General features: G+C 48.0%; 2 protein-coding genes, 2 long non-coding RNA genes and 1 other non-coding gene across 11 annotated transcripts; 2 read left to right on the forward strand and 3 right to left on the reverse strand.

The window, feature by feature from the left end:
- Positions 1-5,688: 5,688 nt before the first annotated feature.
- ZNF688 (zinc finger protein 688) lies at positions 5,689-8,549 on the reverse strand. Of its 2 annotated transcripts, XM_027051548.2 has the most exons (3): positions 8,024-8,544; positions 7,600-7,713; positions 5,689-6,831 (listed from the first exon to the last, which is right to left on the reverse strand). In XM_027051548.2, the coding sequence occupies exons 1-3, from the start codon at positions 8,217-8,219 to the stop codon at positions 6,311-6,313; spliced, it is 831 nt and encodes a 276-aa protein (XP_026907349.1). In that variant the 5' UTR covers positions 8,220-8,544; the 3' UTR covers positions 5,689-6,310. The 2 variants fall into 2 exon arrangements, with proteins under 2 accessions (XP_026907349.1, XP_026907350.1); XM_027051549.2 differs by lacking the exon at positions 7,600-7,713 and having other exon boundaries at positions 8,024-8,549.
- Positions 8,550-12,670: 4,121 nt separating this feature from the next.
- LOC113596821 (uncharacterized) lies at positions 12,671-18,658 on the reverse strand. Its single transcript, XR_008294544.1, has 5 exons — positions 18,236-18,658; positions 17,979-18,085; positions 16,601-16,947; positions 15,611-15,783; positions 12,671-15,377 (listed from the first exon to the last, which is right to left on the reverse strand). It is a non-coding gene; the product is annotated as an uncharacterized LOC113596821 (long non-coding RNA).
- LOC128313609 (uncharacterized) lies at positions 18,497-22,841 on the forward strand. The gene is made up of 2 exons (XR_008294545.1): positions 18,497-18,918; positions 22,340-22,841. It is a non-coding gene; the product is annotated as an uncharacterized LOC128313609 (long non-coding RNA).
- Positions 22,842-27,186: 4,345 nt separating this feature from the next.
- Positions 27,187-27,293, forward strand: LOC113596825 (U6 spliceosomal RNA). The gene has a single exon (XR_003417658.1). It is a non-coding gene; the product is annotated as a U6 spliceosomal RNA (small nuclear RNA).
- A 6,459-nt stretch (positions 27,294-33,752) lies between these two features.
- ZNF689 (zinc finger protein 689) lies at positions 33,753-49,725 on the reverse strand. Of its 6 annotated transcripts, XR_008294542.1 has the most exons (5): positions 49,253-49,725; positions 48,953-49,066; positions 45,010-48,025; positions 43,453-43,783; positions 40,666-42,999 (listed from the first exon to the last, which is right to left on the reverse strand). XR_008294542.1 is itself a non-coding variant. In XM_027051524.2 (3 exons), the coding sequence occupies exons 1-3, from the start codon at positions 49,446-49,448 to the stop codon at positions 35,851-35,853; spliced, it is 1,494 nt and encodes a 497-aa protein (XP_026907325.1). In that variant the 5' UTR covers positions 49,449-49,720; the 3' UTR covers positions 33,753-35,850. The 6 variants fall into 6 exon arrangements, 3 of the variants coding, with proteins under 3 accessions (XP_026907325.1, XP_026907324.1, XP_026907323.1); XR_008294541.1 differs by having other exon boundaries at positions 40,666-43,783; XM_027051524.2 differs by lacking the exons at positions 40,666-42,999; positions 43,453-43,783; positions 45,010-48,025; positions 48,953-49,066 and adding exons at positions 33,753-37,034; positions 38,613-38,726 and having other exon boundaries at positions 49,253-49,720.
- Positions 49,726-64,024: the final 14,299 nt, after the last annotated feature.

The following is a 64,024-nucleotide window of genomic DNA, read 5'->3' on the forward strand; positions in this document are numbered from 1 at the left end:
TTTTATTAAAAAAATTTTTTTAATGTTTTAATTTATTTTTGAGAGAGAGCGCGAGCAAGCAGGGGAGGGGCAGAGAGAGAGGGAGACACAGAATCCGAAGCGGGCTCCAGGCTCCGAGCTGTCAGCACAGAGCCCGACACGGGACTGGAGCCCATGAAACGTGGGATCATTACCTGAGCCGAAGTCGGTCGCTTAACCGGCTGAACCACCCAGGCGCCCCATTTGCTGTGTCTTTAACGGAGGACACTGGGCCAGATGCCTCTGGATGCCTTAGAATTCAGCTATTTGACTGAAGAGGAAACAAACCTAGTTGTTCCCAAGGTCAGGCAACCCGTTAGTGACTCCAGGTCTTGAGACTCCTACTAAATTCGAGCCTCTTCCACCATCTCGCCCTGCTTCCTCCAGGCCTGTTCCAGAAAAGCAGCTGAAGACTTTGAATGTACTGACCCCTGCTGACCTACTGAAAATGAACAGCATTCTCCATTTAAGTGATGACTGTATAAAAAGTAGATGAGTTACTGAAAGACATGGCTCAACTGTTGTTTTTTAAATTTTTAAATATTTTTATTTATTTTTGAGACAGAGCATGAGCAGGGGAGGGGCAAAGAGAGAGAGACACAGAATCTGAAGCAGGATCCAGGCTCTAGGTTCTGGGCTGTCAGCACAGAGCCTGATGTGGGGCTCGAACTCGCGGACTGTGAGATCATGACCTGAGCTGAAGTCGGCCCCCCAGGCGCCCCTCAACTGTTTTGATACTCCAGTTGAAGATGCTCCCGGATTTCCCAAGCCCAGGCTCCTCTAAGAGAACAATGGCAGCCTGTACAGGGGCTGTAGTGGGTTCTGTGATAAAGACTAAGACATCAATAATGTTACTTTGGTCACTTACTGTATGCCAGACTGTTCTAAGTGCTTCCTCCGGTTAACTCATTTAACCCTTACAATCCCTCAAAGATAAGTGCCCTTCTGGATCAGGAAGCTGAGGCCCAAGGGGTGACCTTGCCCCAGGCCACACAGCTAGTAAGTGGTGAAGCCGGGATTCAAACCCAGGCAGCCTAACTCCAGAACTCATGTCGTAATGCCTCAAACAATTGAACGTACAACTTCAGCAACCAGAGAGAGGTAGGGTTTCAAGCCAGGTGACCAAGATGCAGTTGTAATGGGAGGTGGTTAGGAGGGCAGAAGGGCTGTTTCTGGTCGCATGTACAATTCCATACTGTCATATAAATGTAAAGAGGAAAAGAATGACAGGTTCTGGTAAGTATTGAAAGTAAGTAAAAGGGTTGCATTTAAGGGTCATGTCAGGGCAAAAAATATATATGTGTGTCATTCAGGTGTTTAGGAGGTATGTGAAATTGCTCTGGAGGAAGGGTGACAGGCTTCCCAAAAGGCACTCTGTTGCAGCTGTCACCAGTGGGCTCCTCTTGCTTAGGCCCTTGATGGTTTGGGCCTGGGTCACCTGGCTGGTATCTGGGCTTCCAGCTTTTGCCTGTCCCATCCATCCGACACTGCAGCCTGGTGTAGTGAAAAGAGCAGGCTCACCCACTGAGAAATCGAGAGGTTTGGGTTCCAAGCCTACCTCTGCCCCTAATTCAACTGTGTGATCTTAAATAAGGTCTTTAAGACCGGGCCTCAGCCTTTCTCAGAGCGTATTCTGTGGAACAGTATTTACAGGAGAGCTTCTGGAAAGAACAAGCATTCTTCCCCACACACCTCCTCAGCAAAGAAACCTGTTCCACCCACAGCTTCCTAAACTTTGGAACCAGCTCCCAAGCGCTCCCTTCCAGCTCTAAAATGCTGCAGTCCACCCTGTGGTCGCCCCCACCCCCCACCCCAGGGCCCCCCCAGGAACTGGCTCCTCCATCCACCTCCTCACTCAGCCAAAACCTTATCATCATTCCAGGCTCCTCTGATGCCTCAGCCCCCACATCCAGCCCACAGACAGGTCCTGTCCTTTTAACTCTCAGTGGTTACCTCTGGTCCTTCTGCTACTCTCCATTTCCACTCTGCTTGTCCCACTGCAGCCCATTCTTAGGGGAGAGAATGGCTTTGCAAATCACCTCACCTTGACACTCTACTTAAAACCTCCCAGTGGTGGGGCGCCTGGGCGGCTCAGTCGGTTAAGTGTCTGACTTCAGCTCAGGCCATGATCTACGGCTCGTGGGTTCCAGCCCCACGTAGGGCTCTGGGCTGACAGCTCAGAGCCTGGAGCTTCCTTCGGATTCTGTGTCTCCCTTTCTCTCTGCCCCTTCCCCCCATCCTTCAAAAATAAACATTAAAAACAAAACAAAACAAAAAAACCTCCCAGTGGTTTCTATGAGGTCCCTAGAGCAGTCAAATTCATCGAGCAGGTGGAATGGTGGTTGCAGGAGCCTGGGGAAAGGAGTCGGGAGTCAGTGTTTAATGGGTACCGAGTTTCAGCTGGGGAAGATGGAAAAGTTCTAGAGAGGGATGGGATGGTGGTGATGGATGCACACAATGTGAATGTACTTAATGCCACTAAACTGTACACTTAAAAATGTTTAAAATGGTAAAATGTGTTGTGTATATTTTATCACAAGGCAAAAAAAAAAAAGAAAGAAAGAAAGAAAGAAAAAGAAAAATCATAACCCAGTGGCTTCCCAATATATTTAGAATCAATCCAGACTTGGCACTGTGGCCAGCCAGAGTCCTGTGACCCACTCCCTTCCCCCTCCTCCAAGCTCACCTGTAATTTTTCTCCACTCAGTTCCTCTATCCAGCCACCAGTGTCCTTTCTGCACCTCACCCAAACTCATCCCTACCTCAGAGCATGGCGTCTACTATTCCGTCTGTCTGGGAACCCCTGCCTGCCCCCGACTCCCAGCCTCTGAAACCCTGCGCTCCCCCACTCCCACATCCTGCCACTTGACCCCTTTCCCCTTGGTTCTTTCTCATCGTTTGGAACTCCGTTCAGAGGTCTCCTCTGTACCAAGACCTGGCCTAAGTACCCATCTGCAACAGGCACTTTGAGCACATCTCTCTTAGTACCTTTGTAGTACTTATTATTTAGTTACAATACCTTGTCTTACTTAGGTACTGGCTTATCACTTGTCTCTCCCCAAGCTTCTCAAAAGTAAGTTCCAAAATGGTTCCTACGTCTGTTTTCCCTGCTGTATCTGCACACAGAATAGTGCCTAGTTCATGGCAAATGCTTACTATTTGTTACTTGTTAAATGGATACATGAGAAAGAAAGCAGACAGCACTCCCTCTGTGCCTTATGCTGGCCTGGGCAACTCTGTGTTTGATACGCTGTGCCTGGTTCTGCTCCTCCCTCCCTGGTGGGGCTTCTTCTCTCCAGCTTCCCTTTCTCTTTGACTCATCCCTCTCTAGGACTGGTCATCCCTTGGCCTCGACGCCCTCCCACTTGCTGGCTCCCTTGCTCCATGTCTCCATGCTTGAACCCTCTGGGGCTTACTTGTTCATAGCTCATATTGTCAGTCACCGAGCCATGCAGATTCTATGGCAGAAGCCTCTCCTGAGTATCCTTCTCTCCAATTCAAAAGTCAGCAAACCAGAGCAGCTGCAAGAAAAAGTCTTGCTGGGGGCACCTGGGTGGCTCAGTCGGTTAAGCTTCTGACTCTGGGTTTCTACTCCAGTCAAGACCTCACAGTTCGTGGGATTGAGCACTGTGTCAGGCTCTGTGCTATATGGAGCCTGCTTGGGATTCTCTCTCACCCTCTCTGCCTCTCCCCTACTTGAAGTCTCTCTCTCTCAAAAATAAACCAACCTAAAAAAAAAAAAAAAAAAAGGAGAAGAAAAAGTCTTTAGCCTGATCACAGCTCTCGCTCACCTTTACCTGGGAGCAAATGCCGAACAGATTCCTAGTCCCGTCTCCTTACTCACACTCCACACTGTTTTACAAAGACATCTTCAGACAGCACTAGTCAAATAGCCCTGCTCCTATTCAAGACCTTTCTATGGCTCCTGAGTGCCTACAGGGTAAACCCCAAGCCCTCCTGCTGGGATCTGTGACCTTCCCAGGTTACTGCAGGTGTCTTCTATGACTCTGTACCTGGTTCTTTACCTTCCACTCAGGTGGAGCCCCTGACCACTCCCTATACATGCCTCATCTGGTTGATATCTTTCCCTTCCTTCAAGGCCAGTTTGAACCACCTCCTCCAGGAAATCTTCCTTGAATCAGAAGACCTGCCCAGGTCTCCTCCTTGCCCTCTTCACATACTATTTTGTATTGTTTTGGAATAACAATAACCACTGTTTATTAAACTCTAACGTGCCAGGTTCTCTTCTGTGTTATCTCATTTAAGAATTTCTTTTCTTAATGTTTATTTTTGAGGGAGAGAGAGAGCGTGAGCAGGGGAGGGGCAGAGAGAGGGGGAGACGCAGAATCCGAAGCAGGCTCCAGGCTCCAAGCTGTCAGCACAGAGCCTGAAGCAGGGCCCTTACTCACATGCTGTGAGATCATGACCTGAGCCAAAGTCAGAAGCTTAACCGACTGAGCCACCCAGGGGCCCCTGTACCCTCTCATTTAATCCTTACACCACTCTTATGAGGTAGGTGCTTTTATTATCCAGGTTTCATGGATGAAGAGACTAAGGCACAGGAGAGGCGGGGCAAGAAGTGACTTGCTAGAGACTGCACCGCTATAAAGCAAGTGAGTCAGGGTCCGAACCCAGACAGTCTGACTCCAGAGACCATGCTCTTAACCTCTACTCCACGCCGTGCTGATTTTTATCCTTTCTATGAAACAAGGCTCCCTTTGCCTGAAAATCTCCCTCCCACACACACCAATTCCTACTCTGCTCTATTTCTACTCCAATTCCTACTCATGTCATGGGAAGCACAACCATCTCCTCCAAGCTGCATTTCCTGGTGTATCACCAGCCAGGATGGGTTAGGTGGTGCCTCTGGGCTTCCTCCATCATAGCCCCAATCACTATCTTCCCACATGGAACTTGGGACCTGAGTCTGAGTGAGTCTGAGTGTCCCTGGAGCCCAGCACAAAAACCCACAGAGGCCTCATAGGGTGTTTGCTGAATGAATGAATGGGATCAGACTAATTTATCCCAGAATTCCCTTACCACCTAGCAGTCTCCCACAGAAGCCACTCAACATATGGCCACTGAATGTTGATGGCACTTTCTAAGTGCAAGGTCACCGGCCTTGATGGGACTCTGTTTCCTGCTGAGACTCCCCCAGGAAGGCAGGGCTAGGCCTCCGCCCAGGCCTCCTTTCTCACCTCAGCCACACCTGAGCCCCTGATCTGTTTTCTGTCCAGATAGGACTGCCCATTGAAAGTGGTAGATAGGAGCGCCTGAGTGGCTCAGTTGGTAAAGCGTCCGACTCTTGATTTTAGTTCAGGTCATGATCTCACGGTTTGTGGGATCGAGCCCGGTGTCAGGCTCTGTGCTGACAGCATAGAGCCTGCTTGGGATTCTCTCTCTCTCTCCCTTTCTCTCTCTCTGCCCCTTTCCCGCTCGCTCTCTCTCAAAATAAATAAGTTTTAAAAAGAAAAATAAAGTGGCAGATTTCTAGGCACTGTGTCAGTTTCCAGCTTTGCTGCCTTATAGCAGTGATGCTTTGAGAAAATCACTTTTTCTCTCAGAGCCTCAGTTTACTCATCTGCAAAATGTGGCTGCTGATATCCATGCCCTGCCTCTTTAGCAGGCTTCTTTACATTTTCTTTAAAAGGCATAAAATATCAACAATAATTTGTTCTTCCCACAAATGTTTATTGCACAATTACTATGTTGTACATACTACCTTGTTAAAATTTCAGCCTTCACAGTAACCCTCTGAGGTAGATATTATGAATCTCTATTTTACTGGTGAGGGAGCTGAGGCTCAGGGATGGCATGTGACTTACCAGCTGTGCCTGGGGACAAGTTGCAGAGACTAGATCGGTGCATCTGTGTTCTTTCCACCCACTTCACTTCCCAGACTCCCTGCTGCTGTCAATTAGCCAGGGCTTCACCACCCCCTGGGGCCTCCCCAGGCCTTAGTCCCCTCAGCATTTGCTTCCTCTGTAGAGAAGCAGCAAGGGCTGGTTTCTGAGACCCCAGAAAGATCTCGGTGGCATGTGCTGCTGAGATGAACACTTTGAGAAAAGTCTACCCTCTTCAGTTTTTTGGAAAGCCTGAGAGGGGAGTAGCGTCAAGTTTAATCTATTTGAATCTTTACAGGCACTTTTCTTTTTACAAGTTTGAAAACTTGAGGGATCCTCGAGGGAAGCCCAAGGGATGAATTTCTGGTTCCCAAATCCCTGACTCAGGAGCCTCCCTGGGGGGCCCAGGCAGTCCAAGGTCAGGCTCCACCCCAGCCTGCTAGAGCAGCTCACCCGCACTCCTCAAAGATGTCCGGGTAGTGTCGGAACAGCACCGGCGGGTCCCGGTCCCCCCGCACCGGAGCCCGAGGCACAGCCCGAATCCCAGGCCTCCGACCCCGCCGCCCCCCAGAGCAGGAGCGATGGATCCACTGGTGGGCTTCCACAGCGAACTTCCTCTTGAAGCGCATGCCACACTCGGGGCAGGGGAAGGGCCGCTCCCCTGAGTGCATGCGCCGGTGGCTGACCAGCAGCGAGGGGTAGGTGAAGCGGCGGCCACAGTCCGCACACACGTGACGCCGCTGGCTGTCCTGAGTGTCCACGCCCGGCACCGGGACCGAGGGCTGCACACCTGTGCTCTGGTTCCAGGCAGCGTGGGTGGGTTGCTGTGCTCTTGCCGAAACCTTTCTTACGGTCCAGTCAGGGTTGTGTTTAACCAGCTCTTTAGAAGGCTCCTTCCCAGGAGTCTTCCTGGGTCCCTTGGCTCCTGGCCCTTCCTCTGGTGCCTCTTCCTTCTTGTTTGGGGTGCCTCCTGGGAAACAGGAATTAAGATACGTTTTAAAACACATTGCTTCCACCGTCTCAGGTTACAGGATTCTTTTACTTAGGAAGTGTCAGAAAAGTACTGTCCAGCGATTAAAACACAGGCTTTGAAGAGTGACTTATCTGGGCCTTGGTGTCTCAATGTAGCAAATGGGATTCAAAGGTTTCTTTACTTCACAGGGTCGCCGGGAGGATTAAATCAGTAGAAGCATGTTAGGCATTTAGTAAATGCTCAAGAAAACAGTAGCTATTACTGTTGTGTTTTCTCAACTTCTTTTTGTAGGGTAAGACTTTTACAGACGAGGAAACATTTGCACAAGAGCATTCGGCTAGGGGATGGTGATGGGGGGGGGGGACCAAGTTGTTGATTACTGGGCATTTTCTCTTGTACCACTTTGCCTTGCGTGAGGAATGTGAAAGGCAGACCTGAAGCCGCTTCCATTCCTAGGGGTTTTTAATTGTTCTTGAAAAGGGAGGAATGGCTGGTGTTTTCTCCAAGTGGGACCTAGAAACCAGAGTCTTGGACTTGGGCTCCTACTTCTCCTACTCTGGTCCTAACGTGACTACTGTCCCAAGTTCTGAAAATTTTGTACCAGGTCTGTCTTCTTTCCTCTTTAATATCCAACACTGGCAGTCTCTTTAATTCCTTTAGGGACGCTGGCAGTGGGGATTCAAAAGAAAATTCTGTGAAACAGGAAGCCCTGGAGCGCCAAGTGGGGGGGGGGGGGGGGCGGGGGGACTTGGGACAATCCCTCACCTCTCAGAGCTCCTCCCAGGCTTTCCCCCTCCTCAGGATCCTGGGCGGCGGGACTCCAAGCCTCACTCTCCTGTTCCATCCAAGAGATGAGGGCTGGTTTGGGGCCTGGGAATCCTGGGAGAGAACAGGGATCACAGTGCTGGCCTGAGAGGCTGTCCTGGGAAGATGGCATCCCCCTGCCAGGGTAAGGGCACCTCCTCAGAACTTATGCTCAAGCTGGACAAGTTCTGCAACGCTCCTGCTTGAAGGAAGCGGATGCCGGATGGAAGCACTCCCTAACCTGAAGCCCTGGGAATGGAGGTGGCTGTGGTGCTGTTGGTGGAATAGTGCGGGATTAGAGCTCACAATCCTCTCGGTCCTCACGTCATCTCCCCTGTGAACCCCAGTGAAGGAGGAGGGGGGGGATTCTGACCCGGGGCCTCACCGAGCGCGCCCAGGTGGCCGTAGGTCTCCCGCATCACGTCCCGGTACAGGGCCCGCTGCGCGGGCCGCAGACACCCCCACTCCTCCGGGGAGAAGTACACGGCCACGTCCGCGAAGCTCACGGCCCCAGGCTTCTTACAACCAACCCCGGTCTCCCCCGGTCTCAGCGCCAGGAGCGGGGCTGGGGGGGGCGCCATGGGGCCTCCCGGCCCCGAGCAGCGGCCGCCCTGTCCCCCAGGCCACTGCCTCCCCGCGCGCGGCCTCAGCTTTCGTCGTCCACAGGAAGGGCTCCGGAGGCCGGGGCCCCGCCCAGCCTTAGCGTCCGGACGCAGTCGAGGGCACCGAGGTAGCAGGGACTGGCTGCTAGGGATTCGGAGGGGTGTGATGGGGACAAACAAAACCCCTCGGTGTTTATTCACTTCATGGCAGCTTGGATTTAGACAGCCGGGTTAAGAGACCCGGAAGGTGTCTTCAGAAAATATGGCGACATCCTGGCTCCAGTTGTCTCTGGATTCTTTAAGGGCGCCATTCTTTGATCATATCAAACATGGCGCCTATCTGGCTTCTCTGGCCTCAGCGGCCACTTGCCCTCAACCACAATGGCCGCTGCAGGTGGGGTGGGAGAGGAGATAGGCGGGGCGGGGCGGAATGGGAACTGGGTAGAGGTGGGTTGAGGGGCGGAGCCTTCCTGCCTTCAAGAAAGATGGACGGACGGTGGCTTCCAGCACCGCTCTTTGCCTGCACTGCCAGGCGGCCGGTGATTGGTTCCAAGAGCAGGAAGAGGCCGCACCGCCCGGCCGGCCGGGCGAGTGGAGCGTTGGAAGGCGCCCCTGGATCGGCTGGTTGTGGAACCTCTGGCGGCCCTCGGCAGGTGTGGAGCTGTGCATTGTGTCCTCGACGTTGTCCCTCCTGGCCTTCCCGCGGCAGGATCTGGAATCCGGTCCCCAGCCCCAGAGACGCAAATGCTCTGGCCAAGCCCTGGGGTACAGCCGAGGTAGAAACCAGGTACACGTTTACCGTTGGGACCACGGCTGTGGATCGCGCCCGACTCCTTGCATCGCGGGACGGCTGTCAGTCTCTGGACTGGAGCTTAGGGGGAGAACTTGGTTGGTGAGGTTGGAATCGGAACGGGGACATTTTTAATTACATTTTAATTTTTTCCAAATTAACTAATAGTCATGGTTTTTAAAAAGTAATGCAAAGGTTTTTAATGAAAAAGGCAGCTCCCCGTACCCTTTTCACTTTGTTCCCTAAAGACCACTTTGAACTCTTTTGTTAATTTGAATTATATTGTACATAAAGTAAAACGCACAGCTCTTCAATGTAAAATTCGCTGAGTCTTGACAAATGCATACAACCGTGTTAACCATCACTCAAAACAAAATATACATCTTAGATGTCACCCCTGAATGTCTCCTTGTACACATTTTCCAGTCATTACACAATTTTTGATTGTGGTAAAATACACATAACAAAAACTAATTTTATACCTTAAAATTTAATAGCATTTAGTACATTAATAATATGCAAACATTAGCACTACTTTCATCACCCTTAAAGGAAACCCCCAACCCTTTGAGCAGCCACTCCTCATTCTCCCCTTCCTCCATCCCATGGTAATCACGAATCTTTCTGTCTCTATGCATTTACTTTTTCTGGATATTTCACAGAAATGGAATCCTGCAATCTGTGGCCTTTACGTGTCTGATTTCTGAAATTAGCAAAAAGTTTTCAAGATTCATCGATGTAGCATTTATCAGTGCTTCATCCCTTTTATGGTTGAATAATACTCTACTGTATGGATATAGGTTTTCCCTGCTATCCGATAGTAGAATGTTTCTATGAAACCTTTCTTTAAAAAAAAAAAAAGGGTTTTTTTTACATTTATTTTTGAGAGACAGAGTGAGACAGAACACAAGCAGGGGAGGGGCAGAGAGAGAAGGAGACACAGAATCTGAAGCAGGCTCCAGGCTCCAAGCAAGTGCTCAGCACAGAGCCCAGTGTGGGGCTCGAACCCACCAACCATGAGATCTTGACCTGAGCTGAAGTTGGTCACTTAACCAACTGAGCCATCCAGAAATGGTGTAAAGCCAAGAAACAATTACCATTAACTTATATGGAAAACTTTTTTTTAACATTTCCAGACCCCAAAAATAACCTCTCTTAGGCTTTACTTATACCGTAGGACGCACAAAATAAATCTAGATCAAGAACAGATACTCACACAGTTCAAAGCTATAGTAGCTTGATGCCAAGGGGCTGAGTGTAGTTCCCTGGGAAGGAGCTTGGTGGGGCCACTCTCGCTGCTTGGGGTGCAAGCTGCCTCTGTAAAAGCAAAAATTCTTTTTGGCTTTCAGTTAGTGAAAACGGGTTCTAATGTAGGTTTTTTTGTGTTTTTTTAAACAAATATTTCAAATGGTTGTTTATTTTTGAGAGAGAGACAGAGCACGAGCAGGGGAGGGGCAGAGAGAGAGAGAGGGAGACACAGAATGTCAAGCAGGCTCCAGGCTCTGAGCTGTCAGCACAGAGCCCAATGCAGGACTTGAACTCATGAACCGAAAGACCTGACCTGAAGTCGGATGCTTAACCAACTGAGCCACCTAGGCACCCCTTAACGTAGGTTTTTCTTAAAGTGAAGTGGCCTAATGGGAGCTTTTGAAAAGTGAGGAGACACATGTATACCACATTTTGTTTACCCATTCATCAGCTGATGGAAATTTGAGTTGTTTCCACCTTTTGTGTTGCTGTGAACGTTTGTATAAGGCATTTTGTTTAACAGCTTTGAGATTAAATTAGCTCAATAGATACCTCTTGAATTTAAATTGTACAGTTTAATGCGTTTTGGTATGTTACATTATTTTTTTATTTTTTTTTTTTAATTTTTTTTCAACGTTTTTTATTTATTTTTGGGACAGAGAGAGACAGAGCATGAACGGGGGAGGGGCAGAGAGAGAGGGAGACACAGAATTGGAAACAGGCTCCAGGCTCCGAGCCATCAGCCCAGAGCCTGACGCGGGGCTCGAACTCATGGACCGCGAGATCGTGACCTGGCTGAAGTCGGACGCTTAACCGACTGCGCCACCCAGGCGCCCCCATTATTTTTTAATTGTAAAATACTCAAGATGTAAAGTTTGCCATTTGAACCGTTTTTAATTTTACAGTTCAGTGGTGTTAATTACATTCACAATGCTGTGCAACCATCACCACTATCTACTCCCAAAACATTTCCATCACTGCAAAAGGAAACCAGAAACCCACTAGGTGGTCATTCCCCGTTCTCTACCCTGGCTCCTAGTTAAGTTTTAATCTGCCTTATGTGTCTATGCATTTGCCTATTCTAGGTACATCCTGTAAGTGGAACCATATAGCATGTGTCCTTTTGTGTCTGACTTATTTCACTGCCATCTTAACCATCCCCACCATCCTCTCTAGAACTTTCTCATCTTCCCAAACTGGATCGATACACCTTTTTTTTTTTTAAGTTTATTTATTTATTTTGAGAGAGAGCGAGAGTGGGATCAGGGGAGGAGCAGAAAGGAGGGGAGAGAGAGAGAGAATCCCAAGCAGGTTCCACACCATCAGCGCAGAGCCCAACTCAGGGCTTGAACCCATGAACCACGGAGATCATGACCTGAGCCAGACACTCAACCGACTGAGCCACCAAGGTGCCCCTGGATCAATATACTTTTAACTCTTAGCCACTTCTTCTGGAGCTTTCATTTTTAAAAATATGCTTTTCTTATTGTTCTTGATAGACTCATTTTAGAAATTCTTTGTGAGCATCCTGCAATGATACTTGCTTGGTTTCTAGCCCCATTTTGCTCACCTTTTTTCCAGACATGAGGTAATAAATTTGTGAAATTTCCTATACATGCTGTGATTATGTTTCTTTTCTGGTCAGTGTTTGCTTTTTTTTTAATTAAAATGTATTTGACATATAGCACTGTGTAAATGTAAGGTGTATAACATGTTGATTTGGTACATTTATATATTGTAATATTGCCATTGTCATTGTTTGCTTTTAAAACCTTTTTTTTTTTTTTCAGTTTTTTTAATGTTTATTTATTTTTGAGAGAGACGGAGAATAGCGGGGCAGGGGCAGAGAGAGGGAGACACAGAATCCAAAACAGGCTCCAGCTCCGAGCTATCAGTGCAGGGCCCAATGCAGGGCTGAAGCCCGGGAGCTGTGAGATCATGACCTGAGCCGAAGTCAGGCACTTAAACCGACTGAGCCACCCAGGCACCCGCTTTTAAAAACTTTCTAATTATTGGGGCGCCTGGGTGGCGCAGTCGGTTGGGCGTCCGACTTCAGCTCAGGTCACGATCTCGCGGTCTGTGAGTTCGAGCCCCGCGTCGGGCTCTGGGCTGATGGCTCGGAGCCTGGAGCCTGCTTCAGATTCTGTGTCTCCTTCTCTCTCTGCCCCTCCCCCCTTCATGCTCTGTCTCAAAAATAAATAAACGTTAAAAAAAAAAAGTAAAAAAAAAAGCAAAAAACTTTCTAATTATATTTCCTTTCTCCTTGCATCATCTGCCCTTTCTGCTTCTTTAAGTTGTTCTGAACTACCACGGATAGCAACAAACCTCAAATTCCCATCCCCCCCCCCCCCCCCCCCCCCGGAAACCTCCCTCCTCCCTCCTTGAGCCCTCAAACTGGACTGGGCCTTAGCTGTCGTCCAGGATCTTACTTCCCCACTGTCCTGGATCGTATCCTCTGCCTCCTAGATTCAAAATCCTCCTAGTTTTTCAGCCAAGATGGATCAGCTTAATGGTTTGTGGCATTGGACTACAGATACTAAATAGCTTTATCCCATTGGGAATATTCCTGCAATCAGGCAGGTGCCATTTGGTCCTTGGATTAACAAAACCCTCCTCTCTGTTGACGGCAGTCCACTGTCTGGTCTTGGAACCACTCCTTGCTTGGCTGTCCTGCCTGCGCTAGCACCTGCTGTCCCCGCCCCCCGCCCTTGTGTTCACAAATTATTCATTGCTGTCCAAGCTAGTGCCTTTTTCCGTGTTTGTATTTTCTTGCCCTACCTTTGCTGGTTTTCACTGGAATACTTGTGGCTTATGGTGTGCCTTCCACTGATATCACCTCAACAGTTACTTGCTTATTTTATAATTTTTTTAAACTTGAGTCCCGGGGGAGCGCCTAGGTGGCTCAGTCATTTAAGTGTCCAACGTTGGCTCAGGTCACAATCTCACAGTTCACGAGTTTGAGCCCCATGTCCGGCTCTGTGCGACAGCTCAGAGCCTGGAGCCTGCTTCAGATTCTAGGTCTTCCTCTCGCTCTCTGCCCCTCCCCCACTCTGTTTCTCTCTCTTAAAAATAAACATTAAAAAGAATTTTTTTAATTTTTTTTTTAATCTTTATTTATTTTTTTGGCACAGACAGCGGACGGGAGAGGGTCAGAGAGAGCTGCAGGCACAGAATCCGAAACAGGTTCCGAGCAATGGGCACGGAGCCCGACGTGGGGCTCAAACTCACGGACCGGGAGATCTCGACCTGAGCCGGAGTCAGACGCGTAACCGACTGAGCCACCCAGGCGCCCCAAGAATTTTTTTTTTAATTTAAAAAATAAACTTTAGGGGCACCTGGATGGCTCAGTCGGTTAAGCGTCGACTTCGGCTCAGGTCGTGATCTCATGGCTCGTGAGTTCCAGCCCCGTATCAGGCTCTGTGCTGGATCCTGCTTCGGATTCTGTGTCTCCCTCTCTCTCTGCCCCTCCCCTGCTCACTCTGTCTCTCTCTCTCTTCCTCAAAAATAAACATTAAAACAAAACAAAACAAAAAAAACAAACCTTGAGTCCTGGAGGGGCCTCACTGCACTCAGTGATGAATAGTGTAGAAATAGAGTAAGGAAAAATGTGCCTCCAGATAGGAGTCTCCTTCCAAGCAGAGAATCAACTTTACCTAAAGAGAAACTACAAAGGATTTCACCTGGACCAAAAAATACTTTTGTGTACTCATGTACAATGTTATAAACCACTTCTTTTTGCACGAGGGATAGAGAAAACTTAAGAAGGAGATAGAGCTAAACAATAAACTCGGGTGTTAACTAATCGGATTGAAACACACCTTCAAGACTAAAACTGTGCTCCATCATAAGTGGCTGAGGTCATGTTGTTTTTCCTGCCACACATAAAAATACAAAGATGCTCTCGCTTTCAAAATGTTTTGATTACCCACTAACATGTTGTTCCAGAATCTCGATCACATAGGACTATGAGAATTCATAAAACATGCAGGAGATAGCTTTAGTTAGAACGCCGAAGTTTCTTGAGTACAGCTCAGCCTTATGTTGAAGAGCTGAGGAATGATGGGTAATGAGGTCTGCAACTTACTGTGACATAAAATACGACGCATAAATGAACGGACAGGGGCTAGAGAGATGGATCGACATGTGATAAAGCGTAATTGTAGAATCTGGATTAATTGTGGAATCTAAACGATGGGCATGAGTGTTTACCATAAAATTCTTACAACTCTTTTGAATGTTTGAAAAAATGTCATACAATGACACGAGGGCACTCAGTCACTTCAGACTATGAAGACATGCTAGGTGCTTTCACGTTTTATCTCCAACAACCCTGTGAGGTTGACAAGTGAGACAACTGAGGCTTAGAAAGGTTGAATGACATGCTTAAGGCCCCATAGCTAGTTGGGACTGAGCCCAACCTGGAATCCAGGTCTACCAATTCAGGAGAGGCTATATGGTGAGGTAAAATAACACCCAGTTATAATCATTTGGGGGTCGGGGGGGGGTGCTCCTGGGTGGTTAAGCGTCAGTTAAGCATCCAACTCTTGATGTCGGCTCAGGTTGTGATATTGTTAGTCATGGGTCGAGCCCGTGTCAGGCTCCCTGCTGAGCGTGGAGCCTGCTTTGTATTCTCTCCCCGCCCCCCCCCGCCCCTCCCCTGCACATGCTTTCTCTCTCTCTCTCTCTCTCTCTCTCTCTCTCTCAAAATACATAAACATTTTAGAAAATAATCATTTTTGGAACCCAGGGGTTTTGAGAGCAGTCTTTTGTTCAAAGAGCTATTTGAATCCCCTGGCACCATGCCTGGCATGCAGACATGCTTAGTCCCATCCACTTCCTTGCTTATTCCTTCAAGAGTTTCCTAATTGAAAATAGGGCTAGCAGATCTAAGTGGGTCACAAAGACACCTTTTAACTGTTGACACATACAAACGTTACAGTAAAAATTAGACTGGAGATACTAGGCGTTGATTTCAACCCTTATCACCGGTAATTTACTCTTTCTTTTAAACAAAAGTCCCAGCATTTTGTTTCCGCCTGCTGTGGTCCAAAAACACATCTTTATTCAGAAGGTATAAAGTCCAGAGAACATACGAATATCTGAAGGAAAAAAAAACCACAACATCGTAATCACTAATTCATAAAAGAAGGAAAAAAAAACCTTTCAGCTAAGCGTGATACTTTTGTGCGCTATGTTCAGAGTGAGCACAGGACAGGGCAGTTTCCCAGCTGAAGCCACTGTTCTCCTCCCTGTCGTCACCTTTAGGCCCTTATGACCAAAGAGTGCCAACAGTGGCTTGACACTGCATGTGTCTCCTTGCCAAGTGTCTCACCTGCACTGGCTAAAAGAATCCTTGGATGAGCTTCCCCCACTGGGGATGGGCCCAAGTTGTGCCCTCTATTTCAGAGGGTCCTCGGAGAGGGTGCAGGCACCTTCCATAGGCTCTTGCGTCCAGGGGACCTCATCTCTGAGGAACAGGAGAGCTACAGTCCAGAAAGCAGAATGCTGTAAGGGAGAGAACAACCCAGGGGGAAAAGCTAGTTAGGGAAATGATTGGCAGTGAAGAAACTCCACGTGGGACTTGGGAGCAGAAGCCTCAGAAAATGGGTTCAGCCCTCAAGTGGCTTTTGATTCCTGCCTCCTTCCAAGGTATCAGCTTGCCCTCTGAACTCAGAGCTTTGTTTTCCTCAAATGCCTCCTTTCTTTCCACTCCTTATCCCCCAAATGCATAAACTTGGCCTTTTCCCTTCCAAAGAAAACTCTAATCATCTCTTGTGAGCTCCATCACCCACTTTCTTGAAATATACCTGAAAAGTACCGGAAATGAACTGGAGGCCTCCCAAAACAGGGATCGGCTCTGAAAGCCCTAACACAGGCCGCTGCTCCCTCAGGCTCTCGCCGGAGCGATGGATCCACTGATGGGCTTCCAAGACATACCTGCGCTTAAAGCCTTTCCCACATTGTGGGCAGGAGAAGGGCGGGCTATCAGAGTGAATGTGCCGGTGACTGAGAAGGAGAAAGATATAGGTAAAGCAGAGGCCACAGTCCACACAGTGTGTGCGCCTGTATGTGTGCACCTGAGGATGGCCAGCCAGCAGGGAGGTGTAGGCAAAACAGAGGCTGCAGCTGGGACAGCTGTCAGGGCTTCTCCCCACTGTGCTTGCGCTGGTGGATGGCTAACAGGTAGGGGTAAGTGAAGTGACTTTTGCAGTCTTGGCGGGGGGGGGGCTTCTCCCAGGTGTGAGAGCCCGCCTGTGGATGGCCAGGGAACCCCTCTGGTGGAAACGTTGCCCACAGTCAGGGCAAGAGTGGGGCTTTTCACCTGTGTGGAAGAGCTGATGCTGGAGCAGATGCTTGCACTGGGAGAGACGAGCCTGGCATTGGTCACACCGGAAGGGCCGCTCCCCAGGTTGGCCAGGAGGGAGGGGTAGCTGAAGTTGTGGCCACAGTTTGGGCAAGCGTAGGCTGATTTGTGGGTTGTACTGTCCTTGAACCAAGGCTAGATTGGGCTCTGCCCAGAGTCCAGTAGAGCTCTGGGCAGGTGGCTTTGTGACTGGGGCCAGGTGGCCTGCTGGATGGTAACCACTCCTCGAGAGACACTTCCTCAAGCGCCGTCTCTCTGTTTTGGACTCTTGTTCAGTTCTTTTTCCTCACTGTCATCCCCGGATCCTGAGACAGGATAAAAGATAAAACTTCAAACTTAGCATATTCCATATGGTGGCCTGACCTGGGAAGCAGCATGAATGTCTGAATATACGGCAGTCTGCTGGATTGGGGCTCTTTGAGACGGGGGCCTCATCAAACCCAGAAAGCTAGCCTGGAGTAAAAGCAAATTTCATCATCTGGACGGTGTTAACACATGAAAGCTCTGAAAACTGGAGATAAACAGAGGTGAACCCCTACTCTGTCAGGCATTGAGGGTGGTGATGGTCTCAGCCTTTGTGGAGCTTACAACCCTGAACCTATTTATGACCCCTTTGCAAAACAGCCACTAAATGACCTCCCTTGGGCCATCCCCAGTAAGGGGATGTCATCAAAAAGTCTACACTTGGACTGTACTCCAGGTTCCACAGGAAGACCTGGGAACGAGCATTTATTATGACGTGACGGCAGAGAAAACATGTTTGTTTGTTTAATGTTTATTTTTGAGAGAGACAGAACATGAGTGAGAGAGGGGCAGAGAGAGAGGGAGATGCAGAATCTGAAGCAGACTTCAGGCTCTGAGCTCTCAGCACACAGCTGAACTCGAGGCTGGAACTCTGAACCAGGAGATCATGACCTAAGCCAAAGTCCCACACTTAACCGACTGAGCCACCCAAGCACCCCAACATGTTTTATTTTAGAATCTCTGATGAATGACATTATCCTTGCATTGTGGTCCACATATTAATACCTAAAAGGAACATTTATCTTCATTTTATTACACAAGAAAAATCTAATTAGGTATGTGTTTCTCCTTTCCTTTCGCTGCCCTGACAACTCAAGCACTATTCTGTACTAAACTGGGGTTTTCCAGTATGATTAAGTAGTGCTATTTAGCTGTTCTATGAGCCATTTTGCAGTGAGATTGGGACCTTCGGGAGAGGAGGTTTAGGGATACGCGATGGGGCTTTGGAGGAGGCAGTGTGTGCTATGGATTCGAGTTAGGGGACGAGCGTCTAAGAGGTGCCAATACTGGGTTTGAGTGAAGTACCCATTACCTTTCCCCCGTCTCTGATGACAGCTGCTGGGGTCTCACCCTCTGGATCCTAGGCCTCCACCTCTCCTTCCACCCAAGAAATAAAAGCGGATTTGGGGCCTAAAAATCCTGAGGAGGGGAAACATTGGGTTCGGCTGAGAACCCGAGAGGGAAGGATGAGGCTGCTTCCTTAGTGCCCCACACTTCCATCCCACTCGAGCCTGGGGACATCAGTCCCCCCTTCCCGTCATTCCCCCTAGCTGGACCGCCGGGCCTCACCGAGAGCGCCCAGGCGGCCGTACGTCTCCCACATCACGTCCCGGTACAGGGCGCTCTGCGCTGGCCGCCGACACCCCCAGCCCCCCAGAAGAAGTACACGGCCACGTCCGCGAAGTTTACGACCCCAGGGCTGCTTTCTCACGCCCGGCCTCTCCGGGAAGCGTCATGGAAAAACCCTTCAGTGCTACGCCAAGAGAGGCTTCTGGAACATGTGAAAACGCTCGAGGTTTGCTAGCTTTCTTCTGAAAAAGTCCTGAACGGCCACGGCCGTGCCCTTAACCAACATGGCGCCTCTTCGGCCTCAACCTCCCTTGCTTTTCCGGTCTGCCCTTCCTCACCAAGGGGAAAACCAGGAGGGAGGTTGGACCTGCAGGGCAGCAAATCGTAGATGACGTACGTTGATTGGACGGCGCTGGCGATTAGGGGAAGAAGGAAGGCTGTGATTGGTCTCTCCAGAGCGGCCTATTTGAAAGGCTGAGGAGAAGGAGCGACCTGTCTGGAAGGTGGCGCGCGGTGAGAGGCAGTAGGTTCTTTCTCTTTCTTTCTCTCTTCTTAAGTAGGCTTTCTTTTGACCTGGCTTTTCCGGGACAGGACCTAAAAGAGTGTTTTTGACGGTTTGAGGCTACTGCCTTCTACTTACATGAGACCTGTTACGAGCAGGTGCAGATGTCCCGGGCTTGAAGGTGAGTAAAAGCCAAAGGCTGAAAACGAGATGATGGAAGTGAGGGCTGGCCTGCCCCAACCTGCTCTGGGTACCCTGGGCAGGGCTAGCCCGGGCGAGCTGCGGAAACGATTCCTACCAGGTATTTGATTTGGCCCATGCCCCGAGGTCACAGATGTCTTGCCTTTCACAGACGCAGCAGCTGAGGGACAGAAAGCAGGTTCAAAATCATCTGGCTCCCAGGTTCAGCCAAGTGCTTAGCTAAGCACTTACTGTACCCTGTCTCGATCAGAAATTTTGTGTTCGAATTACAGCTCATAAATGAGTAATCAAACTGGGAAATGAATCAAATCACCTCTTAATCTGTTTTTCAAACTTTTCCAACCAAGTAGTATTCATGGGAGCAGAGAAGGAAAGTTCTACGGATATAACAAAAAGCTGTCCATCCGTACAGTGAAACCACTTTGAAGACATAATCTAGCTATACAATTCATGTGGATATGCATTCTATTTCATAATATAGTCAAATTCAATAGAGTGCATAGTCAAAAGTAAGTTTTGAACATGTTGAACGTTCTTATACTACAGGTGGAGTGTAAATTGGTACAACTTTGGAAAACTGTCCGTATCTACCAAAGCTAAATATTTGCATGCCTATCTACGACCCAGCAATTCCACTCCTACTCACATAATCAGAAGTGCATACATAGGTTTACTGAACGACACGTACTCAAATGTTCACAGCAACATTAGTTGCAGTAGCCAACAACCGGAAACTATTCACAACAGTAGAAGAATGAATAAATAAATCATTGGAATACTATTCATGGAATATTATTTAGAAATGAGAATGAATAATCTAGAACTACATGCATGATATGGATGAATCTTACAGACATACTGTTGAGCAAAAGAAGCCAGACACAAAATAATATGTAATATGTGATTCAATTTACATAAAGTATAAAAACAGGCAAAACTAATCCAAGCTTTTTGTTTGTAAAGTGCTGATAATGGGGTGGCTGACTGGCTCAGTCAGTAGAGCCTTGCTCTCAGGGTCATAAATTTGAGCCCCACGTTGGGTGTAGAGATTACTTTAAAATAAATAAATAAGGGTGCCTGGGTGGCTCAGTCAGTTGTGTCCATTCTTGATTTTGGCTCAGGTCATGATCTCATGGTTCATGAGTTCAAGCCCCATGTCCAGCTCTGTGCTGACAGTGTAGAGCCTGCGTGGGATCTTCTGTCTCCCTCTCTCTCTGCCCCTCCCCTGCTCGTGTGCCTTCTCTCTCACTCTCAAAAATAAATAAACATTAAAGTAAATAAATAAAGCAGGGCACCTGGGTGGCTCAGTTGGTTAAATATCCAACTACAGCTCAGGTCATGATCTCACAGCTTGTGAGTTGGCACCCCTCGTCCGCCTCTGTGCTGACAGTGTGGAGCCTGGAGCCTGCTTCAGTTTCTGTGTCTCCCTCTTCCTCTGGCCCTCCCCCACTCGTGCTCTGTCTCTCAAAAGTTAATAAACATTTAAAAATAAATAAAGTGCTGGTAATATTCTGTTTTTAATTTTTTTTAATGTTTTTATTATTTATTTTTGAGAGAGTGAGACAGAACACGAACAGGGGAGGGGCAGAGAGAGAGGGCGACACAGAATCTGAGGGCAGCTCCAGCCTCTGAGCTGTCAGTACAGAGCCTGATTCGGGGCTCGAACTCAGGAACCGCGAGATCGTGACCTGAGCCGAAGCCAGATGCTTAACCAACTGAGCCACCCAGGTGCCCCAGTGCTGGTAATATTCTGTTTCTTTCTTTCCTTTCTTTTTCTTTTTTTTTTTTTTTTAAGAGAATGTCTATGGGGGGGGAGGGGCAGAGGGAGTGAGAGAGAATCCCAAGCCGGCTCCATGCCCAGCACAGAGCCTGACATGGGGCTCAATCCCACAACCCTGGGATCATGACCTGAGTCACAATCAAGAGTTGGACATTCAACCCACTGAGCCACCCAGGCACCCCAATATTCTGTTTCTTGATCTAGGCACTGGTTACACAGATGTGTTCAGACTGTGAAAATTGACCTGTACGTACACTTACATATGTGTGTTATGCTTCAATTAAAAAAAAAAAAAGTCTCCTTCCTCTACTCCCCTCCCCTTCTCCTTCCCCTTCCTAGAGACAACCTCTATTGCCAGTTTCTTGTGTCCTTCCTGAGATAATTTAGGTACATGAAAGGATACATTTTCTTCCTTTCATAAGTAGTATAATAAACACACTGTTCACTTTGCTTTCTTTTCTCACTTGATACATCTTGCAGATTGTTCAATTTCAGTACATATAGATCTGCTTTTTTTAATGGCTGCGTACATAGTGTTCCACTATGGATGGAACAGTTTGTCTAGTTCATTTTCTTTTTTGTAATTAAAAAAAATTATTAAAAATTTATTACAAATTTTTTTTAACATTTATTTATTTTTGAGTGACAGAGACAGAGCGTGAGCGGGGGAGGGGCAGAGAGAGGAGACACAGAATCCCCTGCAGGCTCCAGGGTTCTGAGCAAGCTATCAGCACAGCTGACCATGAGGTCATGACCTGAGCTGAAGTCAGATGCTCAACCGACTGAGCCCCCCAGGCGCTCCTATCTAGTTCATTTTCTGTTAATGGTCAGTTTTTTTCCAGTCTTACTGCCATAAAATAATGTAATCACATCCTTAGATATGATTATTTTTTAAGTTTACTTATTTATTTTGAGAGACAGGGGGGTTGGGGTTGGGATGCGGGCAGAGAGAGAGAATCCCATGCAGGCTCTGCAGACTCTGTCAGTGCAGAGTCTGACTCAGAGTTAGAACTCAGGAACCCTGACATCATGACCTGAGCTGAAATTAAGAGTCAGATGCTCAACCAACTGAGCCACACATGCACTGCCCCCCGCCTTAGATATACTTCTTTAGGCACATATATGAGCGTGTCTGTAGAATAAATCATAGAAGCAGAATTTCTGACTCAGAGGGGAAGTCTAGTGTTTTAAGCCATTTATTAATTTAACTTAGTAAAATTGTCTCCCAAATCCATAAGCAGCATATCCAGAATATGTACCATATTTCTTTTCTATCTTCAGGCTACCCGGTTTGAGAAGCATGGTTTTAAGATCTTTTATTTATTCAGGTGACATGGCAGACAGAATAGTGGGCCCCAGAATGTCCATGTTCTAACCCCTGAAACCTGTGAATATGTTACATTGGCAAACAGAACTTTGCAGGTGTGATTAAACCAAGGATTTTGAGATGGGAAGACTATCATGGATTATCCCAGGGGGTCTAATGTAATCGCAACGATCCTTATAAAAGGGAGGCAAGAGGGTCCTCTCTGGGCTCAGACCTAGTTTGCAGTGACATGGCTAAAATGCCCCAAGAAGGTCAGAATTGTCAGTAAATACAGGAGCCATTTGCCTCCCTCAGGAAAATGGTGAAGAAAATTGAAATAAGCCAGCACTCCAAGTACGTTTGCTCCTTCTGTGGCAAAACAAGGATGAAGACGTGAACTGTGGGGATCTGGCATCATAGTGCCTGCATGAAAAGAGTAGCCGGTGGCGTCTGGACCTACAAGACCACTTCTGTCGTCACAGTGAATTCTGAGGACTGGAGGAGTCTTTCTTCATTTGAAACATTGCTAGCCTATAATAAATGAGTTATGTAAACAAAAAGGGAGGGAGGCGGCAGGAATCAGTGTCAAAGAAGATGTGTCAACAAAAACAGAGGCGGGAGTGACGCATTGCTGGAAAGGGAACACAAATCGAGGACTCGGGGCAGCCTCGAGAGGCTGGAAAGGGCAAGGAATGGATTCTCTAGAGTTTGGAGAATGCGACCTTGCTGACACCTTGACTTTAGTCCTGGAAGACCTATTTTCAGACTTCTGGCCTGCAGAATTGTGAGATAATAAATTTGTGTTATTTTAAACCTCTTAGTTTGGTAATTTACAGTAGCAGTGGGGAACTAATACAGGTAACACTACTGAATAGCAATTTCTGAACTTTGTCAAGTACTGTGTTGGGGATGTGAGCACTCTCCTAGCTCTGAATTCAAGAATTGAAGATCTAAAAGAGAAGCAATAAAGACGTTTTGCTGCATGAAAGAAGCCTTAGACAAAAGAACACACACTGTAGGATTCCATTTATGTGATGTTTTATGACAGCGTAATTGAATCTGTAGTGGCGACATAATTAGAGCAGTAGTCTCTGGCGGGAGGGGGATGGGTTTAACTAGGAAAGGCCATGAGGGAACTTTGTAGGGTGATAGTGATGTTCTATCTCTTGATGGAGGTTTGGGTGTATGCTTAGCAAATACTTAAAATTTATTTTCATTTTATTCTATGTAAGTTTAACTCAAAAACTATGTAAAGCAAATATTATTGTGCTCTAGCTAATAGTGTGCATGCTGAAATGTTCAGGGGTCATGTGTACTGATGTTGACAATTTCTTTGAAATGCATCAAAAAAGAAAATGGACTGGTAGAGAGATGGATAGTTACCTGATAAGGCAAGTACAAGTACGGTAAAATGTTAATGCTAGAATGAGGTGAGGTGGTAAATATATGGGTGGTCACTGTAAAATTCCTTCAACTTTACTGTGTGTTTGAAAACTTTCAAAATAAAATGTTGGGAGAAAAAGAAAAGAGAAGCAAACTGCATATTGCCTAGACAAAGCATGATTAGCCATTAAAAAAATTTTTTTTAATGCTTTTTTTTTTTTTTTTTGGCAGGGGGAGGGGCGGGGTGGAGCAGAGAGAGAGGGAGACACAGAATCCGAAGCAGGCTCCAGGCTCTGAGCTGTCAGCACAGAGCTCGTCGCAGGGCTTGAACCTACGAGCCGTGAGATCGTGATCTGAACCAGAGGCAGGCACCTGTGATTAACCATTTTTAAAGTACAATCAAGTGGCATTTAGAGCATTCACAATGTTTTGCAACCACCACCTCTCTCAAAACGTCATCACCTTTGGGATTTTGATTTGATTACACTGAATCTGTAGATTTCCTTGGGTATTGCTGGCATCTTAACAATATTAGGTCTTCCAATCCATGAGCACAGATATCTTTCTATTTATTTAGGTCTTTAATTTCTTTCAGCAGTATTTCGTAGTTTTCAATGTACAAGTCTTTTGCCTCCTTACTTGAATTTACTCCTAAGTATTTTATTCTTCTTCATGCTATTATAAATGGAATTGTTTTCCTAATTACCTTTCTGGATTGTTCATTGCTAATGAGCCCAGCATGAGACTGGAACTCACGAACTGTGAGACCATGACCTGAGCAGAAGTCGGATGTGCAACCGACTGAGCCACCCGGGCGCCCCATAGAATTTTCTTTTTTTATAATGTCTTTGTCTAGCGTCAGTGTAAGTTTATGGATTCAAATCCCTTTCATTTGGGAATATTTTCTCCCATTCAGCAGATTGTCTTTTAATTCTCTCCAAGGTATCTTTTGAAACACAAGTTTTAATCTTGATTTAATTAGTGCATATCTTTTGTCATTTGTCCTTTTTGTGTCATATCTAAAACCATTGCCAGACCAGAGGCACCTGGGTGGCTCAGTCAGTTAAGCATCCAACTCTTGGTTTCAGCTCCGGTCATGATCTCGCAGTTTGTGAGTTCAAGCCCCGCATCAGGCTCTGTGCTGACAGTACAGAGCTTACTTAGGATTCTCTCTCTCCCTCTCCCTCTGTCCCTACCCCTCTCATGCTCCCTCTCTCTCTAAATAAATAAATAAACTTGAAAAGGGCCCGAGATCCAGATTAACACCAAACCACCTGGCCCAAGATTGCAGACTGACACCAATGTTTTTTTTCTAAGAGTGTTTATTTCCTTATTCATTCATTCATTCATTCATTCATTCATTCATTCACTTATAGGGAGAGAAGCCTAAGCAGGCACCTTGCTGTCAACACAGAGCCTGATACGGGGCTCCATTCCATGGTCCATGACCTAAGCCAAAACCAAGAATCAGACACTCAACTGACTGAGCCACCCAGGCACCGCCTTCTAAGAGTTTCAGTTTTTACAGTTAGGTCTATGGTCCATATTGAGTTAATTTTTTTTCGCTTTTTTTTTTCTTTAAAGTAATCTCGGGGCACCTGAGTGGCTCAGTCGGTTAAGCGTCAGACTTCAGCTCAGGTGATGATCTTGCGGTTTGTGAGTTCGAGCCCCACATCAGGCTCTGTGCTGGCAGCTCGGAGCCTGGAGCCTGCTTTGGATTCTGTGTCTCCTTCTCTCTCTGCCCTTCCCTCACTTGTGCTCTGTCTCTCTCTATCAAAAATAAATAAGTAAGTAAGTAATCTCTATCCCCAGTGTGGGGCTTGAACCCATGACCATGAGATTCAATAGCCACATGCTGTACCAGCTGAGACAGCCAGGTGCTCCTTAGAGTTAAGTTTTGTTTGTGGTTGAAGATAGGGATCCAGCTTCATTCTTTTGTATGTGGATATCCAGTTGTTTCACCACCCTTTGTTGAAAAGACTGTTTCAGGGGCGCCTGGGTGGCTCAGTCAGTTAAGCGGCCGACTTCGGCTCAGGTCATGATCTCGCAGTCCGTGAGTTCGAGCCCCATGTCAGGCTCTGTGCTGACGGCTCAGAGCCTGGAGCCTGTTTTGGATTCTGTGGCTCCCTCTCTCTGACCCTCCCCTGTTCATGCTCTGTCTCTCCCTGTCTCAAAAATAAATTAAAAAAAAAAAAAGTTAAAAAAAAAAAAGTTAAAAAAAAAAAGACTTTCACTTTTTGGATTGTCTTGGCATTTCTGTTGAATATGAGTTGCTTATGGGGCACCTGGCTGACACAGTCAGTAGAACATGCAACTCTTGATCTCCGGGTCATGAATTCAAGCCCCGTGTTGGGTGTGGAGCCGACTTCAAAAAGAAAGAAAGAAAATCAATTGATCATAAATGTAAAGGTTTCTAGAAGGAAATTTTATTTTCTCTTATTTAATAAATTTCTCCCATTTAATCAATTCCTCCCTCAGTGGCTGGGGAGTGTGGCCTGTGCTGTGACCTAAATGGGAGCATAAGGACTTAACGTGAAAATGTTGTAAGGTCCTTCAATTGTGCCTATAGTATGGAGATTTGGGTTATTTTTTTTCCTCCAAAAGATAAAAACCTTTTAAATGTGTTAGCAAGTTCCTGTGAAAATACTGTGTACAATAAAAGTGAAAGGTGAGTACCTATATCAACCCCAAGAGGTTTGCTATTATTTTGTTTAGCATTATTCCTGTCTCCTGTTTGCCACCAAATGACAAAGTGTCCAGTTTCTGATAGATCAGTGATTCCTTTGCCCCACTGGTGCCAACTGAAGTCATCATTGCTCCCAAAGGCCAAGAAAACTATAGTTCCAAAGATGACTGTGTTTCCTGCAAGAAAAAGTACAAAAGCTCTCCACCGAGTCAAGTGTGCTTTGGCAAATAGTCCAACAATGTCTGTTGTAAGAAATATGGCAAGTTCCTTCCTTACAAGCACTGTATCACTATCACCCATTAATCTTTTGCTATGCAGTGTGGAATAAGTGAAAGGAGGTGGAGGAAGAAAAAGCAACAGAACAGAGGGGCCCAGTATTGGCTAGAAAAGAAAAAAGAAAAATGGGGGCACCTGGGTGGCTCGGTCGGTTAAGCAGCTGACTGGCTCAGGTTATGATCTCATGGTTCATGGGTTCAAGCCCCATGTCAGGCTCTGTGCTGACGGCTCAGAGCCTGGAGCCCGCTTTGGATTCTGTGTCTCCCTCTCTGCCCCTCCCCTGCTCACTCACTCACGCGCTCTGTCTCCTTCTCTCTCTGCGCCCCCCTTGCTCATGCTTTGTCTCTCTCTCAAAAATAAATAAACATTTTAAAAAATAAAAATATAAATTTTGCTACTCACATCATTTTTCTTTTTTTCCACATCGTTTTCCTACATGGCTTTTTTTTTTTTTTCTTTTAAGGACCAAAAGAATATTGTGAAGTGTAAAACATGATAGAGTAAGCAAGGTACAACCTGGACACTGAGGTGGGAAATTATATGTTGAGTTACAGTACCCCCAAATCAACTACAGCACAACTAACAAATGTTTTGTTTATAATATTAAAATCCAGGAAATTATAACAGTTGGAATCAAGGGCTAAAATTCAAAGTATTTTTCATTTTTTTAAGTTTTATTTATTTATTTTTAGTAGTCTCTACACCCAGCATGAGGCTCGAACTCATGACCCAGAGATCAAGAGTCGCATGCTCTTCCAACTGAGCCAGCCAGGCACCCCAAAGGTATTTTTCATTTTAGATTAAAAATAGGCATACAGGGCTCACTTCAGCAGTACACATACTACAATTGGAATGATACAGAGAAGATTAGCGTGACCCCTGCTCAAGGATGACAAGCAAATTTGTGAAGTATTCCATGTTTTGTGCGGTTCCCCAGCAAACTGCCACCCTTCCCAGATGAACTTGGAGGAAACAATATGAGTCAAAGCACAACGTGTGGCACTGAATAATGAAAACTAACATTTCACTAGAAAAATAATTTACAATAGGGGCACCTGGGCGGCTCAGGCAGTTAAGCATCCAACTCTTGATCTCAGCTCAGGTCATGATCTCATGGTTCGTGCGGTTGAGCCCCAAGTGGGGCTGAGGGCTTGGAGTCTGCATGGGACTCTCTCTCTCTCTCTCTCTCTGCCCCTCCTCCTCCCCCCCACTCTTAAAATAAATAACCTTTTTTTTCAATTTTTAAATAATTTTAAAAAGGGGCACCTGGGTGGCTCAGTCAGTTAAACATCTGACTCTTGATTTTTATTCAGGTTGTGATCTCATGGTTTCTTGAGTTCAAGCCCCACATCCAGCTCTGCGCACTGACCACGCAGAGCCTGCTTGGGATTCTCTGTGTCTTTGCTCCTCCCCCACTCGCTCTTTCTCCCTGTCTTTCAAAATAAACATTTTTAAAAATTTTTTTTAACATTTATTTATTTGTGAGACAGAGAGCATGAACAGGGGAGGGTCAGAGAAAGGGAGACACAGAATCTGAAACGGGCTCCAGGCTCCAAGCTGTCAGCACAGAGCCTGATGCGGGGCTCGAACCCACAGACCGCGAGCGAGATCATGACCCGAGCCGAAGTCCGACGCTCAACTGACTGAGCCACCCAGGCGCCCCTAAATAAACATTTAAAAATAAAATAATTTTAAAAAGAAGTCAATATACAATGACAAATTAAGAAAAATATTCATAAATTATATCCCAAAGGACTAATTTCCTTATTTAAGAACTACAAATGCATTAACAACTCAGGCAACGACAGATGTTGGCAAGGATGCGGAGAAAGGCTCTCTTTTGCAATGCTGGTGGGAATGCAAACTGGTGCAGCCACTCTGGAAAACAGTGTGGAGGTTCCTCAGAAAAATTAAAAGAACTACCCTATGACCCAGCCATTGCACTACTAGGTATTTATCCAAGGGATACAGGTAGGCTGTTTTGAAGGGACACATACACCCAATGTTTATAGCAGCACTATCAACAATAGCCAAAGTATGGAAAGAGCCCAAATGTCCATCGATGGATGAATGGATAAAGAAGATGTGGCATATATGTACAATGGAGTATTATTACTCGGCAATCAAAAAGAATGAAATCTTGCCATTTGCAACTAAGTGGATGCAACTGGAGAGTATTATGCTAAGCGAAATTAGTCAGAAAAAGACAAATATCATATGACTTCACTCATATGAGGACTTTAAGATACAAAACAAATGAACATAAGGGAAGGGAAGCAAAAATAACATAAAAACAGGGAGGAGGACAAAACAAAAGAGACTCTTAAATATGGAGAACAAACAGGGTTACTGGAGGGGTTGTGGAGGGGGGATGGGCTAAATGGGTAAGGGGCATTAAGGAATCTACTCCTGAAATCATTGTTACACTATATGATAACTAACTTGACTGTAAATTTTAAAAAATTTTTTAAAAACTACAAATGCAGAAGACAAAGACTAGCAACAAAAAAATAATATAAATGACAATTCATGTAAAAGAAAATACAGGGATCTCTTAAAGCATTTGAAAAATTAATCAGAGGCACCTGGGTGGCTAAGTTGGTTAAGTGTCTGACTCTTGATCTTGGCTCAGGTCATGATCTGAGGGTCTTGAGTTCAAGCCCTGCCTTGGGCTCCACGCTGGGTGTGGAGCCTACTTTTTAAAAGTCACTCCTAATAGAGGAATGCAAACTAAAATTGAATGATAGTATTTTTCACCTATCAGATGAGTAAGGATCAAAAAGTTTGCTGGGGGGCGCCTGAGTGGCTCAGTCAGTTAAGTGTCTGACTCTTTTTTATATTAAAAAAAAAACTTAAAAAAAATTTGTTTAATGTTTTTATGTATTTTTGAGACAGAGAGAGACAGAACATGAGCAGGAGAGGGGCAGAGAGAGAGGGAGACACAGAATCCGAAGCAGGCTCCAGGCGCTGACCTGTCAGCACAGAGCCCGACACGGGGCTCAAACTCATGGACTGTGAGATCATGACCTGAGCTGAAGTCGGACGATTAACCAACTGAGCCACCCAGGCGCCCCTTAAAAAACTTTTTTTAACGTCTATTTATTTTTGAGAGAGACAGTTCGAGCCGGAGAGGAGCAGAGAGAGAGAGAGAGACATGGCCTCTCCAATGTGACCACAGCTACAGGTAACAGAATGCAAAGCAGGCTCCAGGCTCCCAGCTGTCAGCACAGAGCTGGATTTGGGGCTTGAACTCACGAACCAGACCATGACCTGAGCTCAAGTCGGATGCTTCACCAACTGAGCCACCCAGGTGCTCCAGGTATCTGATTCTTGATCTTGGCTCAGGTCATGATCTCACAGTTTTTTTGAGTTCGAGCCCCGAATCAGGCTCCGCACTGATGGGGCGGACTGCTTGGGATTCTCTCTCTCCCTCTCTCTCTGCCCCTACCCCACTCATTCTCTCTTCTCTCTCTCCCCCACCCCTCTCTCAAAATTAATTAATTAATTTAAAAAATAAGTTTGCTGGGGCAGCTGGCTGGCTCAGTCAGTGGAGTGTGCGACTCTTGACCTCCAGGTTGTGGGTTTGAGCCCCATGTCGGGTGTAGCAATAACTTTAAAAAATATAAAATCTTAAAAAAAAAGTTTGCTGACACTCCTGTCCCAAAATAATCCCCCTCATCACTTTCATCCCCTCATCCTGCACTGATTGCTTCTGACATTATTTATTTTTTTCTTTAGCCTCGAATCTCCATGAGGGCAAAGACATTACATGGCCTGTGACAGTTGCCCAAAATATCTGTTGAATGAAGCAATGAATGACGCACTGTGTTTTCACAGGTGGTAGAGACACTCCCACATATTGCTGATGGGAGTGTAAATTCATACAACCTCCTTGGAAAGCAATTTGGTAATAACTATCAAAATTGCAAATGCAACATTCATGTATTTGTTTATTACTTCATGGGTACATAGTGTCTGTTTGGGATGATGAAGAAGTTCTGGAAATCGTGGCAGGTTATAAAACATTGTGAATGTACTTAATGCCACTGAATTGTATACTTAAAAATGGTTAAGGTGGTAAATTTTATGTATATTTTACCACAACAGTCCACAGTTTTGTAGCTCTCACAGTACTTTAAGAGTATTTTGGGTGCCTGGGTGGCTCAGTTGGTTGAGTGTCTGACTTCCACTCAGGTCACAGTTCATGAGTTCGAGCCCCGCGTCGGGCTGTGCTGACAGCTCAGAGCCTGGAGCCTGCTTCGGATTCTGTGTCTCCCTCTCTGTCTGCTTCTCCCCTGCTTGCACTTTGTATCTGTCTCTCTCTGTCTCTCTCTCAAAAATAAAGATTAAAAAAAAATTTTTTTTAAAGAGACCAACTTATTTTGCTTCCAAAACTTATTTCTCTAACACCATTTATAGATTTGTGCAAAGTATCCTGTGAATATAACACTTTATTTGCAAGAATGACTCTTGATTAGCAGCAGAAAGGACCAGGAACACAGGCTTCCAACGTGGCCACAGCTACAGGTAACATTACCCGATCCTGTTGTGATAGCTTTTTTTTTATTTATTTATTTTGAGAACGAGCGAGCATGAGTGGGAGAGGGGCAGAGAGAGAGAAAGAATCCCAAGCAGGGTCTACTCTGTCAGCGCCTGACGCGGGGACTCGGGGCTCAAACTCAAGAAACCGTGAGACCATGACCTGAGCCAAAATCAAGAGTCAGATGCTTAACTGACTGAGCCATCCAGGCGCCCCTGTTGTGATATCTTTTATTCTAGTTGCTCCTGCCCCTTTCACAGGTGTGTTGACATTCACTTTCAACTCTGCACAGTCAGCATTTCCTGCTCTTGCTTTTAATGACCTCTTCCAAACCAGCACCTTCTCTATACTTATTGTTAAGCTTTAGCTCACAGGAGAATTATACATTTTTTGCACTTTCCCAGTTTCTTGACGGATTGTTCTTGGAATTTGGGAAAACGTGTACATTTCACAAGAAACACTGAGAAGGAATTCCTACGTGTACACACTGGAAGGAACCACAAGAAATACCAGGAACACTAGAAGAATATGAGGCATGAAAGCGAAGTTACAAGAGACCTCTGGTAGGAAAACTAAAGTAAAAAAGATAAAAACTAAATCATTGATTCGCTGAGTCATCAAGGCATCTTAAAGGACAGTTTCTGTGTTGTAATACCTTGTCTAGCAGCTAGGTTTGGAGTCAGACCTGGCTTGGAAATCACGGCCCTTACATGTACCAGATATGTGATCCTGGACCGGTTACTTAATATATCACTGAGCCTCCTCTATTAAAGGGAAATAATACCTATTGTCAAGTGTGCAAGTGAAGGTTACCCTACTTACAAAGTAAAAAAATTAGTCTGTTATTGTTTCATGGATGCTGGCAGAGGACAAGAGACTCCAATGTCAGAGACAAAAGACCTTATTCATGGCACACGTCACCTGAGCATCACGTATGCATTGGTTCTTTTGCCTCCTAAGCTCCACAGAGACAACACGGAGGGGCCCAGTGGATGCTAGACACACAGAGTTGCACTGTGGGGGAGGAACAATGAGCTGGGGGAACCTGGCGTTTCATGGCAAGTAGGAAGAAGCTGCTCTTTGTCCCATGTAGAGACACTATTTCTCCCTGATAGTTGCTTCATGCAAACACATCCCTAAGAAATGGCTGGGGAGAGTGAAAGAGTAGTCAGGGCCTTGCATTTTCCCCCCTTTCTTTTTATCCTCCAGTTCGTAGCTAATTAAAGCAAAAAGATACAGATAAAAAATCAGCAAAGGCAAAGGGTGCATGGGGCAAAGCCCAGGAGAAACCAGGCACAAACTTGGAAATTTCCAGGTGTCGTTGTCCAGTAGAGTTGCAGAGATGCACTTTATTCCCCCAACAAGGATTTGTGACAATACATGTGAATCGTTGCCAACTAGAGAAACTCAGCCCTGGTGTCTAGGGTTTTTATTCGGGGGGGGGGGGGGGGGTCAGTCATACAGACATGGAGTATCCACATGACTGACCTCAGCTACTCAGACTCAGCCCCCCAGAGCAAAAACAGGCATTCATCATAAACCACGTTATTAGGATGAACTCATCTGGTCAGACTGGTAGAGTGCGACTCGAGGCCTCCAGCATACAAAACACCCTAATCAGGCCAAATCTTACAAGGGCTGAGAATTTATCTCGCAGGAGTGAGCCAAGTGCCAGTCTTGAAGGTGAACTTTCTTTGAAATGTGCAGGGTTGAAGCAACATAGGCCTGCTGAGTCAACGCTTTTCTACACACGCCTGATCTCCATGAGTCCACTGTGCCTGGTGAACTAACAGTCATGTTTTGGATCTCCGAGAATTAGAAAATGTCTAGACCCAGTGTCCAGTAATCGCTGAACACTTTTGTGACTTCCCCTTTTCCTGTGCCCTGCCACTCTGGGAAATGGCTGCAGGTCCATTTGGAAAAGGCTAGAAGATACACAGCATGTTTTTGCCAGTGTAACATAGTCCTTCACCAAGGGACCCAACCCCTCCTCATTCAGGAGGCTCTAGGTCTGAATCGGCTTGTCGGAGAACTTGCTGAAGGCGGGGCCTTGCATTTTTGGCATACTCAGCAGAATGCGGGGCAATGTTGGAGACACATTGTGGAGCGTCTCCTAACATTTACTTGAAGGGGTTTTCCTACAAATTAGATTGGAGTGTACAAGGTACTTAACACAGTACATGGCGCATCATTAAATGCTCAACAAAGTAGCTATAATACTGTTGCAGTAGGCCAAAGAATAGAGTGAACATAGGCTACTCCTTCAAGAAATTTAGCTGAGGGGCGCCTGCCTGGCTCAGTTGGTAGAGTGTGTGACGCTTGATCTTGGGGTTATGAGTTATTACTTAAAAATAAAATCTTAAAAAATATTTATCATGTTTAAAGACTGGCATGTGTGTGTTCCAGCAAAGAGAGGGACTCTGAAACCATAAAATTAAGGGGAGAGATGAACAATAGCAAAATCCCTGAGAGGACAGATGAAATCCAAGGACAGCTTTGTTGGCGAGCATGGTGCATAAGGGAGTCCCCTGAGGTGGTTCCTGGAAGCAGGTAAATACTTGCGGTCACACTGGTAAATGTGGGGGCAGTGGGGAGTGGAATGTTAAGAGTTCCCATGTGAAACCTTGTGTTTCACTGGTGAAGGACAGAGGGAAGACTTAAGTAATAAGGAAGGCTCAATTGAGGTTGGAGGCGTCAGGAAAGGCGTCATGCTGGCTTTCAGCAACCCTGCAATTTTTTCTTCTTCACAGCTCGTACATAGACATGAAGGCAGATGGGAGGTAAATCCATACTGGGACTGTGAATCCGTTCGCTCTTTGGTTGCAAGTAACAGAAACTCTACCTAAAACAGAAGGGGGAGTTTATTGGAAGGATACTGGGATCTCCCACTGAAAACAGGGCCAGGATCACAGCTGGTCAATGGAACGGACCCTGGGACTGAAGTGCTTTAGGGAACCTAGTAAGTTGTCACTCGTCTCAACCCTCCACAGACCACACACTGGAACTTGGCCACCAGTGGCTCCCAAGTCTTGGAGTTACAATCCAGGCCAAAGAAAGTTACAAAATTCCTAGGTAAAGAAAGAGTTGGGTGAGCCTGGAGTCTCCTCTCTCTGCCCCTTTCCTGCTCTCTCTCAGAAATAGACATTAAAGAACAACAACAAAAAAAAAACTGTAAAAATTTCTAGTCAGTCAAGGACCTACACTTACATTTTATAAATAGTAATTCCACAAGGAACATAATTCATTTATCAGACATTTTAATGAGACCCAATCTGGTACGACCCCTGTCTTGGGGTAGCTCATCCATTCATCCAAGGAGAAACAGTTACAATGCAACTTGCTAAACACCAGAACAGAGGTAATTACAAACACTGTTCCCCAACTGCTCCCCGACTTTGGGGCTGAGATGAGGAGAGCCGAAGGAACAAGCAATAGGAGTAGGAACATGACCCACTCCAGCCATTGGAATAGGAGAGAAGTCATGTTTGGAAATTCCAATTTGGTGCAGCTACCCAAGGCAAAGTGGTAGGCCTTGTTCATTTAATGCGGTAAAGCTTTACTGAGCATCTACTCAGGGGTAGGTACCAGGGAGGCATATCAAAGATTAAGACACATTGCTGCTGCTGCTTTGGAGAGCTTATGTGAGGAAGGCAGGCATGAGCACAACTTGATGACTGTTGACTCTACCCTCCTTGAATGGCCTCACTCCATTTTATGAAAAATGTTGGCTGAGGACTCCTGGAAGGTCTGTGCTGATGTCTCCTTATTCTGATGAGAAATCAGGGAAGGGTGAGACCCAGTTCTCAAGGGTTTTCCAGCCACTGGCTGCCTGGAACGAATCCAAATCCACTGGATGAAGTACAAGCTGGTCCCAGTTTTGCCTCTTGCTGCTAGACCATAGCTCCCCTGCTTTGCCTTAAAATCAGTCTTCTCCCAGAGCTCACTTTGCCTATGGCCCAGACCCACTGGAACCAATTTTTCAAACATAGGGTGCAGAAGACTTAGCTTCACAGTATGTGGTTTAAAAACAAACAAACAAACAAACAAAAACCTTAGGTATTTAGGTGCCTGCCACCCCATGAAGCCCCCATGCAGTGCCACCATCCCCAAAGTCAGTGCAATCTAGAGCCACCGAGACAAGTACAGACCAAGGAGGTGTACTGTGCACACTGTGGTGCCGGCTTTAAAAGGAACATTGAAAACCCAGCACCTGTCTGGAGAGCGAGCATGTGTGTGGGAACTGAAACCCTGTCTTTAAGGAATGATGGACCAAACGATGCTATTTAACCTGAAAACGTGGGGCAAAAGCAGTCGTGATAGAGTTCTCTGAAATGCTGTCACGCACATGAAGTATGACATATTCTGGGCAAGGCTTATAGGGAAGGAGAATGTGGTCCTGAACAGCCTTCTAAAGATCGGAGCTATCCCACAACGAAATGACCTGCCTTGTGAGGTAGTAAGCTCCCCGTCAAGGGAGGTTTTAAAGCAAGGGTAAAAAAAAAAAAAAAAAAAAAAAAACCACTTGGCAGGAGTGTGTAAAAAGAGGGCTAGATCAGGTTGGTTTTAACCACGTATGGAGGAAGGGGCAGAGTATGGGATTCTCCTGACTGTGCAAGAGGACAGGTAACCCCTGTGACAAAGCAAAAGCCAACAGCCTCTAAAGCAGACGGGAGAACTCTCAGTCCTGATATCCACACACAGAAATTCTTTCAGGACAGGGTAGCCGGGAAACAACCAAATGATGTCACCTCTCCTAACGGGACCGTCCGTTCTCGACACATCCAGTAAGGCAGCCAGTGTGGTGGAATACACTGAAGTTCAGGTCTCTGCGGCAGGGAACCTGGGTTTTTGCTCTGACTCTGCCCTGTATGACCTGGGGCTCTCCTTCCCTTCTCCGGGCCCCTCCATGCACTGAAATGAACTGCCACTGTCCTTCCCACACTAAAGGGCATCGCCCTTCTGGCTGGCCCCCCCTAGAGCAGATCTCGCGCTACAGTTTTGGGCCCTGGGGCTACACTTGTGGACGGCCAGAGACCACCTCTGGCGGAAGCAACGGCCACACTCCAGGCAGGGGAAGGGCTTCTCCCCGGTGTGCAGGAGCTGGTGCTGGGCCAGGTGGCTCCACTGGGCAAAGCGCTTGGAGCACAGGTCGCAGGCGTAGGGCCGCTCGCCCGAGTGGACGCGCCGGTGACTGGCCAGGAGCGAGGGGTAGGCGAAGCGGCGGCCACAGTCTTCGCAAGCGTGCAGCTTCTCCTCGGTGTGCGTGCTGCGGTGAATGGCGAGGGAGCCGCTCCGCCGGAAGGCACGTCCGCAGTCTGGGCAGGGGTACGGCTTCTCCCCCGTGTGCAAGAGCTGGTGCTGGAGCAGGGTGCTGCGCTGGGAGAAGCGGGCCTCACAGTGCTCGCAGGCGTAGGGGCGCTCCCCGGAGTGTACCCGCCGGTGGCTGACCAGGCGGGAGGAGGAGGAGAAGCGCCGCTCACAGTCCGGACACGGGTAGGGCTTCTCGCCGGTGTGGATGCGCTGGTGGATGACGAGGGCGGTGCGCTGACGGAAGCGGCGGTTGCACTCCAGGCAGGTGTAGGGCTTCTCCCCCGTGTGTGTGCGCTGGTGGATGGCCAGCAGCGAGGGATAGGCAAAGCGACGCCCGCAGCTAGGGCACTGGTGGGGCTTTTCACCCGTATGCGTGGTCCGGTGATTGGCCAGGGACCGGCTCCTGCGGAAGCAGCGGCCACAGTCAGGGCAGTGGTAGGGCTTCTCGCCTGTGTGGATAACCTGGTGCTGCGAGAGGTTCTTGCGCTGGGAGAAACGTTTGCCACACTGGTCGCAAACATAGGGACACTCACCAGAGTGTGCCCGCCGGTGACTGACCAGCAGGGAGGGGTAGGAAAACCGGCGCCCGCAGTCTGGGCAAGGGTAAGGCTTCTTCAGATTCTGGGCACACTTGTGGCTCTCCAGGGCCAGATGATCAGGGAAGGTGCAACCACAGTCAGGGCAGATGGGGCCCCCCGACGTCTGCCTGGGGATCAGTCGGGGTTTGCTGGGCCGCCGCCCTCGCTTCCCCTTTCGGGGTGCCTCCTTAGGTGGGAATACTTCCTTGTCTCCATTCTTCTTTCTGGTTCTGGTTTCTACAGGAACACAGGGAGAAATTAATTTAACAAATACTGGGCCCCCACCCTTGCCTAAGACAGTGTTACAGGTTGGAACACAAACAGACTCAGCCCCTCTTCAAGGAGTGTCAGTGCCACAGACAATCTGTGTCAGTGCCACGGTGACGTACTACTATAGGAATAGAGGAGATTCCAGGAGTCCCTAACTCAATTTGGAGAAGTCAGAAAAGGTTTCTTGGAGGTTATGCAGATTTTACAAATTAAAAGTTTTTTAACAGGTTAAGTGTAAGGCAAGGAAGCAGAAACAAATGAGCTATGAGCTGGCTATAGGCTATGAGCTATAATGGCTATGAGCTGACTAGGTTCTAAGGCCGTCTAAGCCAATGGGTCTCAAATTTTATTGTGATCAGAAGCATTTGGATAACTTACTGAGACAATTTTGGATTCAGCAGGTCTGGGATGGGGCCCAAGAATCTGTATTTCTAATTCTTTCCTGACTGATGCTGCTGCTGGTCTGAGGACCATACTCCGAGAACCACTGCTGTATAGGGCCTTGAACTATATTTTATCCAGTGGTTCCCAAATCTAAACGTACATGCCAACTGACTGGGGCCGTTACAAACGGCCTAGACATCCATAAGAGTAAGTCAGTAGTTCTGGGTCCAGGAAATCTGTGTATTTTTTTTTTACCAAGTTCCCCAAATGACTTGATATAACTGACAGCCATTTGCCAACCTGTCGTGGCAAAAACGGACACGTTTTTTTTAAATTAAAAAAAAAATTAATGTTTATTTTTAAGGGGGGGCACGCAGGTAGGGACAGAGAAGAGAGGGAGACACAGAATCGGAAGCAGGCTCCAGGCTCTGAGCTGTCAGCACAGAGCCCGATGCAGGGCCTGAACTCACGGACCTCAAGATCATGACCTGAGCCGAAGTCAGAAGCTCAACCGACTCAGCCACCCAGATGCCCCGCAAACTAACAGGTTTTAAGTAAGGAAGTATCATGGTCAGATCTGAATCTTGGAAAGATAGCACTGGTCTCAGAGAATCTGGCACCAAAACTCCAGCTCCGACAGTTACATCCGTCCCTGTGGGTGGATCTGGGGTCCTTCTACCTGAATGGCATCAATCAGAGCCTTGCTTGATCCTGAGAAGAGTACAGATTCCTGCACTGATTAGCAGTCACCCCGCCAAAAGGGCAGAAAGAGGGCCCTACATCCCAGGCAGCTGTTCCCTATGAGATCCGTTCAACCAAAGTCCGGAAAACTCAGAAAGGTACCAGGTGCCTCAGGGCCCAATTCAAAGCTAGCTGAGGACAGGGATCCTGGGAAGGACACCGGAGTGTAACTCCTTTGAAAAGCTCACTGGTTCATTCACACAATAGAGAACCGCAGACCGTTAGTTTGCAAACTGATGGGTAAACCACTGTATGGTGGACCCACCCAACACCATCAGAGAGACAAGACCCTGAAGTTATGAAAACCAACACAGTAAGTAAGTAAAGCATTACAGGACGGGCCAGAGGAACCCCTAGCTACCAAAACTTGAAACTGAGTCATTAGAGGCCGCAGGCCCTCCACAGGCATTTTTCACTCACTTCTTTGGACTGCTACCCCCCGTGGGCACTCCTGCGGATCCAGAGCAGCCGGTTCCCAATCATCGGTATTTCGTTCCAACCAGGAGATGAGGGCTGGTTTGGGACCTGCGCACCCTGGGGAAGGAGAACCAGTCAGACGCCCAGCTCCTAGATAACGCTGGGTGAATACCTACCCGGTGTCATCTCCTGCCAAGACCCTGTCCTCCTCCCCTGACACAACCTGGTCGCAGGCCAGGTCCCTGGACACTCTGCCGTCCCCCCAACCCCCGCCCCTAAGCTCCTCCATCCCTTCGGGCCCCGCGGAAGCGAATTGGGCCGGGCCTCACCGAGCGCGCCCAGATGGCCGTAGGTCTCCTGCATCACGTCCCGGTACAGGGCCCTCTGCGCGGGGCGCAGACACCCCCACTCCTCCGTGGAGAAGTACACGGCCACGTCTGCGAACTTCACCGCCCTCGGCCTCCTTCCCCTTCTCCGGCCGGGTCTGGCCTCTCCTGGTCCCCGCGCAGAGAGCGGAGCCGAAGGTCGCGCCATTGGACCCCAGAAGCCGGCGCCACGGCCTTCCCCGTCTCGGTCTGGACCCCTGGCGGACCCGGAGATTTGGGAGCCCCCGCCGGACCGGGGCTGAGTGTGCCTGGGGAGGCCCGGAGGGAATCGGAATTGGCCGCCTTGCAGGGCTAACGGAAACCTTTCGCTGTTATTCAGGAAACTCCTGCCCGAACTTGGGTGAAAGGCACCGGAAGATGCCTTCGGGGAAGATGGCGGCGCTGCTCCCGCACCGCCTTAGCCTGGAACACAGGCAGCTTCCAGCTATCGATTTTATTGACCGGAGCGCCATGCCGGCTTCCTAACCTCTTTGCCCTCAAGTGTGATGGCGCTGCGATTGGGCTTCACGCCCTTTTTCCCCCCATTACACGCGCTCATTGGGCGGCGGCCGAAGATCGAGCTTCCTGATTGGGTGCTGTCGAAAGCGGCCTGTTTAAACGAAGCCAACGGAAGCGTAAGGGCAGGAAGCCGACCCTTCAAGCCGGGTGCCTCTGGCCGGTTCTGAGTCCGGCAGCTGTGAGCTAGCCTGGCGTCGCTGACGGGCCTCTATTCTCTGGCACGCGCTGCCTCGCGGAGGGAGGGAAGGATTTGAGTGACGGAGCCACTCCGGCCAGCCCGGGGCTGAGATTACCCCGGGTGACCTTCTCAGAGAATTGGATAACTTCCTTGTTGCCTTTGGGGAGGGAAATTAACGTTGGCGTTTCCTGCGCGCAGGCACCATTCCCCTCTAATAAGAGGGGATCTTATTTATTCTTTGTTACTATTGTGTGAAGTCGTTGGTGGTCACCATCCAGTTCTACCGATGAGGAAAATCTCAGAGGGATACTGCTAGTAAGGAGAACCAACAGGTTTAAACCCAGGGCCGACCCGGTCTTCATTCATACCGCAGAACACGACCCCCTGCCCCGCACTATGCGAATTCGCTGGTCAACTCAACAATCAGAGCTCCTGGCCTGTTTCCAGGTTCAGTCTTCTGCACATCTCCGTTCCTTATTTTTACATGACATTTGTTCAGTGTACAAAGCGTAGTGCTAGGCAGTTTGGAAATAAGTCATGAACCATGCTCTGAATGAAGATTGTAGTTGAGTGAGGCATATAAATTTACAAATGAACAGAGTGCAGCAAGCATGTATGTGAAAGGCATAGGAAAATTGCTGATGTAACCAGTCGGCTCCCACTCCATCAGTCCCGACTTCTGTCTAAGTGTTGTTGTTCAGGGTTTCACCAGCTCAGGGTCATCTCCCAGGCGATCTAGGGGGCAGAGAATATGCCATTTGCTACATACCTCAACTGGTGACATCTCTCTCTCCAACCCATTGATCAATTTGTTAAAGCACCTTTTATGGATAAAACGCTATCCCAGAGCTGACCAGGAGTGAAGACAACATTTCAGGAATTCACAAGATAACCTTGTGAGGTAGTAAAGCTTTCTGAGGAAGACGACTTTTGAACAGGAGGTAGGTAGGGAAAAACAAAACACACCAACAACAAAATGACAGTAAACACTGAGTTCTACTCTGTCCCAAGCATAGTGACTGTCTATTGAACAAACTACTGGGGGAGCAAGTGGAATGTCAAGATTGCCAAAATGAATAAGACAGAATCCCTGCTTTGAATGACTTTCCAGACTGATGCATCAAGTGGGAAATGAGTTTGGTCTATGAATGGGTGGAATTCAGAGAGGGCAGCAGTGCTCAATGTATATTTGTTGAGTAAACAGCTGAATTCCATGACCATAAACATCTCTGATACAAAGCCAGGAATTCAGGAAAGTTCTGAGTGTGAAGGGAATGAGGACATTTTCTGATGCAGTGCCAGATACTGTTAGGGTGAAACAAGGATTGAGGGGCCCCTGGGTGGCTCAGTCTGGTAAGTGTCCAACTTTTGGTTTCAACTCAGGTCGTGATCTTAGGGTTTGTGAGTTCAAGCCCCCCATCAGGCTCTGTGCTGACAGCGCGAAGCCTGCTTAAGATCCTCTCTCTCTCTCTCTCTCTCTCTCCTTCTCTCTCTTCCCCTCCCCTGCTTGCACTCTCTCCCTCTCTCTCAAAAATAAACAAACATAAATAAAATAAAAACCCTGAAGGATTGAAAGGATAGGTTGACACCAGATATTGGATGGTTTCATCCTGCACATCGGGGAGCTCTACACCGGTCTAAAGAAGTGAATTACCTTCTGTTAATATTTTAAGAGAATTACTCTGATAGTGTGCAGGGCAAACTGATAGCTTTGTGCCACACATAGTTCAGTTTGGAGAAATCAGAAGGTAAACGTAGGCTGCTGAGGGAATAAAAGGGCAAACAGACAGCAAACTATTTCATTGGGAAGACAATGAGTAAACAGAGAAGGTTGGGAAGGAATCAGACTTCCTCTGTGGATATTTTGCCTAAATGGTAATGATGCACTGTCAACGATGCTGACATTGATTAGGAAAGAAGATGGTTAAATACTGAGGAGAAAGAGTGTTAAGCCCTCTTCCCACATACAGGAGATGGCAAGACAGGCTCAGCCTCGCCCTTTTGGCCCTGGGCTGGAAAGGCCCCATTTGGCCTGGCTTGCCAAAGATGATCTTGGCCAAGGTGATCTTGGTGGGAGCCACTAAGGCAGAGCCTAGGAATCAGGCAGAGTCAGGTGCTCTTACCTATAGGGAAACATTTCGGAGAGAGATGCACCCAGGACTTCATGTGAAAGCAGAGGCCCTTGCTCCCTTCTGTATAAATTCCTGGATTCACACTGGGCACAGGGACACGCGGGGCTCCTCCTGCAGAATGTCCACTGTAGAGAAGGATGGAGAAGATCCAGAGAGTCTACACACCAAGAGGCCACCAAAGGCCCCCTGTTTGGGGTAAAGGGAAATGGTGTTGAAAGCCAGCTAGGTCCCAGGTGCCACCTCGTAGGCACATCGAGATAGATAACCACGGTGGAAATTCACCTTCCAGAGTCCTTTATGAGGATGGTTAGCAGACAGTTGAGCAGACTGCCTGTTAGTAAAGGTGGGGATGAGATTTGAAGCTGGAGAATGTCCTCTGCCTTGCACTGGCAGCTCTAAACTGGGTGAAAGGCTCTGAGCGTCATTTCTCCTTGTTTCATGCTCAGTGAGAGGAAAGCATCAGGCATTGCAACCTTCGATTTGCCTAAAATGCCATTGCGCCATAAACCCAGACTCCAGCAAGCAGTGTTAGTCCTGGGACAAAGTCATGGGTAATGATGGAATCTTCCCGTTCCTTAACAGATTCTTGCAGTCCAGTTCCAACCTGTCCATTTCTGGGTGACATAACTCGCTGGTACATTTCCGATTACCTCTATATCCTGCTCTCTGAAGGAGGACTCCAAGGCACCTATGGACTTTGTCACTTTGTACACCTCCCCCTTTTTTCCTTTCTCTCTTGCCTCCACCCGCTCTGAGTGGTGAACGCTTGACAGGAAACAATGTCTTCCATCATAAACCCCTTCTTAGCACTTGACCCCAGTCACCCACACTCCTGGAATGTATCCAATAGTGGACATGAACTGAGGGTCTTGATCCCCAAGGGAGGAGGCTGGCTCAGGGCTCCCACACCTTGGCCCTTCCGTGTATCCCTGATGGATTCCATGGTGGGGTTTCTGGGCGTGCTTCCTCTTGGAGCTTTTCCCACATTCAGTGCAGGGAAAGGGCCTCTCATGAGAGTGGATGTGCCTGTGGCTGAGCAGGGAGGAGTGCAGGAAGCAGATGCCACATTCTGGGCAGGGGGAAGGTTTCCCCGGGTGTGCGTGGGCATCTGTGAATGGTCAAAGGAGCCTGTGGCAGAAACACCGCCTTACAGCCACAGCACCAGAGGGCTTCTTTCCCGTGTGGATAAGCTGGTGCTGGAGCAAATTTTTTTGGTGAGCAAAAGTGAGTACCACACTATAGACCATGGTATAGCAGTGTTTACTCAAGTGCATAAGCAGGTGGTTGGCCGGGAGGCGGGTATGCAAAGTCGCACCCCCAGTCTGCCCACATGTCTGCACTTATGGGCACCCAGGGCGCTTCCCCGGGTGGAGGCAGCGGGTGCAGTCAGGACACGGGTGTGCCCTATGTGGAGCAGCTGGTGCTAGATCAGGTGAGCCCTCCGGGAAACGGGGACACCACAGGAGCCACTCACACGGGGACAGTCACTGGAGTGGTCTGTCCGTGTCTAACAGTGAGGGGGTGGCAAAGAGCTGCCCACAGTCCAGACTTGCATAAAGCTTCTTCCTTCTGTAGGTGGCCAGGGCCCTACTTTTTCAAAGGCAGCAGCCACACGGCAGGGGGGGTGGGGGGGGAGACGACTGTCTCACCTGTGGACGGGCAGATGGTGGGGCAGGTTCTTGCACTGAGAGAGCAGCATCCACATTGTCACAGGGAAGGCTGCCAGCACAGTAGGCCTGCTGGTGTCTGGCCAGGAGGAAAAGGACAGCCAAGACTCGGGTAGGGTTTCTTCGGAGCCAAACAGCACTGTTGTCCCATAGTTCAGGAGCCCTGAGGTGATATCTGGCCATACCCCCTGGTTCAGGGCCCCTGGTTCTTCAAAGGACTCCTGCTATGCTGCCTAATCAGGCAGCCTCTCTCACACAGGCTCCTTAAGCTTCTTCACCTCCATTTCCTCCTTCTTTTCTTTACTCTTGCTCTCTGCAGAGACAAGAGAATCGGAACTAAAGATTGTGGGGTGCTCTGAATCGCCACTGGTGGGGCAGCACTGGAGACTGAGTGCCTGTTCGTTCAGGGCAGGAGGATCTAAGTGTGAATCCCCGCCCCACCCCCCACCCCTCCACAGCGATCCCCCACCTGCCTCAGGCAGAAGTTTCTAGTTTTCAGAAAAAATACCATGCCTTCTCACTCCAGGCTTTCAGAACCATAGAGGGTTCCCATAAGGAAGGGCTGAATTCTTTTCAGAGGTAAGCCGGCACCTCTCCCTAGTGAAAGACCTTAAATACAGACATGTCAGTGGAAACGTTCCTCAAAAACAGACCTCAGTGCCGTCTGAGCACACAAAAACACCTGTTTGCATCCTCAATGAAAGGTGGCAAGGCTTTAAATTCTATAGAGGGCTCTAGGCAGCTTCAAAAGGCAGGATATGCCCTGAGAAACAAGGCCAGGCCAAGAAACCGAAGTGAATGTCTGGTCTCTTTCCAAGGCCAGTCAGAAATACATCATGCATATTCTCTAGGCTTAAGTTAATTAAAATGAAAATTTCACTTCCTCAGGTACACTAGCCACATTTCAAGTGCTAAATAGACACATGTGGCCGGTGGCTTTTGTGTTGGTCACCACAGATACATTCCCATGACTGAAGAAAGCTCTGTTGGAAGCAATACTCTTAAACACTCAGCAGAAAGAAGGCGAAAGAACCTAAATCCCCAACTGTTGTCTCGCCCCAACCCCCAACTGGAACCAACGGGACTGGCTACCCTTGAACACAAGGAAGCCTCCCGGTCTGGGAAAGAGAACTTTAGAAGAGAAAGTCCATCGGATTCTTATGAATTGGGGTATTTAAAGAGAAGGGTGCGGTGTAGCTGTGGCTGCCGAAAGAAAGGGCCTACCCTGGCTCCCTCCCAAGAGAGGTTGACTTCCAGCTCAGCCCCCACTTTCCTCGCCTATCCCAGATCCTGAGTGCCTTGCCCCTCCTTCTTGGACTCCGCGCTCCACGCCTCCTACTTTCATCTCCAGGAAATGAGGGCGGGTTTGGGGCCTGCGAATCCCAGGGGAGAAGAGGCTGACAGAGGACTGGGTGAGAGGATGAAGCCTAAAGAGTGGGCTTCCTCTGCAGGGGCAGTTACAGCCTCCTGAATCCTACCGGAGAAGACCCTCCCCAACAACAGACACTCAGACGCGTCCGGACCGAAGCCTACTAGTACCTCTTTTCGCTAAAAGAGGGACAAGGGGAGGGCTGGGACTTTCCGATCGCGCCCAGGTAGGCAGTCCTGGGTCAGCCGCATCACTTCCCTGAAGACAGCCCAGTGCGCCGCACCAGAGCCTTGAAGCCTTCGCCCTCAACGATAATGGCGCCGCTGGACTTCACGCCCTTCTCTCTCCCGTGCACAGTCATTGGGTGGCGCGGGGCCAGAAGCAACGAGCCGGCGTTCTGATTGGGTCTCAGAGAATCACTCCGTTGGAGGGAAGCCGGCTGCAGCGTGCGAGCCGGCCTTCTCCCTGGAGCCACAACGACTCCGGGGATCGCGCTGGTTGAGCACCTGCCCGGCGCCGTCCTAGGCCGCGCGTGCGAAGGGACGACGGGCCCACAGCACCGCTCCTCCTCCCCGCCCCCCACACCCTGGCCGGCTGGGCCTCGGGCCAGAGCGCTGTCTGTGGCTGGGGCTCCCTGACTCCTTTGCACCTAGATATGAACGACGTTCAAACGTGCATTGGCGCCTCCTGCGTGGAACACAGCTCCAGGAGCCTGGTACAGAGCAGGGAGCTAAACAAAGCCTCCTCGGCCATGGAGGTTACATTGCTGTCTACAGCCTTCCAGATTCTCGAGTCTTCGCCGGGCTTGACCCACGATGTAGTCCTTGAGCCCCCGCAGCTCTTCCTGTCTGATGTGATTAAACGTGGCATCTCCAAACATAATGCTGGGGACTGGAAAGAGGTGGCTCTAAGGGTGATTGCTCTCAGCGGTACTTACAACCCCGTGAGAGGGACACATAATATGTAAGCAAAGGCATGGGTGCCTAAGCCAGTGTGGTAGTTCTAACATACTCCAGGGAATTATGAGACAGTCTCTCACTTCTGAGTTGAGCACAGAGAAAATAAGCATTGAATCACTTGGGGGAAAAACAAAGGCATTAATAGTTTATAACTTGCTGAAATATAGAAAAGAGCTACGAGGGGCGCCTGGATGGCTCAGTCAGTTAACCATCTGACTTAGGCTCAGGTCATGATCTCCCAGCTGGTGAATTCAAGCCCGTGGTAGGGCTCTGTGCTGACAGCTCAGAGCAGGGAGCCTGCCTCAGATTTTGTATCTCCCTCTCTCTCTACTCCTCCCCAACTGGAGCCCTGTATCTCTCTCAAAAAATAAAATAAACATTGAAAAAAAAATTTTTTTTAAGCTACGAAAATCACATTGAAAGAGTTGTTTTCAGCAGGGATGATTAGACAATATTCCAACAACTCTACCTGCAAAGCTTGGGAGGATATATACAGCAAAAAGTATTGTACTAGACAGTTTTAACTGAATATATGTTATTTAATCCTCACAACCACCTTGGGGGCCGGATTCATGTAACTTATTTTATAGAAAGATGTTGATGACGCAAGATGCACCAAGGTTGAACATGGGATAAACTGGCTCAAAGCTTATGATCCTCCTCTTCCATTTTGGCTTCTGGTCCAAATTAAGATTTGAACTCCTGAGTTCTAGAGTTAGGGAAAACTGGGAGCTGAAAGCTCAGAGGTCAGCAGTTGGTGCTGGGAGTGGATTGGAGGAGACTCATGCTTTTCCTGAATGGTGCTTCCCTCTGGATGTCCTCCCTCTCAGCTCCAGGTCACTCACAGACTCTAGATGTGGCTCAGCCCCCACTATCTCCTTTTTGATTGATTCCCTTTTCCTCCCCTCTCCTACCCCTCCTATGCCCTCTGTGCACCTCCTTCCCAACGCTTGATCAGGGAGAATCTTAAACCACTCGCTTGTTCACGCTGCTGAACTCAGACACTCGCACTACTGAAACATATCAGGAAAATGCCGGAAGTGTACTGACGGTTCCTGACCCTCAGGGACAGAAGCTCGGGCTGGAGGTTCTAACAGAGGTCCGGTGCCCCTCTGACTTGTCCTGCGTGTGCGATGGATCCATTGGTGGGCTTCCAGGGCACTCTTTCGTTTAAAGGTTTTCCCACACTGGGAACAGGGGAAGGGCCTCTCAACAGAATGGACACGCCTGTGACTGTTGAGGACACACGAAGAGGTAAATTGGTGCCCACACTCAGGGCAGGAGTAGGGCTTCTCCCCTGTATGTGTGCGCCTATGGATAGCCAGAGAGCCACTCTGCCGGAAGCAGCGGCCACAATCAGGGCACTCATAGGGCTTTTCGCCTGTGTGAATGAGCTGATGCTGAAGCAGGTTATTTTGCTGGGCAAAACGGGCACCGCAATGTGCACAAGGGTAGGGGCGCTCACCAGAGTGGACCCGCTGGTGATTGGTCAGGAGGGAGGGGTAGGCAAAGCCCCGACCACAGTCAGAACAGATATGGGGCTTCTTCCTCGTGTGGGTGCGCTGGTGGATAGCCAAGAGCGAAGGATGTGTAAAGTGGCGCCCACACTCAGTACACACATATGGCTTCTCCCCACCATGTCTATGTCTGTGGATGGCCAGGGCCCCCGTCTGGCGGAAGCAGCGGCCACAATCCGGACATGAATAAGGCTTGTCCCCTGTATGAAGCAGCTGGTGCTGGACCAGGTGAGCCCTCTGGGAGAACTGAACCCCACAAGGCCCACAGACATATGGACGGTCTCCAGAGTGGATTCGCCGATGTCTGACCAGCATCGAGGGGTAGGCAAAGAGCCTCCCACAGTCTGGGCAGGAGAAGGGCTTCTCCCCTGTATGTATGCGCATATGAACAGCCAGATTGCCTCTTTGGCGGAAGCAGCGTCCACACTGGTCACAGGGAAAGGGCCGCTCCCCAGAGTGGACCCGCTGGTGGCTGGCTAGGAGGGAGGGGTAGCTGAAAGAACGGCTGCATTCCAGGCAGGGGTAGGGCCTCTTGGGAGTCTCGGTGCACTGGTGTCCCGTGTCAGAGGAGACCTGAGGCAATGAATGGCTGCAGTCTCTAAAACCAGGAACCAGCCTGGCCTTCATCAGTGGCCCGTTCTTCACAGGGGGGTCCTCCAGCTCCTTGGCCCTGATTCTACTGCTTGGTTCATTCTTCTTTTTCTTGCTTTCTAAAGAGACGAGAGAATTGAAACCAAAGAGTTGAGTGCCTGCATGCCCCCGCCTGTGTTTTCTCTCACCATGGGGAGATGTAGGTGAAGGGAGCAGCAGTCTGTTTCTCTGGTGTATTCCCTGTTTCAGAGCCCCCGGGTTCATCTAAGGCAGCAGCTCCCCACTCCATGGCCTTCCCCCCCCCCCCCCATTTAGGGCTTGGAAAATTACAGTTTTGTCAGAAGGTGAGGGACAGTACTGCCTGTCAAAAATAAGCAATCACCTGCCACATTAAAGCCCCTAAAAGTAGGCATTTCAGTAGGGACAGAGATTTCTCAAGGCACTGGAATGGACCACAGGTCACTGTATACAAAAACAGCAGTCACAGGGGCTCCGGGTGGCTCAGTCGGTTAAGCCTCCAACTCTTGATTTCCACTCAGGTCATGATGTCGAGGTTCGTGAGTTTGAGCCCCACAGCAGGCTCTGTGCTGGCAATGCAGAGCTGCTTGGAATTCTCACTATTCCTCTCTCTCTGCCCCTCCCCTGCTTGTGCTCTGTATCTTAAAATAAATAATAAATACACGTACACACACACACACACACACACACACACACACACACACACAGCAGTCACCACCTGGGCCAAAACTAACAATTTCACTAAGTGAACTTCTGGCCCCTTTCTGAGGCATGCAAATGCTCTGGGCACATAGAGAAGGGAGGCTCAATAAATTCTACCCCCCCCCCCCCACCTTCTCTTCCCCCCTACCCAGCTATCCTTGATGTAAGGAAGGCACCAGGTCTGATAAAAGGAAATTTGGAAGTGAAGGTTCAGAAGATCCTCACTAACTGGGCTGTGTGTTGGAAGGAGACTGCCAGGGGAAAGTTCCTGCCCGGGACTCGCTCCCAAGAGAGGGTGACTTCCAGCTCAGCCCCACTTTCCTCACCTATCCCATATCCTGGGTGCCTCGCCCTGTCCTCGGGATCCTCGGCCTCCGGGCTCCACGCCTCCTTCTTTCTCTCCATCCAGGAGATGAGGGCGGGCTTGGGGCCTGCGAATCCTAGGGGAGAAGAGGCCAACAGCGGACAGGGTGAGAGGATGGAGCCCAGCCAAGGCGGGGGACACAGCCTCCGGACCCTAGCGGAGAAGACCCTCCTTAATAACAGACACTTGGACGCGTCCACACCAGAAGTCTAAAAATCCCCGTGTCACAAAAAGGGAGAGAAGGGGGCGGGCCGGGCCTCACCGAGCGCGCCCAGGTGGCCGTAGGTCTCCCGCATCACGTCCCGGTACAGGGCCCTCTGGGCTGGCCGCAGACAGCCCCACTCCTCCGAAGAGAAGTACACGGCCACGTCTGCGAAGCTCAAGGCGCCCGGCTTCCCTCGCTCTGGGTGGGACTCCCCCTGCTCGCCGGCGAGGCGCGGGGCCCCGGGCGGCGCCATGGGTCCAGCGCTGTTCCCCCGTTCGCCGGCGGGCCCGGGGTTCTGGACGCCGCGGGACCAAACCTGGTCGGTCCTCGGGCCCAGGGCGCCGCCGAGGAAGCCCGAAGTGCACCAGGACCAGCCTCTCGTGGGACCGGCGCAACCCCCTAAGGTGTTATTCTTACAGGTCCTACATGGACCCGGATTAGAGCATCGGAGGATGCCTTCTGCCACAGTGGAAGCGCGCAAGAAGCTCGCTCACCCCCCACCCCACCCCACCGCACGGGCGCTAGAAACCCTTTGCCCTCAAGAATAATGGCGCCGCTGGGCTTCACGCCCTTCTCCCTCCCGTGCACAGTCATTGGGTGGCGCGGGGCCAGAAGCAACGAGCCGGCGTTCTGATTGGGTCTCAGAGAATCACTCCGTTGGAGGGAAGCCGGCTGCAGCGTGCGAGCCGGCCTTCTCCCTGGAGCCACAACTCTCCAGGACTCGCACTGGTTGAGCACCTGCCCGGCGCCGTCCTAGGCCGCGCGTGCGAAGGGACGACGGGCCCACAGCATCGCTCCTCCTCCCCGCCCCCCACACCCTGGGCCTCGGGCCAGAGCGCTGTCTGTGGCTGGGGCTCCCTGACTCCTTTGCACCTAGATATGAACGACGTTCAAACGTGTATTGGCGCCTCCTGCGTGGAACACAGCTCCAGGAGCCTGGTACAGAGCAGGGAGCTAAACAAAGCCTCCTCGGCCATGGAGGTTACATTGCTGTCTACAGCCTTCCAGATTCTCGAGTCTTCGCCGGCCTTGACCCACGATGTAGTCCTTGAGCCCCCGCAGCTCTTCCTGTCTGATGTGATTAAACATGGCATCTCCAAACATAATGCTGGGGACTGGAAAGAGGTGGCTCTAAGGGTGCTTGCGCTCAGCGGTGCTTACAACCTTGTGAGGTAGACACACACATACACAAAGGTCTGGGCGCCTCTAGAGGCGGAAAAGCCTCAGATCGGAGCCAGCAGTCCCGAGGTAGTAGAGACATCATAATACATTGAAGACTTCACTCCCAGCTTAGTATGTCTTCTATATGCATTTGAGAGCAGGGCAGTAGGCCTTTTGCATATTTCACCTCAGGTGACACCCATTTTCCAACGTATTTGCCTGTGAAGATTTATATGGGATTTACTATGAGAAAGCCACAGTGGTAGCCCTGATACACTCCAGGGAATCATAAGACACTCTTTCACCTGAGTCGAGCACAGAAAAAAAGAGATATTGTGAATGAATTAGGAAGAAGAAAGGAAGAAAAAAGGCAAATAGCTCCCAATTGTCTACAACCTGGAGAACTAGAGAAAGCAGTTGTTTAAAACAGGGATGATTAGAGAAAACTGTTCAATATTAAAAAAAAAAAAAGCTGTGTTCTCAAAACCATTAGGATGCCTACTATAAAAAAAAAAAAGAAGAAGAAGAAAAAGAAAAGAACAAGTGTTGGTGAGGATGTGAAGTAATTGGGATCCTATGCACTGTCGGTGGAAATGTAAAATGGTGCAGCCCCTATGGAAAACTGTATGATGGGTTTTAAAGAAATTAAAAATAGTTTTTCCACTTTGGGTATATACCCCCAAGAATTCAAAGCATGGCCTCGAAGAGACATTTGTATACACATGTTTATAGCAGTATTATTCACAATAGTTAAGAGATGGAAGTAACCCAAGTGTCTGTTGATTGATGAATGGATAAACAAAATATGGTGGATACATGCAATGGAATATTATCCAGCTTAAAAAGGAAGGAAATTCTGACACATGCTACAACTTGGATTAAACTTGAGGACATTATATTAAGTGAAATAAGCCAGTCACAAAAAGATACTGAATGATTCCATTTATATGAGGTATCTAAAGCAGTCAAAGTCATAGAAGCAGAGGTGGGGTTGTGGTTGAGTGATTGCCGCTGGCTGAGGAGAGAGGGATAGCGGGAGTTGTTTAATGAGTATAGAGTTTCAGTTTTGCAAGATGAGAAAGGTCTGGAGATTGGTTGCCCAACAATGCAAGTGTACACTTAAAAAAATGGTTAAGGTGGTAAATTTTTTGCAGTGTGTATTTTACCACAAATAAAACCAAAAATACTTGACCAAATATACAAGCAGACCAAACCCAGCAACGTATAAAAAAAAGTATATACTATGATTGGACAGGATTAACCCAGGAATGTAAAGTTGGTTTAATATCTGAAAAGCAATTAATACATCATATGTCAGTAAAATAAAGACAAAAACCCCATGATCATCTTAACAGAAGTGCAAAAAGCACTTGATAAAATCCAACATCCCTTCATGATAAAAACACTCAAAAAACTAAAAATAAAAGGGAATGTCCTCAACCTGTTGACTGAATACTTTCCTCATAAGATCAGGAACAAGGCTCTTGCCACTCTGGCCACTTCTATTCTATTCTCCTCACCATTATTATTTTCATCACTTCTATTTGACTACAATGTACTGTTCTAGCCAGAACGATTATGCAAGAAAATCAAATAAAACATCCAGGTTAGAAAGATGTAACACTACTGCTATCTGTAGATGACATGATATACAAATTCTTGAGCAATTCATTTAAAAAGCCATTAGTACTGGGGCAACTGGCTGTGTCAGTTGATAGAGCATATGATTCTTGATCTTGGGGTCGTGAGTTCAAACCCCACACTGGGTGTAGAGCATACTTTGACAAAGAAAAAAGAAGCCATTAGTGCAGCCATTTTAGAAGATTGTCAATTCCTACGGGGTGCCTGGGTGGCTCAGTCGGTTAAGTGTCCAACTCGATCTCAGCTCAGGTCTTGATCTCAGGGTCGTGAGTTTGGGCCCAGTGTTGAATGAATGAATGAATGAATGAATGAATGAATGAATGAATATTGTCAATTTCTCACAAAACTAAACATACACTAAGCATATGATTCAGCAATTATGCTCCTTGGTATCTGCCTAAATAAGTTGATAAATCATGTCCACACAAAAACCTGCACACAGATGCTTATAGCGACTTTATTTCATAATTGCCAAATCTTGGAAGCAACCAAGGTTGCTTTTAGTAGGTGAGTGGATAAATGACCTGTGGTACATTCATACCATGAAATAGTGGCACTAAAGAGACATGGGCCATTACGCCATGAAAAGACATGTAGTAACCTTAAACACATATTACTAAGAGAAAGAAGGCAATCTGAAAAAGCTATATACTGTATGATTCCAACTATATTACATTCTGGAAAAGGCAAAACCATGGAGACAATAGAAAGATCAGTGGTTGCCAAGGTTTGGGGAGAAGGAACAAACAGGAGGAACACAGAGGATTTTTAGGGTAATGATTCTATAATAATGGTGGATACATAGCATTATGCATCTGCCAAAACTCATAGAATGTAAATCAAAATGAACCCTAATGTAAACTATGGGCTTTGGGTGATAATGATATATCAATGTCGATTCATAGATTATAACAAATGTACGAATCTGGTATGGGATGCTGATAGTAGGGAGGCCGGGATAGAGCGTAAAGGGATATGGGAACTCTCTGCATTGTCAGCTTAACCCTAAATTAAAACAAAAATCTAAAAAATAAAATCTATTCAAAATGTTTTAAAAATAAAATCTATTCAAAATGTTTTAAAAATAAAATCTATTCAAAATGTTTTAAAAATGGGGTGCCTGGGTGGCTCAGTCAGTTAAGTGTCTGACTCTTCATTTCCACTCAGGTCATGAACTCACGGTTTGCGAGTTTGAGCCCTGAGTCCGGCTCTCTGCTGACAGTGCAGAGCCTGCTTGGGATTCTCTCTCTCCCTCTCTCTCTCTCCCTCTCTCTGCCCCTCCCCTGCTCACACTCTCCATCTCTCTCTCTTTCAAAATAAACATTAAAAAAAAAAATTTTTTTTTTAATGTTTATTTATTTTTGAGAGACACAGAGACAGAATGCGAGTGGGTTAGGGGCAGAGAGAGACACACACAGAAACCGAAACAGGCTCCAGGCTCTGAGCTGTCAGCACAGAGCCTGACATGGGGCTCGAACCCACGAACCGAGAGATCATGACCTGAGCTGAAGTGGGCCGCTCAACCGACTGAGCCACCCAGGCGCCCCTAAATAAATAAACTTTAAAAAAATGTTTTAAAAATAATGATTCATGTTACAATATGGATGAACCTTCAAAACATGCATTGTGAAAAAAGCCAGACACAAAAGACCACATATCTTATGATTCCAATGATATGAAATGTCTGAAACAGGGAACTCAACAGACAAAAGTAGATTAGTGGTTTCCAGGGGCTGAAGGAGGAGAGAATGGGGTCGTGATGGCTAAAGGGTTTCTTTCTGGGGTGATGAAAATGTTCTGGAGTTAGATTGTGGTGATGGTTGTACAACTTTCTAAATATACTAAAAATCACTGAATTGTATACTTTTCAAGGGATGAAGTTTATGACGTGTGAATTATATCTCATCTTAATAAAGCTGTTTTTAAAAAGCAACTACGTTGTAGCCTTAGACAAGGAAAGGTAAATTATTTTTTAAAATAAAAAACCCTCAAGGCTTCCAGGAGGCATTCTAGAATAATCCCTCGGTAAGTCTCAGCCCAATACCCGTCATTTTGCCCTCTGTCCCCCAGCCGCTCTAGGCATTTTGCACTGAGTGGTGTCTGCGTCTGCAGCTCTCGCCCAAGGACTGGTTTAGACACATTGTGAAAAATTAATAAAGGGGTGTGCAAAAATGGGCAAAGTGAGCGCCCCCAGGTGGCCGTAGGTCTCTGGCATCACATCTAGTTCAAGGCCTTCTGAGCCTCAGATTCTCCACCCTCCCCCGAGAAAAAATACACCACCACCGCGGCGAGGCTTGACGGCGCCCGACCTCCTCGGCTCGGGTCTAGGCTCTGGGCTCCGCATGGGGAGCGGGGATGCAGGGGGTGCTTTGGACTTTTCCAGTCCCCAGACCCTGGAAGCTCCAACCCCAGGTCCACTGTCTTTTCCGAGCTGAGGAGACACTGCTGCGCTGGGCCCAGCGTCGGAGCTGGCCCGGATCCGGCTTCGCATGGGGGCCAAGCTGCGGTCGGAACAGAGGAATCACAGCGTCGTGGGTCACTCTGGTACTCAGAGTGGACAACGGTACAGGAAAATGCCCCCAAGAGAATATGGCGACCTGCCTTCACAACGGTCTTTCAGATGCACTCGGAAAGTTGTTACTCGTTTCGGTTGACCTTATTCATTTAAGAGTCAGCTCCAAACGCTCAGCTGCGGCTCTTGAAATTCCTAAGCCCTCTGGGCGCCGGCGGAGATTGGCTAGAGGACGTGCCTTCTGGCGGCGCCCAGTGATTGGACCTGGTGAAATACTAGGTCTGCTCTGGTTGGTCCCTGGGGCCAGACTCTAGAACGCTGTTGCTAGGTAACGCCACACGCATACTACCAGGTGTCCGGAGGAGGTTGTGTGTAGGAAGCCCGCATTGATCTGCGTCCTCTGAGCATTCCACCTCTGTTCCGCTGGCCCACAGGCCTCCGGGAGTGCTTCCTGGCTGCAAAAACGAAGCCAGTTCTAGGGAGCTAAGCATATGTATGGAATTTCTTCATTGTCCCACGTGTGCAACAGCCTTCTTGTGAATCATCTAACTGAGCAACACTCCTTGTGAGGGTAGGGACTGTGGCCCCTGTTTAAGAACATTGAAGGGAGCCTGGGTGGCTCAGTCGGTTTAAGCATCTGACTTCGGCTCGGGTCATGATCTCACAGATGGTGAGTTCAGCCCCAAGCCAGGCTCTGTGCTGACAGCTCAGAGCCTGGAGCCCCATTCGGATTTGCCCCCTCTCTGCCCCTCTCCCGCTCACGGTCTGTCTGGCTGTCTCTCTCTTAAAAATAAACATTTAAAAATTAAAATAAAAAAGAATAATAACATTGAGACTGGCTACTGCTCCTTAGTCCAGTGTTCTTTCTGCTGACCTAACACTAGAGCTTTCTCTCCGGAGCCATCTCCGCCCTTGAGCAGTTCACACACACTCCTGGGATAGAAGTCCTGGCCACCAGCTGGGCTCCAGTGACTTACAGAAGTGCCCTCTTCCCTTTTATCCACCGCTCTGAAGGCTGAGCGGCCAAAGTCAGAATCTTATTCTTTGTTGTTCCTAACCATCTAAAAACTGTAGTGTAAGTACAAAAACAACAACCCACGCAATGTGCCAGGAACTGCAAAACACTTCAAAACCATTAGCTCATTTAATCCTCAAGAAACAACCCTAATGAGGCTGATCATTTCACTTTCCGAATGGGGGTGCTCAAACTCAGTTACCCTCTGTAACACAGCTAAATTAAGCAGCCAGCATTAGAATCCAAGGTATCCAACTTTGAAGCCCATTTATCGTAACCATGGTGCTACACAGCTATTTCTAAGCACAGCATTGTTCAAAAGTATCAAAGGATCTCAGGAGGGGAAGAGAGAATCCCAAGCAGCCTCCGCAGTGTCAGAGTGGCACCCAGTGCAGGGCTGGTACTCACGAACCATGAGATCATGAGATCACGACCTGAGCTGAATCAAGAGTCAGAGGCCTAACCGACTGAGCCACCCAGGCACCCTGGGTCCTTTTGCTACTTCTTAATCTGGATTTTTTTCAACTACTGAGGGTGATTCTGCCGATGCTTAATCAGAGCTAGTAGCTAGAACAACACTTCAGGCCTTTAGGAAAGGTGTGAGGTCATTTCCCACTTACTCATTCCGGCATGTCCTTGTAAGAGCTGAGAAGGGCCCCCGCACAAGTAGTGACATACTCCTGGGTGCTGCTTCTGTGCTCATCAGTTTCTAGGTCCTAGAGAAGCAACAGTCACTCACACTCAGGAAACAGGCAAGGCCATGCACCTTGGTGCAAATCCAAGGTAGAGAGTTTCCGGAAGGCCCGGTTACAGTCAAGGTAACATACCTGATTCCAGGGTTTGCGGGGGGGGGGGGGGGGGGGTTAGGACACAGACTTTAGGTCCAAAGATATCAGGGCATCATGAGTGCCAGCCCATGGTCCTCAGTGTCAAGGTGAGGCATCTGCTCTGGCACTGATATTTCTAGCTCCCCAAAGTTTCTTGCTTTTGGTCCCTTCCTTCTGCATCTACCACTTCTTGTTTTCTGCTGGAAAATAGGGAGAATCTCAGAACTTAGGCTGTAGCCACTTTTGGTCCATGAGGGTGAGGATGAGGGCAGTGGGCAAATTCAAAGACTTGACTCAGAGCTCCCCTGGACAGTTGATTGAGAGAGGTGTCCCAAGTCCCCACAGCTGGCTCATAGTCCTATGGAAATCTGGGACCATTAATCCCTCACCAGTGAGGATTGAGAGAATGCCTCAGATGGGGCATTATTCTCCATGTGTGAAGGTAGAGTCGCCCCAACTCTCCTTTTCAATAACAGGAACCCTATAGGGAGCCTCTAGGACTAGCTCAGGAAAAAACAAGGGTCCTGAGATCCTCACCCTATAGAGAAACTACTTCAACGTCCTTTACATTTTACCTTTCTAAAGGCCCAAGATTGGTAACACATGAGTATTCAGAAACGTGTAGCTGGAAACCTTAAAACAAAAAACAAAACAAAACAAAACAAAACAAAACAAAAAACCAACTACTAGATCTTAACCTCTTTTAATGAGTGGCATACTAAAATTCTGATCTTCACCTTGAAGTAATCATGTACATCGACTGACCTTATACAACTCTCCCACCCCAACCAAAGAAAATGAACTCTGAGCTCCCAACTCTTTGTTGGTACCCCTTCCAAAGAGTTCATGTTCCCTTGCAAATTCCCATTTATAAAGCACTCTGATCCTCTGCCCCTCCCCCCATTAGCAAGGGGCCCAACTTCTCTGCCTTAATTTTCTTACCTGTTAAATGGGGATAATCATTTCTTTTTTTTCTTAGGGATGTTGTGAAGATTAAATGAGATGATGTAATTAAAGATCCTTTTTAAGAACACTGGAGTTCAGGACCTGAGTTCGGTAAGTGCTGAACCAAATTTATTTATCTCCCTTAGTTCCACCTCAGGACCCTCTCTATATATAAAACTCACTGGAGAAAAGATGTATAGAGAAAGAATAGTCAAGGGTTATTTTTACAAACTTATTGTTATATTCCCCAAATCTAGGAGCAGTCTGGCACCACTTGGAATCTGAGAAAATGGAACTAACCTAGAAAAGGTACTGAAATTGCACTAGATAAGTGCCTTTAGAGGGAGAACTTTGTGGGGAATGGATCCTTGAGGCTTTCCAAGAAGTCTGACTTCAGGCATACACTGACCCCCTCAACTCAACAGACTGACTTCTCTGGGACGTGCCTTATCTTTGGGATCTCTTCAGAGGACCACAGACCTCAACTTTTTGTCCCACCCAAGAAACAGAAGTTCTCTCAGATCCTAGGAAAGAATAAATGAGTCAGAGTGGTATAGGAGTCCCAAAGGAAGCGTGTGTGGGGTGTGTGTGTGTGTGTGTGTGTGTGTGTGTGTGTGTGTGTGTGTGTACAACTCTTGTGAGTCCTCAGCTAGGCGTTATTGGAACCGTTTTAACGTTTACAAAACTGGACGTTCAGAAAAATCAAGTGGTTTGCCCAAGCCCACACCACATGTAAGAGAAAGAATCAGGATCAGTATTCAAGTCTGTCTGACATCAGTCCCCAAGTAGTTAACCACTTGGAGATACTGAATATGCTGCCTCTGTGACCCACAGCTTTATAGAGCCTCGGAAGCATGGCCTAGGGGGAGTGAGGGGCAGAGGGTCTTTGGTCCCAGGCCTTACTTCCAGGAAACTCTGAAATGTAAACTTTTATCTTCAAACAAGTAGTCTGGGCCCAGAGACCATTACTGGGCCTTACCTTACCTTGATCTTATGTATTATTTTTCTCATAGAGTTATTTTGTGAAGCACAATTACATTGCAGTGTATTTTTTAAAAAAATACTTTTTTATTTATTTTGAGAGAGAGAGAGAGCATGAACAGGGGAGAGGCAGAAAGAGAGGGAGAGAGAGAAGAATCCAAAGCAGGGTCTGCACTGTCAGTGAGTGCAGAGCCGAATGCTGGGCTCGATCGATCTCACAAACCGTGTCCTGAGCAGAAACCAGGAGTCAGACACAACTGCCTGAGCCAGGCAGGCGACCGGATTGCAGTGGGCTTTTGTGTTAAAAGCTCATGCTAAATGCGCTTTAAACTATACCACTGTTACACTTTTTGTTTTGTTTTGTAAACCCCCCCTCCCCCCCCTCCCCACTTAAAAAGTTTGGCAGTTTTTGAGGGGGGTAGATATGTAGGGCCAGGGCAGTCTGCCGACCCACATAGGCCTGGGGCACCGCTCCCGGGACGCCTCCTTCCCGCCCACGGATCCTCCCCACTCAGGGCCCCGGGCCTCCCCTTAAGTTTATGAGCCCCTCGTTTTGGATCCGTATCCTGAGAAAGTCCCAAAGGAAACCCGGCGACGCCAGCCTCACAGCCATTTCCCCCAGAGCCGTGGGATGGCCTTTCCTCGCTAGGTCAAGTTCACCCTCTGAATCGAACACGACTCGTGCTCCAGGCTCCTCGCTGCCCTAGGGACTGGGGCACTGGGCCCCCGGCGCCGGAGCTGCGGGCGGTCCCACGATCGCGCTGGTAGGTGGGCCGTTTCCAGTAGCACGCCGAAAGGAGCAGCGCGGTGATTGGGCCTCGGGGTGGGGGTGAGGGCGGGGAGGTTTGGGCGGCGCTTGCGTGGAGTGACCTGCCTCGGCGCGGCTCAGGATCCTGGTGGGGCTGGTGACTGCGGCGCCTGGAGGAAAAGGGAGCGTGTGGCTGCCCTCACTGGCAGTGCAGCGGCCAGAACTGGGGGAACCCAGGAGGAGCTCGGGGTTAGCTCCTGCCCGCGCCGCTTCGATTTCAACCGGGCTGCTGGAGGACGGCGGACTTCCCACTCAAGATATCCTTGCATCTACAGAGCGATGGAATCCGAAATCCGTGTGCGAGTTGAAGTCTTACACATCCTCAACAGCGGTCAGTCTTGTCCCGTGAAAATAGGGGTGTTGATCCCCAAACAATACTGTAAAAAATCCCACAACGTGAAGCCTTTGTGGAAGCCGAATGAAAATGGGTGAAGGTTCATATGAAATGTCTGGAATAAACATATTTGTAGAAGGGCTGGGGAGGGGGTTGGGGAATAGGAAGTGACAGTAAATGGGTATGGAGTTTCTTTCGGAAGGTTAAGAAAATGTTCTAAAATTAGATTGCAGTGATGGTAATAGGAAAAAAAAAAACCGCCTTTGAATTGCGCTCTTCAAAGAGGTGAATTATGTGGGATGTGAGCTCTCCCCCAATAAAGCTGTTTTAAAGTGTGTGAAAGTTCGTTGTCACTGGCCTAAAATTTGGGGGCACTCTGGTATTGCAAAACTTCCTCACGCAGGGGTGCTGGGTGGCTCAGTCCGTTCAGGTTCAGCGTCAGAAGCTTGATTTCAGCTCAGGTCATGCCTGCTGAGTGTGGAGCCCGCTTGAGATTCTCTTTCTCCATCTGCCCCCTCCCCCGCTCACACTCTCTAAAATAAAGAAAAAAATTAAACGACAACAGTTTCCCCATATATTATCCAATTTGTCCTCCATCCAATTCTTGGAGGTGAGCAGCATTTAAGAAGGGAACACAAATAATTGCAGGGCAGAAGGGACAATGAGAAATGCCCTGAAAGATCAGGAGAAGGAGACACTGAAGAAGTCTTTAGGGAGGAGGTGCCATTTCGTCTGGGCCTTCAAGAATGGGTAAATGGAAACCTAACAATGGCCTGGCACAAGGTGGGAAAGCATAGGCTATATAGCCTAGCAATGATTAGATCCCTTTGGCTCTAGTGTAGAGTATCTGAGGGAGAGTTTTTGCAAATGTCCCTGTTCAAGTCATGTTCAAGTCCTAATTGCCAGCAGCTCAGAAATGTGACCTTATTTGGAAATAGGGTCTTTGTAAATGTAGTCCAGTTAAGATGAGATCATACCCAATTAGAGTGGGCCCTGATCTAATAGAACTGGTGTTCGTATTTATTTGTTTTTAAGTAAGCTTTATGCCTAACTTGGGGCGTGAACTCAACCCCAAGATCAAGAGAGGGATGCTCTACCAACTGAGCCAGCCAAGTGCCCCAGTGAGTGATGTCTTCATAAGAAGGGAAAACACATACAAAGACAGACTCAAGGCGAACCCATGTGATGGCAGCACAGAGATTAGAACGATGCAGCTGTGGGCCAAGGAATGCCAAGGACTGACTGGTGGCCACCACCAGAAGCCAGGAAGAAGCAAAGAAGCATTCTGCTTAGGGTCCCAGAGGGAACATGGCCATGCTGGCACCTCGGTTTTGGACTTCTAGCTTCCAAAACTGTGAGAGAATAAATTTCTGTTGTTCGAAGCCACCGAGTTTGTGGTACTTTATTACAGCGGCCCTAGGAAACGAATACACTTAGCATATGCTAGGCACTGATGACTGATAGTTTCCTCCCCTTCCCTGAAAATTAAACAAGAATTTTTGTCCTTACACTGTAGGTGGCAGGGAGGTAGTAAATATTCTTAAGCAAGGGGGTTATATGATGTGAAGATTTGGAAGAGGAGAACCTGGAGGTGAGAAGAGCCTTAGTTCATCCACATCAGAGTAAACAGGGGTCTTAATTCATGGAAGAGTGGTAGAAATGCACAGGAGGGTCCTTTCCAGAACCTTTGGTGGTCTACTGTGTTCTAAAGGAATGGCATGGCTTCATACTGTTTTATTCAGAGAAAATTCTTACGGCTTCCAACCCAGGAAGCCTACCTCTTGAAATTAGTCTGAGGGAGTTAACGGTCCATTGCAGATCCCATTTCACGGTTTTCTCCAACCTAATTTGTTAAAGCTCTCTGCTCCCTTCTTCCTTCCTTCTAGGGAAGGGTAAAGATTGATACTCTCCGTCCTTTCCATGACTCTCCAGAGATGAAGGATATGGTGGAATACACCATTGCTTTCTCTTTTCACATTTCCCCTGTAGCCTCGCCCTCTCCTTTGATCCTTTCTCTCTGCTTTCCACCCACCGCGATATTCCATATTCGCATTCGGTTGATTGCTTTCTTATTACCAGCTACCAGACTGCCTCTACTTTTTCCTCGCCTCTCTCACCTGAGAGGACACATAGGTGTGCACAAGCACACGCAAACACACCGCAACCAAGGTTTTGTCACACTATTCTATTAAAGCAACCCTCTCCCAAATCCTGCCAACCTCCTCACTAAAACACTCTGCTGTTTGTTTTCATTGACTTCTGAATCCCTTTTTGTTCTGTTGGTTTTGATTTTTGGCTTTTCTGTCTTCTGTTACAGCCTTCTTATTGATTGATTGATTGATTGATTGATTTTATTTGATTTTTTTGAGCTTATTTATTTAAATAATCTCTGCACCCAACATAGGGCTCGAACTCATGAGCCTGAGGCTAAGAGTCACATGCTCTTCCTACTGAGCCAGCCGGATGCCCCTACAGCCCTCATTTTTTTTTTTTTTTTTTTTGAGAGAGAGAGAGAGAGAGCGCGCATGTACCTCATGTGCCCGGGAGAAGGACAGAGGGAGAGAGAGAATCTTAAGCAGGCTTCACACCCAGTGCTGAGCCAGACGTGGGGCTCCATCTCACTCATCGAGAGTGAGACCTTTGACAGACTAAGCCACCCAGGCGTCCCTGGCCCTCCTTTTTAAAGTGCATTTCCCCAAGGTTCAGGCATCCAACCCCTTTCCCTTGGTTTCAATTGTCATTATATCCTCTAGGTCAGTGATCCCCAACTGGAGAGTGATCCCCCTTCCCAGGAACATTTGGCAAAGACTTTTTGGTTGGGGGGCGGGGGGAGGAGGGTGCTGACAGAGGACAGGGACGCGATGTGTGTGCGCTACTGACATCTAGTGGGTAGAGATTAGGGATATTTCTACTAAACCTCTTCTATGCCCAGGACAGCTCTTCACAACAAAGAATAATCTGGTCCAAACTATTAATAGTGCTGAGGTTGAGAAATCCTCCTCCAGGCCTACACATCTAGCTGGCTGCTTGTTATTTTGGGGGGTATTTTAATTGACTATTCAACTACACTTCACTCCTGTTACTGACATATCAGACCTACTGTTCCTTTATCTGACCCCTTTTTCAAGGTTTTTCCCTAGCAATCCTGAGAGTCTGTTATATATTAGAAGCTAAGGATAAGTCAGTGAAAAAAAACCAGGCAAAGATCCTCTCCTCAAGGAGCTTACACTGCAAGGGGAGAGTATGGACAATTTCTAATAAACAGAGGTGAAAGATATTTCCAGATGCCTCCTTTACCCTCCCTCTCTTTCTCATGCCCAAAATTCCACCTGTTTGTAATACATTGCCTCAAAATTTAGTAGCTTAAACAACAAACATCTATCATCTCAGTTTCTGTGAAGCAGGAATTTAGGAGAGGCTTAGCTGGATGGCTGTAGCTCGGGGTTTCTCATGAGGATGCAGGCAAGGTATTGACCAGGGCTGCAGTCATTTGAAGGTTTGACAGGGCCTGAAGGATTTGCTTCCAAGTTCACTCACATGGCTGTTGGCAGGAGGCCTCAGTTTCTCCCATGTGGGTCTCTCTATAGGGTTCCATAGAGCTACTTACAACATGTCAGCTGGCTTCCTCCAGAGCAAGTGATCCAAGATAGAGACAAAGAGCAAAATAAAGTGTCTTTTCTTTAAGTTTTGTTTATTTATTTTGAGAGAGAGAGAGAGAGAGCAGGGGAGGGCCAGAGAGAGGGAGAGAGAGATTCCCAAGCAGGCTCCGAACCGTCAGCGAGGAGCCTGACTCGGGGCTTGATCTCAGGAGCCATGAGATCTTGACCTGAGCCAAAATCAAGAGTTGAACACTTAATTGACGGAGCCACCCAGGCGCCCCAGAAGAGAATGCCTTTTTATGACCTGGTGCCCAAAGTCTCATACCATTGGTTCTGCTTTCTTCCATTTATTAGATTCAAGGCACTAGGTCAGCTCCTACTCAAGATGGGGGGGGGGGAGGGAGTTAGCCTCCAAATCTGAGGGGAGAAGATTCTAAGAATCTATGGATATATTTGGTTTTTTAAATGTTTATTTATTAATTTTGAGAGGAGGGGGCGGCAGGAGCAGAGAGAGAGGGAGAGAGAGAATCCCAAGTAGGCTCCATGCTCAGTGTGGAGCTCAAAGTGGGGCTTGAACTCCCTATTGTGAGATCATGACCTGAGCTGACCTCGAGTCAAATGTTTAACCGACTGAGCCACCCAGGCGCCCCTCTATGGATATATTTGTAAAACCACCACACCTCCCACCCTGTTATATCTAGTCTATTTTAATAACTTGCCCTCCCATATAATAGAGTAACTCGCCCATACTCCCAAACCCATCTTGTCCAGGAGTTGCTAAATCTTCCTAAAACATCATCTTTATGTTGTTTTGTCCTTCCTCAAAAATCTCCACTATAAAACACATGACATATTGTAAAGGTTATCATTGAAGCGTTGTTTCTAATACTGATAGAAAACAACTCAAATCCCATCAATAAGAGAGTGATTGAAGAGAGTATGGTGGAATCACACAATGGCCAACTAGGCAGCTGTTGAAAATAACACAGAAGTGCTCTAGGCACCG

This window comes from Acinonyx jubatus, chromosome E3, assembly GCF_027475565.1.
Source record: "Acinonyx jubatus isolate Ajub_Pintada_27869175 chromosome E3, VMU_Ajub_asm_v1.0, whole genome shotgun sequence".
NCBI lineage: Eukaryota > Metazoa > Chordata > Mammalia > Carnivora > Felidae > Acinonyx > Acinonyx jubatus.

Excerpts from the sequence above, each read along its gene's own strand:
- ZNF688 (XM_027051548.2), bottom strand. The coding sequence starts at position 8,219 with ATGGCGCCCCCCCCAGCCCCGCTCCTGGCGCTGAGACCGGGGGAGACC. Across the intron at positions 7,714-8,023 it reads CGGCCACCTGGGCGCGCTCG|GATTCCCAGGCCCCAAACCA; the intron begins GTGAGGCCCCGG and ends GTTCTCTCCCAG. Across the intron at positions 6,832-7,599 it reads CCTGGGAGGAGCTCTGAGAG|GAGGCACCCCAAACAAGAAG; the intron begins GTGAGGGATTGT and ends CCTGTTTCCCAG.
- ZNF689 (XM_027051522.2), bottom strand. The coding sequence starts at position 49,448 with ATGGCGCCGCCCGGGGCCCCGCGCCTCGCCGGCGAGCAGGGGGAGTCC. Across the intron at positions 49,067-49,252 it reads CGGCCACCTGGGCGCGCTCG|GATTCGCAGGCCCCAAGCCC; the intron begins GTGAGGCCCGGC and ends CTTCTCCCCTAG. Across the intron at positions 48,026-48,952 it reads GCACCCAGGATATGGGATAG|AAAGCAAGAAAAAGAAGAAT; the intron begins GTGAGGAAAGTG and ends TCGTCTCTTTAG.